Below are 71,315 nucleotides of genomic sequence, written 5' to 3' on the forward strand. Positions count from 1 at the left end.
TTCCCATGTTTCCCTTAATAACTCATTAACTCGCTCTGTTTATTAACTGCTGGATTTATTGAGCAGTTGGAGGCTTCAAGCACTGTGCTTAGAGCTATATCTACACTTTCTGCTCTTTACCAAAGCCGCATTGTTCGGGTTCTGTTTGCTAGTCTCTTTTACATAGGAAATTGAGACTCAGCTTCAATACATTAGTAAAACCACAACGATTATTGACATAGTTAGCCAGATTTAAAATTACATCTCCTCTTCACAGCATAGTACAAACATCAGCTAAAATGGACCGGATATTTAAATGTGAGAGGCAGAGCCATAAAACTCTAGGAATTAAATATGGGAGCCGGATCTTCAAGAACTCAAAGAAGATAATAGAAACATAAATTAGATTTATAAAAATTAGAAATATTTGTGTTTCAACGGACCATACTAAGGAAGTAAAAAGACAACCCATACTATAGAAAGTTTGGCTGGTCCTCAGAAAAGTTAAATATAGAATTATAATAATAATATTTTTCCTCATAGGTGTAATACTCAGGAGAACTTTTTAAAACTATATTTGCATAAATATTTTATCATAAATGTTCATAGTAGCAAAGCGTACAAGAACTAAAAAGTGAAAATCCAACACTTCATCAATAAATGAATAGAATGTGGCATATCTAACAATAGAATATTACTCAGCAAGTAAAACAATCTATAAATGCATGCTCCAACACGGATGAACCTGGAAAACATTATGCCAAATGGAGTAAGTCAGATACGAAAGGTCACATTTTATATTTTCCCACTTATATGAAACGTCTGTAGTAGGTAAAGTGGTAGCAGGTAGGTCAGTGGTTAGCAGGAAGGTATGGGATGTAACCATTAGTATTTCTGAGGAATAGAATAATGTAGAATTAGCACATGATTGTATATTTTTAAAAAGTTAATATTTGAGTAACAGGTGAATTGTATCTTGATTAAACAAGAGGGGACTTACATAGCATTAGTCCTGACATTTAAACTGAACACAGAAATGTTTTACTCCTGGGGGCCATCAAGCTTGTGTGCTGCTAATGATCTAATAAACTCCGTGTTCTCATTCTGTATCCTTCTCCCCAGAACCCATCCCCAACCCCCAAAAAGTAGATTGCAGATCTAAGACTCCAGGCCAAGCATACAAGAATCTTCAGGTCTTAGCCAAGTGAGATACCCTGGAATAGATACCAAATGAAATACCTACCCTTTAAAGATGCAAAGGAAGAAAAGATAACCTCCAATGAAACCAAGTACCTCGAGATCTCTCAGATGTAAAGAGCAAAGAGGTTCAAGAAGCACCTCAAGAGAGTCTCAAGGTTGGAGCTGGGGGTAGATTGTGACATCATGCCATGACCTCACACCAGAGGTCACAGCTCAGCACTGAGAGGAAGGGAGTGTTTTAAAGCAGAGGTAATAATTTGATGGAAATTAAAAGCAAATTAAAGATTTGGACTACAGTTTTGAGAAAAAGATTGGCTAGACCTTTTAATAAATTTTTCATTAGACTCCATGAAAACAGCAGGTTTTTTTCTCTCTTGGTTTCATGTGCCTGGTTTTCAGATTGAACTTTTCCCTTGTGTCTAACTCTCTATTAAGCATTTTATATGCATTATCTCATTTAAAAGCCCAGGACCCCATAACTTAGGTTATTTTGTCTCCCTGTTTTGTAAAGGAAGAAATGGTGTTACCAGGAAGAAGTGATCTTTCCAATACTGTTACAATGATGCAGCCAAGATGAGGACAGATTCCTCATGGTCTGAGTCTTCTGTAGCTTGTGAGAGAATTAGAATTTGCTGCAATAAATAATGCAGAGGAAGACATAGTTCTGTTCCAAAGGTGTAAAATAGAAGACCCTAAGGAAGTTAGCTTCAAACTTCATGACACATGCCTATAATCCCAGCATTGAGAAGGCTCAGGCAAGAGGCTTTCTATGAGTCTGAGGCTAGCCTGTGCCTCATAGTGAAATGAATCCCAGTTTGTATGGGTTACAGAATAAAACCCTATCTCTAGGGGTTGGGGGAGAGGGTTGCTGTCAGGATGTAAGTGAATAAATAAATACATTAATGAATTGAAACAAAACAAAGAAGACCCTATCTCCAAAATAAATAAATAAATAAATAAATAAATAAATATTTAAATAAATAGGTTTACAGGATAATGATAGGTAAGGGTAAGAACTCAGTGGGAGAGACCTAACTCCCTCCTCTGTCCACGGCTGAGAGGCCCGGGTGTGAAAGAGTGGAGTGTGAGCTAAGGCAGATGAGTAGACCTAGACCATGAGTAGAAAGTGGGCCTGAGTCATTCAGTGGGAGGGTTACTACTTTCCATATTCATTGCCCTCCACTGGGCATCAGAAACTCACTCCCCGGGCACACAGCCTCCTTTACAGAGACCACCATCCACAAGCACCCCTGAACCAGGCCCTTCACACTGAGACAACAGCAGTGTGGAGAGATAAGTCCTGCCCAGTCCCTGGAGAATACTGGATGTTAGTGAGTCCTGCCTAGCACAGAAATACCATTAACTTTTTAATTTTTAATTTTTTTCTCAGTTCTGAGAATCGAACCCAGGGACTCACATACATTAGGGCAGCATTTTATTGCTGTGCTATCCCACAGTGGTGGTTTAAATATCCCTCTTAGTATAGTATTTGAACAGTTGGTTCCTAGCTGTTGGCACTGTTTGGGGGGAAGTTTAGGCTGTGTGGCCTGGCTGAAGGAAGTGTGTCACTTGAGACTGGCTTTAAAACTAAAGAGGCTTGCCTGTTTCCAGGTTCTCTCCATTCATAGTTGTAGCTCAAGATGTATGCTCCCAGCTTCCTGTTTCTACCACCATACCTGCCACTTGCTGCCATGTTCTCAGACATGATGGACTCATTCCTCTGAAACTGTAAGCCCAAACAAACTTTCTTCTAGAAGTTGCCTTGGTTGTGGTGTTTCATCACAGCAATAGAAAGTAACTAAGGTAGACATTAGTACCAGATAGTGGGGTGTTATACTGTGAAGAACCTGACTTTTGTTTGTTTCTTTGTTTTTTGAGGAGTGTGGAAGACTAGAAAAGTGGCTGCCTGCTGTAAGCAGAGTGTAATGAGCTGTCTTGGGATCTGGTAAAAGAGTGCTGAAAGCAATGAGTTCTGTGGAGACCCAAATCAAGAGATTTTAGAAGGGAATAATATTTATAGACATACACCGGCTATGGACTAACTGGGTTCACCTGAAAGTGAAAGGGTTAAAATTTTTCAAAATCTCCTAGCAGGCTGGGCAGAACCAAGAGTGCAGGTCAGCTTGGTCATGAGCTCTGTGTTTCAGGAACTTGGCTGACCACAAGATAGATGGTTGGTTATGAATAGGCTCTTTGAGAATAACCTATACAAAATGTTCCCCATGGCTGTTCCTTGGACCCTGTCACAAACTGAATAATGGGCTGAGACTTTCCACAGGTGCTCTCCAATAGCCCTCCTTTACTCCCCCTGGGTTGTGGTTTCTTCCCTGAGTTGTGGTTTTTGGCTTTAAATTCTCTCTGTCTCCAAAGCCCCGGGGTCAGACCCCATTGCCCCTGTGTGGGCTACAGGTCTTGACCTCAACATGTTGATTGAAATATACCTCTTGCTGATTGCATCAAGTTTAGTGTCTGTGAGTTAATGGGTGGCCATGAATTCCCGAGGCTTGGTTGAGGTCCTCCCTTCGTGGGGGCCTTACAAAAGGAGGGCTGGAAATGAAAAAGAAACGGAGGGGCAAGAAAAACATGAAGCCAAGACAAAGTTTTCTGATCAAGGCTCAAAGTTTAATATTCAGCTCTTTTATATATAGTGAAAGCCCCACCTAACCCATCCTTTGTTTCAGCCACATTACAAGACAAGTTCCGAGGGCAGTCTTCTGGTAAGAAGTTGCACTTGCAGCCAAGGTAGATGACTCCACCCAGGTCCCATTACAATAGGTCTATTGTGGTGAACAAGGTCTTTCCCACCTGTTTAAGGCTGGGGAAGGGCACAAATATTAGTAGTTGTGTTAGAGGCTATTCCTGTGATAGTTTAACAAAGAATGTGGCTGCCTTCTGCCCTTGTCCTAAGAACTTGCCTGAGGCTAAATAAGCAGCTACAGACTCATTTCTTCAGTGGAGGCAAGTTCAAGACGATATTCTATCTAATCTGTGGTGTGGTTATTCTTAGTGACTACTAACTACTATACAGGTCTAAAAAAAAAAAAGAGCAAGTGAGGGAGAGAGAAATACAAAGCCCACAGTTTGAAGAGGAAGAAGAAGAGACTCAGCTACAGCCAAGGCTTGTGCTAAAAGAGGCAAAGGGATTAGGAGAGGCCTCAGACTCCGCAGTGGAAATAAGGGGATGGGCACCTCAGGGCAAAGCCACACCCAGCTAAGCTTCCAACTTGCACAAGAGCCTGAGTCCCTTTTCTGCTCCTAAAACACAGCTGAATAAAATCTCTGCCCATGTGATTCAAGAAGACAAGGTCCATCCAAGCTGGCAGCTGACCTTAGCAGTGTCTATGTGGTTCTGACTTTAGAGGCACAAAGGATGCAAGAGTGGATGGATTGTGTTTTCACATACATTAGAAAGTCAACTAATACACCCAGCTCTTACCATTGACACAGCTTGTCACTGTATTTGTTCACCATGTATGTAGATCTTAAGGGAATCTGAAAATTTGATTGTTATTTTTTTAATGGCGGTTTCATTCTAAAAACAAAATGAAACAAACCAATGATAAATTGATAAACAGAAACGTTCAAATAACTCTGTTATGAATAATTAACAGAATCCTAACCATGCACTAGGTCCTGTTGTGTATTGACTGAGCTAAACATCCAGCAGCTCGACATGCAGTCATTGCCATGTTCATCATCATCAACCTAGCTGTCACCATTCCTATTTTATTAGTTTTTTAAATTTCGATTATGTGAGAGAGAGTGTGTGTGTGTAAGTAGGTACACATAAGTACATACGTATGAGACCAGACGCGTCAGATCCTAAACTGCATCAGAACTGCAGTTATAGGTGATTGTAAGACCGCTAACACAGATGTGGTGAGCCAAACTCCAGTCCTCTATGAGAGCAGAATGTGCTCCTAATCACTAAGACATGTCTTCAGCCCCTTCACCCTTTTTTAAAGCTGAGAGTTGTTGTTGTTGTTGAGCCTAGAACTGAACCCAGAGCCTTGTGCTTGCTGGCAAGCACTCTACCATGGAACTAAATTCTAAGTCCCAAAGCTGAGGAATTGATTATGGAAAAGATCATTAGTTTACTATTGTCTCTGACAGGGTAAATAACAGAGGGAAGCCATGATCCTGGACAGTAAGAGTCCTGAGTACCCATCATCATCTCCAGGGCCACGCTTGGACCAACTCAACACTTTTCACAAATAAAGTGATCAATTGGCTCTGTAAGAAAAAAAAAAAAAAAGATCACTGGTGTGACTGGCCCACTGGATCAGTGCTGTCCAAACAATCCCATGGGCCATCCCAGGATGACATAAAGACAGATCTCTACAGAGGCTTCAGGTGGCTGGCAGCATGGAGTATTTCCTGTACTTTGGATGCAAGATAAAATTTGATTATAATAATAGGCACAGAACGGTTGTGTTTATACTTGCAACCTGGCATTTTATTATTATTCCCTTGAATAAGAGTGAGAAGAGTTTTGTAACCTCAAGGTAGCATGGTTCTGTGAAGAGGAAGGAGGGTGAGGTTTAGCAGCAGCTGCCATCATAGATCAGTGTGTGGCAGTTTCTCTCAGAGCTCCAGGCTCAACTCCTAGTTGTCAAAAACTTGTAAAGGGAAGCCCCATGAGAATTTATGTAAGATGGGAAGGCTTGCTTTTCCTACTTGCAAGATCCTTTCTGGAGAGGATTAAGCTGACTATATTCTATACAAAGAAAAAAAAAAAACAACCCAAACCCCAGGTTCAGAGAGAGGGAAAATGTGGGTCAACTTGAGCCATTTCCCTTGCCCCCTAAAAAATTGACCTTGTAAACAGAGAAGAACATGCTGAATTCTATCAAATAAATGAATGATTGGGTGCCTGAATGATTTAATGACTGAATGTGATCCAGGCTTCCTCTGGGCTGGTTCTTTCAGTGTGAGAACAGTTCGATCCCAGACTGACCCAGAAATGCTGAGTGTATAACAAGGCCAACCAACAGAGTCAGCTTATGAATATTCATGTGCAGATGATGCTCCCAGTCAATGCATTTGATTTTTGTGTTTACTGATACACTTTCAAATTCACTGTGTAGTCCAGAATTCTGGGGGGTTAGGGAGACAGGAAGAAAGTTGTGCTAAAGGCAAACATTATTTTTTAGCAGGTCTGTTGAGTAAAAGTACTTGGAACAAAAAACATATTCGCTATTTATCTAAAATTCAGACCTAACTGGGCAACCTGTATTTTCCTATGCCAAGTCCAGCCATCTGTATCTGAGCCAATAATGCTCAGAGGGTTGAGGACAGTAGCTGGGGGACATGCTACACCTGGGGGCCATAAGGAAGGAGAGCCAAAAGTGGGGTCTGAGAAGCAGAGAATTGTGCAGAATGTGGAGACAGAGCCAGGTGACCACAGAGGTCAGGGAAGCCAAGAGACAGGTATTGGGAAAGAAGGTGACCTGGAGGATACTGAATAGGGAAACATCCTCACTTCCTGGAGTTGGTTGTAGAATTTGGTTCTATAAGGCTGCTGCCGCTTCTGAGAAACTAACCAGAGTTCCCAGTATGGCTGGGGTGGAGATTGGGTGCATGCAGAGTCACCTGTAGAATATCAGAATTGAAGTCTATAAATCTGGAGCAGAGACACAAGTAACCCCAGGACCTGAGAGATGAGGCAAGAAGACCAGGAGTTCAAGGCCAGCCTGAGTTATTGAGAGCCTGCCTCAAACAGTAACACCAACAATGACAACACAAACAAACAAAAACAAAAACAAACAAACAAACAAACAAACAAAAAACAGAACTGAAACAAGTTAATGAAGCCTGGCAGTGGTGGCCCACACCTGGAGCTGGAGGCAGGCACGGTTAATCAGGTCAGTCTGGTCTACAGAGTGCGTTCCAGAACAGGTAGGCTGCACAGAGGAACTCTGGAGAATCCAAAAGAAGAAGAAAGAGAGACAGAGAGAGAGAGAGAGAGAGAGAGAGAGAGAGAGAGAGAGAGAGAGAGAGAGAGAGAGAAGTAAATTAGTGCCTTCCCCCCCTGAAAGTTGGGATGAGAGAGAGCACACTTAAAAATACCATCAATCTATTTTTTGCATTCTTCCTAAAGATCATGAAGAAGGTCCATAGTTTGGTACAACTTCTCCAAAGTCCTAACATCATGTCCTTTTCCTGCCTGTCATCCCTAGTGCCCTCTCACTGTAACTTCTTCAATTTTCATTGCTACTCTTTTCATCTTATTCCATAGACGACATCACAGTCTCTCCAGAAAAGGGATCCAACCAAACTCCCAAGCCCTGCCCCCAAGATCTGAAAGTAGAGGCCTTCTAGAAAGAGTGATAATTGAGCTAGAAATTAAAGAGTCATTCTTGGCAGACTAGGAAAGGAGAAATACACTTTTCTTCTCCTGCCTCTGGCATTTCACAAAGCTTTCCAAGCCAGCCCCGGGTGGGGCCCCTTTGAGGACTCTGGCTCTTTTCTGAGACAGAACACCTTTTCGTTTCTTGAGAAGTCCTATATCTTGGCAAGTTTCTCCTTGAAAAGTCCATTTTTCTTCCTGTACTTGTCTAGAAAGAGATGCCACGATGTGAGATTTGACATTTGTCACCTGTCCTAGGAAAGTCCCAAAGTACCACGCCAGGAGCAAGTACCCAGAATAACGAAGACGAGTCTCCTAATCAAGACTCCTGGCTCTCACTTCAACAAGGTCTGCCCAACCACCATTGTGAGTGAAATGATCCTGAGGGCAACGTTTCCAGGCCTCTTTGGAGCTGACTTAGAGGGCAGTCTCAGGAAGAGACAAAGCAGAGAGCCAGACCAGAATGTCTATATTGAGTGGATGGGCTTAGTCTTTCTCTGGCTGTCCTGTCAATGCTGTGTCTCACCAGTGTGAGCCCTGGGGGTTCCAAGTGCTCTGAAAAGATCCTCTGGTCCTCACCCTCCTCATTTCGCTTCTTAGAGCCTCACTTTGGCCAAGGCTCAAGGCTCGGGGTGAGCAAAGACATCAAGCACCAGCCTTAATCTACCCTCGTCTTAAAATCTCTAGGACCTGAAGGAGGCTGTGCTCAGCTGTTTTAAACCTATTTCAAACACTACCACGTCTCCTTCCAAACTTTTTTTCCAAATTCAAAGAAATGAAGTCTTTCTGGACAAACTCCAGTGACAGCTCCACTCATCCTCTGACAGCCTGCTGCTGACGGTCAGCTTCACCCGCAAGAAGGAAGGAGAGAAAAGGACAAAATGGAGGCTGTGTTCCCAGAAACAATCACTGTGAACAGTCTGATGTCTTGTTTCATAAACCTTTGGGACTTTCAAGGGGCGGCTTCGCTTCATGTCACCAATGCCGATAAAACAAACACATAACAACAGTTAAACACACACATACACCATGTCTTTAATCCCAGCACTTGGGAGGCAGAGGCAGGTAGATCTCTGAGTTTGAGGCTAGCCTGGTCTACTGTGTGTTTCAGGATAGTTGGGCCTATACAGAGAAAACTTGTTTAGAAAAACAAACAACAAAATCACATATAACAAGCTGTGAATGGTAGCATGCTTCTGTAACCTCAATGCTCAGGAGGTAGAGGTAGGAGCAGGAATTCAAGGTCATCCTTTGCTGGATGGATGAGTGGAGAGTTCAAGGTCAACCTAAGCTATTTGAAGCCCTGTCTTAAAAAATAACCCCAAAACCAAAACAAAGCAATAACAGCAAAACACATATGCAATACACATTCAAAGTCTCATGATGTGAGTCCATTTTTTTTTGTATTTGTGGTCATAGTACACATGTGCATGCTTGAACACACATTTATTATATATAATTTTATATAGCATTGCTATGTATTTACAGCAATCTCTTTTCAAAAGTATAAATAACACATAAAATCATGAACTCCATTCTTCTGGGCACTAGTTAACTTATGCCATTGTTGCTATATTGAGACAGAGTCACATGTAGCCCAGGCTGGCCTCCAACTTGCTATGTAGCCAAGAATAACATGGAACTCCTGATCATTTTGCCTCTACCTCCCAACTGCTGGCATAACACGCATGTGCCACCACACCCAGGCTGGCTCATCTATTAAGAGATGTGTTATTGTTTGTGTTATCTTTTCTGGTTATGTTCTTCTGTTCGGCATAGCTCTATGAACCCTCCTGGGTTGGGGACTGTCCCCTCTGTGCTTCTGTTTTGTTCTCTGCCTTTGGCCACCAGATGGCATTCTGGAAACACTGCCAGTTTGGAAACATTTTCTGCATGCAAGCTTTCCCTCCTGCAGACTTTCAATGGCCTCCCTTTTCTCTGCTGCCTTCCCGGGTGCAGCTGAAGGAGGCTTTCTGGAAGGCAAAACAGTGGGATCTTGGACAAATTTCCTGTGTTCAGCTTCTTTATTAGCCTGATGACTTAGCTGTTGGGTGGAAATGAGAGGACATAAGTAAACCACTCAAGACATCAGCTGGCAAGTCATGGCTGATTTCTTCCCAAAGCTCTTCTCCAGAGCAAGTTGTAGGTCCTTTCTGTGGGAATCCAGGCCTTTCATCATCTCGTGACCTTGGTCCCATCTTCATACAGCCTCCAGATGCAGTGCTAGGAAGCAGCTTGTCCACTTCGGGGTCTCTGCCCAGTCTGCCTCCTTGGTCTGCTTTGCCTTTCTTTGCTCTTTCCCTTGCCTTAGTGAACTACTCCTGTCCACCAAGGAGCCCCTGCCCCGAGGCATTGCTGCTGACTCTCAGGCCACAGGCCACAGCCACCACACTGAGATCACGTTTTCATTTCCCCTATTTCCACATTGACTGGAAGCCCTTTGGGGTCATAGTCTCTTCTCTGCCTGGCGTAGTAGTAGGATGAATAAGGGTCAGACAGTGAAGTCATCATGTATGCTGTCATCAGAGGGCTGTGTTCCTGTGCTCTGAGGGGACCACATGGATTTTCTTGTATAGGCTGCATCTTGTTCATCCAGGTTTAATGGCTCATATACAAATGTGAAGCCATTTATGCCTTTACCTTTCTGGTTTTGTTCCTTGTTTTTCCCCTCCCCTTGTCTGGTCTATCTTAGCTCTGGATGAACAAGATGCTGGGTCATAGGAAATGGTCCATAGACTCAGGACTCTCTCCATGGCTTGGTAGACTCAATAAGTCCAGTAAGCAAACTACAGAAGGGAAATGCAGGATAGATGGAAAGAAAGGGCAAAGGGAAGGGGAAGGAGCGCAAGTGGCTAGCTCTCAGCCACCCCCACCTGACTGTTGTGGTCTCCATGCCAACAAGCCTTGAGTGGTGTCACTGTGTCCAAATGGGGCATCGTTGGCCCCAAGGACTCAGCAACAGACACCCATCTTTGGGAAGCTGACCTTAATTTCCACCCTTTCAAATGCTTTACAGACCTTCAGAATAAAGTTTACATAAGGCTAGGCCATAAGGCTGGATGAATACTGGAGACAACATACTGAGGGGGAAAGCAGAAGTCAAGAGGCCATGTAAGCTACCTGCCCCTTCTCTGCCTGAGAGAGAAGGTGAATGGGAGGGAGAGGTCACCTAAGTCTTGGGGTGGGAGTGGAGGCAGCAAGGCAGCTGCTGTTCCTAGGACTCTCATAAACAAAAGTGTGGTGAGAAGAATTGGAGGAAAGTCAGATGAAAGAGAGAGGAAGGTGTGGGAGAAGGAACTGTGAAAAGGTTGAGACAGAGGAAGAAAGGCTCGGGGTTCCCCAGACAGGGACTCAAGTTGGACCAGATGCAGAGAACAATGGAGCTCTCAAGGATCTCAGGAAAGGAGGGGGAGGGAGCCTTGTAGTCAGATCAGACTGGTCCTTACAGCTTCTAGCAGTGCCACTGGCACCTTCAGGGTCTGTGTGAACAAAAACTACCCCATGGCTAAGGTGAGCTCCAGCCACAGGTGGGATGGGCTGTGGGGACTGCAGTAACCTTGCCCCACCAACATTGTCCTTTCTGATTTGGGACCGGGACCAGGACCGGGGCAAGGGATTGTAAACATCATTTCATCCAAGCCTCGCAGCTTCCTGCAGAGAGGACAATGCTTCTGCTCCCCACCCCTCACTGAAGATGGAGGAGTAGAAGCTCCGAGAGGTTAAGTCATTTGTGCCCCTCCCCCCCCCCCCCCAGACCCTGTGACAAATTGCAAAGTCAGCATTTGAGCCCACGGCATTTCACTTCTGTGGTTGTTGTACTAATCACAGCTGCTTTTCAGAGGGACAAGCATGGGGGCAAAGTTGAGGGTCCAGCAAGTGTTGGAAAAAGACAGGGGCAGAAGGCAGAAGAATGGGAGAGGCAGGCAAGTACAAAAAGATGAAGTAGAGAGACGGGGAGCCTGCCGTGCCCTAGAGGGATATCAGCATAGGTCAAGTTCTTTGCTCTACGCAGTGAGTGCTTGTCCCTCATTGGCTGCCTTGCTGCATGGACAGCACCTTCTCATCCAGCTGTCCCAGGAGCCCTGGCCTCATCCTCTTCAGCACAGGAAATGCTCTTTCTCTAATTGCCATTGAAACTCCCAGCCCTCCCTTTTCCTGTAGGTGGGGTTTCCATAGGAAAAAGCTGCTTCTCTGCTTCCCCCGTCTAGTAACTGTTTGGAAGTCAAATCCCTACATCCTGCTTTACTAGGTCAAGTCTCTCTCAGACCGGTACTTGCCCATCACTGCTAAGTGGACCAGCTGGTGCTGCTGTGGTGCAGGAATCTCTTCTAGCGATTTATCTGTTCTGGGACCTCTCAGATCATTTGTCACGAAGATGGCCTTGCTTGGGAATGCTGCTTCTTACAGCATCTTCTAATTATGGGACAGAGTTGTACCAGCAGGTCTGAAGTGGGAGATCCAGGCTGACCGAGCCATTCAGGAACTACTGGAGGACGAGGCCTGCCTTTGGAAAACTCCAGTCCAGTCCTCCCTCCGGTAAGCATGATGCTACTTCTGCCATTCCTGCTCGGGCTCTTAGGGCCAGGAAGCTACTTGTTCATTTCGGGGGATTGTCAGGAGATGGCCACTGTCACAGTGAAGTTCCAAGTGACAGAGGAAGTGCCGTCTGGCACAGTGATAGGGAAACTGTCCCAAGAACCAGGAGTGGAGAAGAGGCGTGGGAAGGTAGGGGATGCCTTCCAGATTCTGCAGCTGCCTCAGGCACTGCCGATTCGGATGAACTCTGAGGACGGCCTGCTTAGCACTTCCGGCCGGCTGGATCGGGAGAAGCTATGTCGGCAGCAAGATCCCTGCCTGGTGTCCTTTGATGTGCTTGCCACAGGGGCTTCTGCTCTAATTCATGTGGAAATTCAGGTGCTGGACATCAATGATCACCAGCCACAGTTTCCCAAAGATGAGCAGGAGTTGGAAATCTCTGAGAGTGCCTCCCTGTACACACGAATCCCCTTGGACAGGGCTCTTGATCAAGACACCGGTCCTAACAGTTTATATTCCTACTCCCTGTCTGCCAGTGAACACTTTGCCCTGGATGTTATTGTGGGCCCTGATGAGACCAAACATGCAGAGCTTGTGGTGGTGAAGGAGTTGGACAGGGAAGTCCACTCATATTTTGATCTGGTGCTGACTGCCTATGACAATGGGAATCCCCCTAAGTCAGGTACCAGTGTGGTCAAGGTCAGTGTCCTGGATTCCAATGACAATAGTCCAGTGTTTGCTGAGAGTTCACTAGCACTAGAAATCCCAGAAGACACTGCTCCTGGTACTCTTCTCATAAACCTGACTGCTACGGATCCAGACCAAGGACCCAATGGGGAGGTAGAGTTCTTCTTTGGCAAGCATGTGTCCCCAGAGGTGATGAATACCTTTGGTGTAGATGCCAAGACAGGCCAGATCATTCTGCGCCAACCCCTAGATTACGAGAAGAACCCTGCCTATGAGGTGGATGTCCAAGCAAGGGACTTGGGTCCCAATTCCATCCCAGGTCATTGCAAAGTTGTCATCAAAGTTCTGGATGTCAATGACAATGCCCCAAGCATCCATATCACATGGGCCTCCCAGACGTCCCTGGTGTCAGAAGATCTTCCCAGGGACAGTTTCATTGCTCTTGTCAGTGCAAATGACTTGGACTCGGGACACAATGGTCTAGTCTACTGTTGGCTGAACCAAGAGCTGGGCCATTTCAGACTGAAAAGGACTAACGGCAACATGTACATGCTGCTCACCAATGCCACACTGGACAGAGAACAGTGGCCCATATACACTCTCACCGTGTTTGCTCAAGACCAAGGACCCCAGCCCTTATCAGCTAAGAAGGAGCTCCAAATCCAGGTCAGTGATGTCAATGACAATGCCCCTGTGTTTGAGAAGAGCCAGTATGAGGTCTCCACTTGGGAAAACAACCCACCCTCTCTTCACCTTATCACGCTCAAAGCTCATGATGCTGACTTGGGCAGTAATGGAAAAGTGTCATACCGTATCAAGGACTCCCCCGTTTCTCACTTAGTCGTTATTGACTTTGAAACAGGAGAAGTCACTGCTCAGAGGTCACTGGACTATGAACAGATGGCAGGCTTCGAGTTCCAGGTGATAGCAGAGGACAGAGGGCAACCCCAGCTCACATCCAGCATCTCGGTGTGGGTTAGCCTTTTGGATGCCAATGATAATGCCCCAGAAGTGATTCAGCCTGCGCTCAGCGAAGGCAGAGCCACCCTTTCGGTGCTTGTGAATGCCTCCACGGGCCACCTTCTGTTGCCCATTGAGAATCCCAGTGGCATGGATCCAGTAGGTACTAGTACATCACCAAAGGCTACCCACAGCCCCTGGTCTTTTCTTTTGGTGACAATCGTGGCAAGGGATGCAGACTCGGGGGCCAATGGGGAACTCCTCTACAGCATTCAAAGTGGGAATGATGCTCATCTTTTTGTCCTTAGCCCGTCCTTGGGGCAGCTATTCATTAATGTCACCAATGCCAGCAGCCTCATCGGGAGTCAGTGGGACCTGGGGATAGTGGTAGAGGACCAGGGCAGCCCCTCCTTGCAGACCCAAATGTCATTGAAGGTCGTGTTTGTCACCAGTGTGGACCACCTAAGGGACTCTGTTCATGAGCCCGGAGTTCTGAACACACCAACGCTGGCTTTGATCTGCCTGGCTGCATTGCTAGCCATCTTTGGATTGATCTTGGCTTTGTTCGTGTCCATCTGCTGGACAGAGAAAAAGGATAATGGGGCCTACAACTGTCGAGAAGCTGAGTCAACATACCGCCATCAGCCCAGGAGGCCCCAGAAACACATTCAGAAGGCAGATATCCACCTGGTGCCTATGCTTAGGGCCCAGGAGGATGAGACTGACAAAGTTAGGTCATCTCACAAGGATACCAATAAGGAGACATTGATGGAGGCTGGCTGGGATTCCTGCCTGCAGGCCCCCTTCCACCTCACACCAACGCTATACAGGACCCTGCGTAACCAAGGCAACCAGGGAGCACTGGCTGAGAGCCAGGAGGTACTGCAGGACACCTTCAACTTTCTCTTCAACCATCCCAGGCAGAGGAATGCCTCTCGGGAGAACCTAAACCTTCCTGAGTCCCCACCTGCCTTACGCCAGCCACTCTTAAGGCCTCTGAAGGTGCCTGGCAGCCCCATATCGAGGGTGACTGGTGACCAAGGCAGTGAGGAGGCCCCACAGAGCCCACCAGCATCCTCTGCAACCCTAAGACGACAGCGGAATCTCAATGGCAAAGTGTCTCCTAGAGGAGAGTCCGGTCCTCATCAGATTCTGAGGAGCCTGGTTCGGCTCTCTGTGGCTGCTTTTGCGGAACGGAACTCTGTGGAGGAGCCTGCTGGGGATTCTCCTCCTGTCCAGGTACCTCTGGCATGGGCAGCACTTTTCTGGTCACCCCTCTCCCAGAAGAATTAGACCACTAAAAGCATTAGACACCCTTGTTTCCCATATTCATCCTTAGACTCACCTAGCACATGGTGATGCAGAAGTTAAGGACACAGTGACCAGGATCACTATGTGATCCTAGACTAATTAGTTGTCTGTGAGCCTCAGTTTCCTTAGTGGTGAGATAGATATGTCAGTGAGAAGTATGTGCCTTGTAGAACTGTCCTGAGGATCAGGCCACTTAATTCATGCAATGTGCTAATGCATGCTTGGCAAAGGTAGTGATTAAGAATACAAACCTTAGACTCAGGTTTAAGTCTAAAATCCTGCCTCTACCTCTTCTCACCTGTGGCTCATAGAGAAGTTACTCAGCCTATCCACTGAAGGTATCTACTTTATTAGCATGCTTCTCCCAAGTCTGCATAAAAACAAAATGAATCAATCAATGCCAGCGATGCCTGGACAACTGTGTCTGTCTGTCCTGTGGTACACGCTTAGGAAATAAGTACTATCACCTCCAGGAAGCACCTCTCCATCCTGCTACAAAGCTGCTCCATCTTGGCTAGGCAACCTCCCTGTAAAGGAGTCAGGCCTACTTACCACTGCCACAGGCTCCAGGGGAAGCATGTGACTTGCCTAAGACTCCAAAGGTCTATGTGCTGGGCTCACAGAACAACACAGTGGAAACAACCCTTCTAGCTAGGCAGATCCAAGTTCAAACACAGCAGCTGAGGACTGCAGAACATAGGGAATGACCTTTAACAGTGGAGTCTCATTGTCTTCATCTACAAAATGGGATTATAAAGCCAAGCTTACTTAGTCTCTACTGCCCTGGAGGGGAGGATTAATGGGATGATGAGAGACCATCTGTTTCCCCGATTCCGGGTTTACTAAACACAAACGATTCCGGGTTTACTAAACACAAACGGGAGGTCTTCTCAGGGATAGTGCTTAACATAGCCCTTAATGCTTCTCTGACACCCTGGGAGTTTTCTCAGTGCCAGCCTGTGCTTTGGAGACACACTTCTGCTGGACCAGACAATCAGTTCAGGTTTTTTCTCATGGAGCAAGGACACAGCTTCCTTCCCAGCCCCCTTTCCAGGAAACCACCTAGGGGTGGTTAGCTAGTCTCCTAGGAATCTTTACCCTGAGGCTCCCTGCAAACCCAGAGGAAGCTACAGCCATTCATTCTCATTCATCCATCAGTTGCTTTTTGAACGAACTGTTATGCCATACCACTGGACACTGAGAGTAGAGAGCAGACACTCTGCACGACACACTAAAGTGATGGAAAGGAAGGTACTCACGTGGAATCAGTTGGAGGGTGAGAGTAAGATGCCCAACGCCCATGTCTTTATGACAGTTCAGTCCCTCAATAAAGTCAGATCTAAGTTCAAGTTCCAGGCCTTGTTGCTGTGAGGACTATGAACCTAATCTTCCATCTCTTTAAATGTTTGGGATGGTGTCTCTTTCCTGCAGCTATTGTGTGGCGCAAATGAGATTAGTTGTCACCAGGTAATTACTAAGTGCTACTACAGGTTCCATCAACAAGTGAGTCAGGTGCCTTGGCTCATTGAAATATAAGCACCACGGGACCTCAGTCTTGTTCCTGTACTGCAGAGGAACCTTGTTTAGATGCCATGTGTACATTTCTAGGGCTATGGAGATGGGAGGTAAGGCAGGAACAGAGTTAGAATGTGAACCCAAGTCCAACTCTAGAATATGGGTTCCAACTGTGAAGTGACTCCGAATACCCGGATGCAGCACGGGGTGTGGCCCTTCAGGTTAGATTTACCTGGGTAAAAGGTAGCAGGTGTCTTCCTTTTAAGGGCTTCTGGGCCTGGTAGGGGGCAGGTTCTACCCGAGGCAGGCTATGGGACCCTGACTTTCCCAAGTCGAGTGAAACTCCAGTCCTGGCAGCAGAGAAGCAGCATTTTTAGGGGTTAGTTCCCTGAGTCTGCAGGAGATTTTTTAGTATGCTGTGGAGATGCGAACCCACTTCAGAGACGAGAGACGACTAAGTCGGGTCTCAGTAGATCTCAAAATCTGCCTAAAAGTTCCCAAGCTAGTGACCACAAGGAGAATGCAGTCTGCCAAGACAAGGTCTGATTCTGCTCTCTCCAGGACCTCGGGGTATAGGGCTGACATCTAGACAATCCCCTCTTCTTTCACCTTCTGAAACTTCCTTTTTTTTTTTTTTTTTTTTTTTTTTCTGGCTCTTAACAGAAGCCATCTTCTGTTAATGTCTAGACCCCCTAGTCTCTGGCAGACTTCCTGAGGGGAGCCTTGGGTCTCAGCAGGAGTTCCTGGCGCACAGCCAGAATAAAAAATAATAATAATAATAAAAAAAACCATTTGTCAAGTTGCCTGAGAGCCAGGTTTGGTGGCACATGCCTGTAGTTCCAGCCTTTCAGGAGGCTAAGGTGAGAGTTCAAGGCTAGCCTGCACAGCATACATAGTAAGATCCGGTCTCAAAGGACAGAAAGCAAATGGATAATTTCTTCAGCAGTGCCTCCCTATTTGCTGCCGGCTCCAAAATAAGTTAGAGACCTCTGTTCCTACAGACCTCACCTCTTCCCAACACTCAAATACAGTCTCTGTCATCCTTCCCCCACCAACCCTTCCCCAGCCTTCCTTGTAAACCATGAACTTCCAGAGACAAAGCGGCGGGAGGTGGGGGTCCCCTTTCTTGTTCTCACAAGTCCCACAGAAACACTATGCCTGGCACAAATGCTTTTAAATACGTGGCCATTGATTGACAGGTGAATAAGTGAATTGGTGAAATGACACCATTTCTTCTCTATATAATGCAGTCGTCCATATTGCCCACACAAATTGGCCAGAATGCTTGAATACAGTTCGGAGATAATCCTTATCAAAGTAACAGCCATCAGATCAGAAAATACCTTTTTCACTCCGACCCTCAAAGTCCACCAGCCACTCCAGGGAATGAGCTTGTGTGGATGGTTTCAAGGGTCTCCAGGCTATCTCCTTCAGCTGCCCAAGGCTTGCAGTGACAGACAAAGCCAGGAAGCACCCTCCCCCAGGTCCCTTACTCAGTCATACAGGTCCATTCCCTCCAACCCCCTATTTGATCACAGAAGCATCTGAAGCCAGAGGAAAAACTATAAAAAGAAAGCACCAGCATTGAGGGAAACATCCGGCGAGGAAGCGTGCAGGGTCGGAATTGTGTGGAGTCAACAGATTTTTCCTGTCTTGTAGCAAATCTCCCAGCTGCTGTCCTTGCTGCATCAGGGCCAATTCCAGCCCAAACCAAACCACCGAGGAAATAAATATTCGGCCAAGCCCGGCAGCAGCAGGTAAGCAGCACGTAGCACCCACAACACAGTCCCCTCTTGGCCCCTAAGACACCCTCCCTACAGCCTTGGTGAGGTGTGAAAGGGTAAGCACACCCTAGGAACCCAGCCCAGGGGGTACTTGTGGCAGAGAGCACCCATCCCCCACTCTGGAAGCTCCGTCCTGGAGCCACTGTATTTATGATATTTATAAGTCCCAGTGTCACTAAGGAAATTACTTCATCTCTTACCTCTGACTATCTGTCCCCTGATTACTTGATTGGTTTGAAATCTGTAACTTTCTCCTTTTTTTCTCTTGGCCTACCACATCAGGATGTAGATGTGAGGGTGTGGCCCTTAGGGCAGTCCTGGAATTGAAGAGACCTCAAGAAGGATATCAAATCCGACTCCTCACTATACAATGGAGAAATGGATTTTCTTTCTGCAGGCTCAACTTTTGAGCCTGTGGAAATAGATTCGTAATAGGCCAGTGAGCAAGAGAAAAGCCATAAAAATGTTTTAAAATTCTTTTACATTTATTTTGCATATGAGTGTGTGGAAGTGTGTATGAGGAGGGTAGAGGACCACATGGAGGTGTTTGCTTTCTCTTTCCATCACATTGGTACTAAGGATTGAACTCAAGTCATCGGATTTGGTGACAAGTACCCTTAGCCACTAAGGCATCTACCTCATGGACCCTGTTACAATTTTTTTTTTTTAAATCATAATTTTATGTGATACAGAAGCCTTGAGACTGAAGATCCAAAGATCCATTTTTAAGATTGGGTTCAGCATTGCAGGGATACATATGAAAATATAATTAGATAAGAGTATGAGCAAATGGAAATTTAGACCAAGTAGGGAGCCCCAGCAAGGCCTATCTGCATAGCTTCTTGACTGATCCACCAAGCATTTCTTGCTTCCAGGTATGGGCTAGGAGCTTTTTCTGGAACGAGGGACTTATAACCTGCAGTCAAGCTAGGCAGCTCAGAGAATTTTTTTTTATTGACAACTCTTACACAGAAAGTAAGGTGGGATTCAAGTCCTGTTTTTAGGTTTTAGGGGTTGGCTTTGGATAGAGTTCTAGTTTCTATGACCTACTTTGGGAAAGGAATTCTAGATTGCTATCTACTTGCCTGGGGGTGGGGGGGTTGGGGCAGGAGCTGGGATAGGAGGTCAGAGGGGCAGCTTTAAAGGCCTTTGCTTTCTGGTGTGCTTTCCAGAGCCTTAATAGTACATACATTCCAGAGTCATGAGTCTAGATTTGAATTCTTGCTTAATTACTTAGTCAACAAGGGCGGGGAAGGGGGATAGGCAAGCTGCAAAAATCTCCTCGCTGGTAAAATGGGAATGACTCTTCCCAGCGCCTGCACCTGGTGTAAGGTATCTGCATTATCACCTCCAGACTGCTACCTCCTAGCTGATCTCTTAACAGTAGCAGCAAGGGTCACAGTGGGGAATGAGGACAACAAACAGCAGATAGGACTCATGGGTCTTAGGGGATGTGGGGAGGCTTTTCACCTGTAGAAATGAACTTCCTCCTGAGTGCCTGTCAGAGGCCCTGGGGATCAGTGAGACATAGGGGCCCCATGTTAAGCCAGGAAGCTGGGGAGCAGATGTAGATATGAGGCCACACACCTGCTTCTTTGCTCTGAGATGTGGCTTTGGTATGAAGGAAGCTACTTCTTCCTGGAATATGTTTGTCAAGCATCCGTGTGTGTGCCAGGCCATGTTCTGAACACTTGACAAGAGAATAAAAAACAAGAAAAGCAAAAAAGCCTTGCCTGGCTGGTGCAGAGTAGAGGAGCAAGTTGACTGAAGTTTACTTAATGCGGTCCTGTGCTATACTCATCGGAGGTGTGAGGGGGCAGTAGTGAGCAACACTACCAAGGGCTTCATTTCTCTTCTGTGTGCCTGCCAGTTACACTGTTGCAGGGCACTGTGCTAAACCCTTTACCTACGAAGTCTCATTTTACAACCCCCCATGAAAGTTACTATGTATTATTCCCATTTCATTCTAGAGGAAACAGTCTTCAGGAGTGTAAGATCCAGCTCACCCTGACTCTGTAAGCCAGGCTATTTACTAGTTCCTTGTATAGATGATAAACACTGCCAGACAGACAGTTATGTGGAAATTCCTCACTTGAAACCCCTTTGGATTTCTTCACAGGGGTACCATTTCAGACACAGATGGCCTAGGTGTCAGGCCTGGTGGCCAAGCAGAACCTGACCTGGAAGAAGGGCCCCCGAGCCCAGGGGAGGACCTTTCTGTAAAGCGACTTCTAGAAGAAGAGCTGTCAAACCTGCTGGACCCTAATACAGGTAGGGATGCCCTGGGGTCACCCTGGTGTCTCTGTGCCCAGCATCCTCTCATGCACCCAGGCTGCAGAATTCTGCTCCAGTCCACTGTAGAGAGGGGTGTGGCAAGCATTTTATTTGCCTTGCAGTCTCAGAAAGTGGTTATTTATCTGTTTTCTCACTTAGTTGTATGGTAATAGGCATAGTTATTTAAGACAGGGTTTCACTCTGTCAATATGTAGCCCAGGCTGACCTTGAATTCTTAGAAATTCTCCTGCCTCAATTTCCCAGTGTGAAGTACTGAGATCACAGGCATGAGCCACATAGCCAGCTTTTCTTTGTTTAATGATCAGAGTTTTTTACCTTTCATAGCTATTTATTTTTATTTTATGTGCATTGGTGTTTATGCCTGCACATTTGTGTGTGTGAGGGTATTGAATCCCCTGGAACTGGAGTTACAGACAGTTGTGGGCAGCCATGTGGGTGCTGGGAGTTGAACCCAGATCCTCTGGAAAAGCAGCCAGTATTCTTAACCACTGAGCCATCTCTCCAGCCCCCAGGTTATTTTATTTTTTTTTAAATCATTGTTAAGAATAATGAACAGATTGGAGAGATGGCTCAGTGGTTAAGAACTGACTGCTCTTCCAGAGGTCATGAGTTCAATTCCCAGCAACCACATGGTAGCTCACAACCATCTGTAATAGGGTCTGATGCCCTCTTCTGGTGTGTCTGAAGACAGCAATGGTGGTATACTCATATACATTAAACAAACAAACAAACAAACCATTAAAAAAAAGTGCACGGATGCCTTTCCAGAGGACCTGGATTCACCCATATGACCGCTCACAACCATTTGTAACTCTAATTCCAGGGGGATCCAATATCCTCCTCTGAACTTCACAGGCAATAGGTACACATATGATGCCCAGACAAAACACTCAGGTAAAACACTCATAGATGTAAAACAGAATAAAGAAATCTTTTGAAAATTAAAAAAAGAAAGAGAATAACATAGAAGGAGGCTCGACTTTGGGTCATTGCTGAGTGAACAGTCACTTAGTTCTTGGTCTGTGTGCCCAGCACCAGGAAAGCCTACAAACTATCCTCTGGGGGAACACACTATCAAGTGCAGGGTACAGGTACACACAGGCTCAGGAAGTTGGCCTGCCCAAAATCCTCAGTCCTAGCTGGGGTGCTCAAACCTGGGCACTAGCAACTCAACTGCACTGTGGTGTTCGGCATATTTAAATAACCTTTCCCTCCAGAAAGGAGGCAACTCCTTAAGGTGCTAATTGAAACTTAAAAAACAAAACAAAACAAAAAAAAAAAAAACAAAAAAAACCTTTTTGGTAGAAAAACCAATTAGTTTTGTTTTGGTAGAGTGTCCCTAGGTTCATTCACAACACTGTATTAAATGGGCCTGTTGCTACACACTTGTAATAGCAGAATTTGGGAGTGGAGGGTCAGAGGCTTAATGTCCTCCTCCATTACACAATGAGTTTTGGCCTACTCTGGGCTATTTAAGACCCTGTTGTTTTTTTTAAAAAAAAAAAAAAAAAAAGAAGGAAAGAAAGAAATGATCAATAGGAGGAAAGCAAAGCAATTAGTTTTAACAATAAACATAATATGGACCAGGCTGTGGTGCCACACACCTTTAATCCCTGTACATGGAAGGCAGGGGCTGGTGGATCTCTGTGAGTTTGAGGCCAGCCTGGTCTACAGAATAAGTTCCAGGATAGCCAGGGCTACACAGAGGAACCTTGTCCCCCAAAACAAAAGATGAACAAAAAAAAACCAACCAAACAAAAAATAATATGGATTAATGTGAGACTCCTCCAGCCAAGCATCTTCAGTGGGATCTCCCTCCTTTAGGTGACACGCGCTACCCTGACCACCTGTCCTGTTTGTGCAGTGGATTTACTTTCTGAGGGTTTCATCTGGCTTCGAGGCATGGCAGGTTTTGCCCTTTCTGGGGCTAAACACCATAACTAGCATTGACAGAGTGCTTCTTAAGTGCAAGCCACCTATTGTAAGTTTCTCTGGAGAAAATATGAAGAGAAAGGGGCTATTCATTATCCTCATTTCATAAAGAAAAAATATCTGATGGTCAAGAGTGTTTAATAATTTGCCCAGGGTCATGCAGCTAATGGCTATTAACATAGACGACATGGCTCTAAATTTTAAAGCTGTGCTGCTCAATATGATAGCCACTGGCCACATAAGGCTCTTTAAGTTTAAATGAAGTGAAATTCAATAAAATGAAATATTGAGTCTTTAGTTATACCATCTACACTTCAAGGGCTCAGTACCTACATATGGTTGGTGACTACTGTTCTGAATTCTATCATTGACCGGCTGTAGCTAGAACCTACGAGCTCAAAGGCTGACCTGCCCTGCCTCCCCACAGCAAAGAGGGCATCAGGCAAAGTGGCCTCGGAAGAAGAAAAAAGAGGGTGGGAAAGACTTTGCTGTTCCAGAACTGGATGCCCCAGGGCTACTGAGGGGTGTGCTTAGGACTGGGGACTTGTTCATCAGATAAAAAAACCTAATGAGGGTGTGATGATGATGGGTCTATGGTGACTCAGGGGGTGACACGATTGCCACACAAGTTTGAGGACCTAAGTTTGGATTCCTTAAAACCTATGTAAAAGCCTGGCGTGAGGGTGCATCTATAATCTCAGTGCCAGGGAGGCAGAGGCCGAGGATCCCTGATGCTTGTTAGGTAGCCAGCCTAGCTGAATGATGGGCTTCGGGTTTAGTGAGAGAATCGGTACTCAGAAGGTGGAGACAGGTGGATATCTGTGAGCCTGAGACTAGCTTGGTCTACTTCAGGAGTTCCAGGCCAAGCAGGGCTACAAAGTAAGATCTCATCTCAAAAATTAATTAATTAATTAATTAAATTAAAAAATAAAAAACAAAGAAGGGAATGGAATGAGACATCTGATGTTGACTTCTGGTAGTCTACACACACATATACACACGTGCACACGTACATATATATACATGCACATACACATATACACACACATACACACAAACATACACACACGTGCACACAAACACACACACACAAACACACGTGCACACGTACACACACATACACACATGCACACACACACACACACACACACACATACACACACACACACACGGTGGCTGGGGAGGTAATGATGACTATTTTACTAGCTGCTATAAACTCACTGAAGCCATAGTGAAGACTACACAGGGAACTCATACCATTTTCCAGCTGTTCTCATATAACAAACATTCACTAAAAGTCCCAGGCTGGGGAAGGGCGGGGGAGTCTCCTATCCTGTACAGTCCAAAACTGAAGACAAGAACCAGGGGATCATTCACTAATCCAAACAAATGACGAGCTGCACCCTGGATAACCTTTTCACATTGCAAAAGTAGCATTCTGCTAATGTAGGAAATACAGGCAAACAAACAAACAAGAAAGACAGATCATTTGTGCCCAGAGAATTTCAGTTAACATTTTGCCTTATTTCCTTCCAGCGTCTCTTCTTGCACAGATTTAAAACCACTAGCCTGAAACAAACACTGGTCACCATAAACATTTGTTCTCTCTCTCTTGGCCTTTGCTGCCAGGGCTGGAATTCATGTTTGTTTGTTGTTGTTTGAGGAAGAATCTTATGTAGTCCTAGCTGGCCTAGTACTTTATGTGTAGCTTATTCTATCCTGGAACTCCCAGTAATCCTCCTGCCTCAGTTTCCAGAGTGCTGGGATTACAGGCATGTGCCAACACATCTAGCTTCTAGAATTATTATTTTTGAAACAGGATTTTTTTTTCTTTTTTTCTCTGATAAGACTTAAAAATATTTATTGACCATTTGTATTTTCTTTTTTTATTAGATATTTTCCTTATTTACATTTCAAATGTTATCCCTTTTTCCAGTCCCCATCCCAGAAACCCCCAGCCCATTCTCCATCCCCCTGCTCCTATGAGGGTGTTCCCCCACCCACTCACCCACTCCTGCCTCACCACCCTAGCATCCCGATACACTGGAACATTCAGCCTTTATAGGACCAAGGACCTCCCCTCCCACTGATGCCAGATTAGGCCATCCTCTGCTACGTATGCAGCTGGAGCCCTGGGTCCCTTCATGTGGTTGGTGGTTTAGTTCCTGGGAGCTCTGGAGAGTCTGGTTGGTTGATATTGTTGTTCTTCCTGTGGGGTTGCAAACCCCTTCAGCTCCTTCAGTTCTTTCTCTAACTCCTCCATTGGGGACCCTGTGCTCAGTCCAATGGTTGACTGCGAGCATTTGCCTCTGTATTTGTTAGGCTCTGTCAGAGCCTCTCAGGAGATAGCCATATCAGGTTCCTGTCAGCAAGCACTTCTTGACATCCACAATAGTGTCTGGGTTTGGTGACTGTATATGGGATGGATCCCCAGGTGGGGCAGTCTCTGGATGGCCTTTCCTTCAGTCTCTGCTCCACACTTTGTCTCCGTATTTCCTCCCATGAGTATTTTGTTTCCCCTTCTAAGAAGCACTGAAGCATCCACACTTTGGTCTTCCTTCTTCATGAGCTTCATGTGGTCTGTGAATTGTATCACGGGTATTGCGAGCTTTTGGGCTAATATCCAATTATCAGTGAGTGCATATCATGTGTGTTCTTTTGTGATTGGGTTACCTCACTCAGGATGATATTTTCTAGTTCCATTCATTTGCCTAAGAATTTCATGAAGTCATTGTTTTTAATAGCTGAGTAGTATTCCATTGTGTAAATGTACCACATTTTCTGTATCTATTCCTCTGTTGAAGGACATCTGGGTTGTTTCCAGCTTCTGGCTATTATAAATAAGGCTGCTATGTGTCCTCGTTATATGTTGGAGCATCTTTTGGGTATATGTCCAGGAGACAGGATTTTCTGTTGGGAAAATGAGAAATGTGTGTGGCATGAGAATCTAGGGGACAGGTTTTTTCTTAAGCATCAAACACCAGGCTGTCACTGTTGCTACTGCTGCCCTGTCCCTTTCTCAGGATCATTCCCAGGCGGGCAGCCCCTTTTTGGCTGGACACTAGACCAGGATTTCCTGTCTTTGGAAAAGTAACAGTATGAGGGTGAGGTACTCTGGGCCAGGTGGTGACAAAGCAGGCCCTGGCAGCCCTAGGAATTCCAGAGGCAGACCCCAGGAGCACCCAAAACAAGCATGCTTTCCAGAGAGTGGGTAGAGTTAGGGACTACCAGGTGCTTCAAAGTCACCAAACCTAAGTCCAACCTAGTTTTGGTTACCTACTAGATAAGACTCTTGACCTCTCCGGGCAGTGGTGGCACACGCCTTTAATCCCAGCACTTGGGAGGCAGAGGCAGGTGGATTTCTGAGTTCGAGGCCAGCCTGGTCTACAGAGTGAGTTCCAGGACAGCCAAGGCTATACAAAGAAACCCTGTCTCAAAAATACAAAAATAAAACAAAACAAAACCCAACAAAAAAACAAAAAAAGACTCTTGACCTCAAGGGTTTGAGTAGGTGAAATGAGATAATTATGCAATTTCTTGGCATATGAGCAGTTCATAGGTGGTCATTATTTCTTTCGGGTTTGTTTGGTTTTTGAGGTGGGGTCTCATTATGCAGCTGTGGCTGGCCTGGAACCTGAAGCACAGATGAGCTTGACCTCAAATTTAATGTGACTCTCTTGGCTCAGTTTCTCTGGTGCTGGGATACCATAGGTGTCCTTCCATGCAAGCCTGAAACAGGCTAATTCTATCAGTCCTCATGTCTCCTTCCTACTAAGCCCTTCCGGCTGCTTTGGTCAGCAGCTTTCCTGCCCAGGGAGCTTGCCTGTCAGGGCCTCTTCCTTCCGGTCCCTTCTCACTGTGGTGTGTTCCCCACCATTTCCCTTTCCTTCTTTGTCCACTGCTCTTGTTCTGCTTCTAGCCCCACCCTGCCTGGCTTCCCTGCCCTTCTGTGCATTTGGCCCTCACCGTGTCCCTCCTTCCTCTACAGGTCTAGCCCTGGACAAGCTGAGTCCCCCTGACCCAGCCTGGGTGGCGAGACTGTCATTGCCCCTCACTACCAATTACCGAGACAATTTGTCTTCCCCTGATGTTGCAGCGTCAGAGGAACCGAGAACCTTCCAGACATTCGGCAAGACAGTCGGACCAGGGCCTGAGCTAAGCCCAACAGGCACGCGCCTGGCCAGCACTTTCGTCTCAGAGATGAGCTCACTGCTGGAGATGTTGTTGGAGCAGCACACTGTGCCTGTGGAAGCTGCGACCGCAGCTTTGCGGAGGCTCTCGGTGTGCGGGAGGACCCTCAGTCTGGACCTAGCCACCAGTGGGGGTTCGGGCTCAGAAGCACAGCTGGGTAGGAAGAAAGCAGCTGAGAGCAGACTTGGCTGTGGCAGGAATCTATGAACATGTTTGGTTTCGACGTCTTTGGATCCAGGACCTGGGTCCCCTGGGAAATGTTAGGGCACTCGGGTCTTGAGGATCTCAGGGAATAAGCTGGTTTCTAAAATTGTGGAATTCACTGGCCAGAAATATCCCTAACTTTAGGGTAACTGATGCTATGCTGTTCCTCACAGAGGAAGCAGGAGCCCGGGACTAACAAGCAACTGACTAGAGCAGACCTTGTAATGGTCTGGGTGGCTGAGCTTTCTGGACAACAGGGGCAGCTTGTTTCTCTCCTAGGAGTTTGTGGTAAAACACATACAGAGTGTAAAGAGGTGGCCCTCAGGAACAACAGGTACCACAGAGTGTAGTATCCTAAGCAGAAGGATGGCCTCACTGGACACTGAAGGCTGAGGGCAGGCTCTTGGGGGAGCCAGGCAATGCATTCTGACCTACTAGCAAAGGGAAACCTGTAGCACATTCTCCTGTTTACACGCCACACAAGGGAGGACAGAGTACCAGAGAGAGGGCTGTTTGTCATCGAATTCCTGGCATGAAACTCTTGTTGGGTCATGACAGGAGTGGGTCACACTGGTTCACAGTGACAGGTACGCAGATGATGGACATGTGTGTCCTTGACCCCACTCTACTATGTTATCCAACAATATGCTTCCCAGCTAGAAAATCAGGACGTTAGTAAAGCAAGACTGTAAATAGAGTATTTATATGAGCCAGGCACTAGGCTTTAATTTGATCCCCTGATCCCCTGCCCAATGCTAGGTCGGTAGTATTTTCATACCCATTTCATAGGAATGAAGCTTGGAAACATTGAGAGCCTTCCCCAAGATTGAGAAGGGAGTAGAGGCAGACCCAGGATTTGTGCTCAGACTGGCCCAACACCAAAGCCCATGCTGTCAACCATGGCACTAGGTTGCAAACCAAGGAATGGAAAAGGAAAAGTCTTTGAGATGACTTTTTTTTTTTAAGAAGACTTGCAAATAGAAGGCACCCAGGTCCGAATGAGTCCACACTTACAAGCATAGGGTAAAAGGGACTTGCATCTGCCCAGTCCCAGCCCCTTCCTTTCCAGGGAGCAGCCCTTCCTGTGCATACAGTAGTCTTACCTGACACCCCATCTGGGGAAGTCTTTCTCTACCTGCAGGCTTGGGTTTGTGAACTGAGGCCCCCAGAGGATGGTGTGTGAACTGGAACCAGAAAATCCATACTGACAGCAGCCTGCATTTCAGGGCCAGGACGAGCGAAGAAATAGCTAATATTTTCCCAAGGCTTTTTTTTTTTTTTTTTTTTTTTTTTTTTTTTTTTTTTTGATCCTGGAAATTTCCAAGCAGCCACAGCTAGCTCAGGATAGCATGGGGTGGGGGAGAAGATATTGTCTGCTTCTTTTGTCATCTTCAGGAGCTCAGTGCTCTTGACTCATCCATAGACAGGTCAGCTGTGGTCCCACCTAGGGCTGGTGACAGTCACACACATTGGAATGTAGTGATGTTATTCCATTTTACAGATGAGGAGTATGAGACCTGAAGAAGTTAAGCATTTCAGAGGCAAGGTCTGGGTCTCTGATCACCTTACTCCAGGTCAGGGTCATCTTATAAGACCTGTGATTGTCAAGCAAGTTCACAGAGCCATCAGGTCCCAGGCCACTGAGGGGCTACGAGAACCAAGCAAGCAGGAACTCCAGCTTGTCTAGCCAGGTGCCTGGTACAGATGACACTGGAAATACTTGTTGAGTAGATACCTGACTGAATAAATGGCTAAACAGATGCTTCAGAGTTTCCTTTTATTTATGTTGATGCTCCAGCAGAACTTTAGTGGGGCGGGGGAATAGTTCTACTGTCTAAAAGCAGAATCTGAAGATGATAATACAAAAATAGAGCATGCTGGCCCCACAAGTAATGAGTGGATCTGCAGGCTGAGGAGAGATGGAGTAGGGAGATGACCTAGGAATGCCGGAACCATAGCTGAGACTTGATCTATAGAAACACTAAACCAAGCCAGGCAGTGGTGACAAATGCTTTGATCCCAGCACTCAGGAGGCAGAGGTGGGTAGATCTCTGAGTTTGGGGCCAACCTGCTCTACAGTGCAAGTTCCAGGATGGCCAGGGTTACACAGAGAAACTGCCTCAAACAAACAAAAACAAAACAGAAGAACCAAACAGTAAACCATTGCATCAATCTAGTTCTAAAACTCCAGTCCTTGGACTCCTGCACACCAGACAGAACTTGGTGTATAAGCATTTTCATCTGAGCAGAAGATACAAAGCTCTCATCAGATTCCCAAGGAAACATGGGACATGTAAAGGTTTTTGCAGCATGGTCCTGAGACAATGAACATTCATTGTACACATGCAGTCAGAACGCTGCACTACTTCAACTTTTCATGAGAGTGGAGGATGACCTTGAACTCTTGATCCTGCTGACTCTACCTTCCAAGTGTATGACAGTCACAGTCAGGTCTCAACTCTTCATTTTAAAGCCAAGGCTATGGAAAGATGAAACAACAGGTGACTTGCACAGGGCCACACAGCAAGTTGGTGGCAAAGCTAGGGTCTGTGGTCAGGGATTTGGAATCTAATATAATATTCTACATCACAATGGGTTTTTATTTTGTTTTTTTTTTTTTGTTAACAAGGTATTAACAAGCAGTGGTGGTGCTTTTCTCTCTCTCTCTCTCTCTCTCTCTCTCTCTCTCTCTCTCTCTCTCTCACACACACACACACACAACACACACAAAGGCAGGGGTAGGAGGGCCTCTGTGAGTTGAAGCCATCCTAGTCTACAGACAGTCACAGCTACACAGAGAACACTGTTTCCAAAAACCAAAAGGAAAAAAACAAAAACAAAACAAACAAACAAACAAACAAACCAAAAAACAAACCAAAACCAGGGTCTCACTGCATAACCCCGGTTGGCTTGGTAGGCCAACCTGGGCTTGATCTCACCAAGATCTGCTTGCCTCTGCTTGCTGAATGAATGTAGGGAGTAAGAAGGGCATGTACCATCATCTCTGGCCACTTACATTTTAACTTTTATTATTTTTAGCAGGGTGGGTATGGGTGGGTGTAACCTAGGCTAACTTGGAATTTAACTGTATAGCCATGGACTTGGCAATTTTCCTTCAGCATCCTGAGTGTTGTTATCGGATGTGTGAGCTTCCTGGCTTCCATCACAGGTTCTTAACCAAGAATGTTTGGGCTTCAGGATCTATGAACAGCTAAAATGCACGCCGAGCCAGGATGGGATGTGGTTTCCTTTGGGCTGGAATAGTGCTGTCAACAGATTTCCAACATGGACTCTGGCTTCTCTAAGACTAAGGACCACTGCAGCCCTCTGAGTCCACCCTCAGCCTTCCCTGCAGAACCCAGAGAACTCCTGGGCAATGCTGTTTTGTTAGAGTAGGGGTGTGAGGTGGGGACTGGTGCTGTACCCCGCATCATGCATCCCTTCCCAGCACGCTGACACCAGCACTTTTCCCCGTGATAGGCTCTGAGTGAGGCGGTACAGATGGTGACAGAACTGGGTGTGCTGAACAAGAAGGTTACAGAAATTTCTTGACATCAGCCAAGATGTCAAAGCTGAGGCTTTGGACATTCTTGAAACAAGTTTCCACCAAGATGGGCTCTGTCTTCTGGGAGACAGACAGAGCAGGCGAGCCAGCAAGCACTCAGTTAAATGTCGTCTTAATTTGGAAAGCACAGAGGGACATTTTTTTTTTTTAATCAATAGTCAGCCGTTCTCCAGCACCAAGAGTGCAATGTGGTGCTCACTCTGCCTGGGGGCAGCTCAAATTGACAGGCAGACTGCCTGTCTGTCACCCAACTTCAGCTTGGCAGCTCACTGACCCTACCTCTCCTCCCGCTGGAACAAGAATGAGATGGCAGTGCTACCCTTGGGACTCTGGAGGGAACCAAATTCCCAAAAAAGACAGGATGGGGGAGGAGGGAGACAGCACAGGATCAACTTGGCACACCATACTTACCTGCCAAGTAGGTCAGCGTTATCTGGCTCCTCCTAAAAATGCTGTTTATACTATGAGGGCATGTATAAACATCACTCGATAAACTTGTTTGAGTCAGAGTTTCTCACTGTAGGCCTTGAACTCAAGGTAATCCTCCTGCCTCAGCTTCTTGCGTGCTAAGATTACGGACATAAGATACTACACTTGGCTATATTTTGTATTTCTTGGAAATTTTTAAGTCAAAAGTAGCATAGCGATCATAGAGAGAAGGGCATAGAGGAGAAAGGCATAACCATCCATCCATCCACAAAACAATTATTTAAAGCACCTACTATGTGTGGGCTTGTTGCCGGGCACAGAGTAGATGGGGTGCGTAAAATCACCATTTGTTGACTAAGCATTTGCTGAGCACCTACTAAATGCCCTGCACTATATTAGCAATGACGGTCTATCTAATGATCTGAATGGTTGTGTTCCCACCAGAGCATCATGGCTTCCTGGACAGAGAGAGCATCAGTACAGCTTTGCTCAGAGATCTCATGGCTAAGAAACTAGTTCCAAAGCTAGGCCTTGAACCTTGCATGCCCCAGGACCCAAGCCAAGCTGGCCCTGCTGTGGGGCCACCTCCCTATCATTCTCTCACAATTTTCTCTCAGGGCACAGATGAGTCAGTATTAGAATTTCAATGGCGGAAGCACAGCAGTTTTGGGTCTGTCGTGAAGCCTGTCCCCTGGGGCTGTACTGAGACTGCAGGGACTGTACAGCCTCGGTTTGTGTGCCACCCCCACCCTGCCCCCAATATCATTTCTAATGACTTCCACCCTGTCCTTTCCCCAGGCAGAGCTTCTTTCTGAGGCTGGAGAGGTTAGCACTACCCATACCAATTCGGGTACCCTCAGTCTGTGTTTAGTCCTGCAGGGACTGCGTGGGAGGGAGAACCTTGTTGCACCGTCACTGCAGGATACCTGGATCCACTGTCTGATGTGTGCGCGCAGTTGGGGAAGTAAGCGCAGTTGGGGAAGTAAACAGGGCTCAGGGGACCCAAATGGCCTCATTTGGCTGAGACTCCTGGGAATGCTGGTGTTGACACTTCTCAGGGCATCAGGAAGGCTCTGTGGCCTCAGTGAGGATCCTGTCTTATTGCAGGGCTTCTTGGAACTGCCTATGCTGTGTACCCTGAGTCTATAAAAAGAGGCCGTCTAGGGCCATGCTTCCCAACCTCAGCTGACCACAAAAACCTTTCTATTTATTATTTATTTTTGCCATAGAGGTTAGTGTACTGCAGGGCTTCAAACTCTGAACACAGAAACCTCACCTTGCATGGGACGCTACTCTGAGTGTCGGGACATGACCAGGTGCCCATGTCTAAGGAGCATGGTCTGAGGAAGGCAGTATGTAAGGTGTCCAGTGGGGGTGAGGACAGTGTATACAGCAACTCTGAGAAGGAAGCAGGAAGGGAGGCAGGCACTGGGGCCTTGGGGGAAAGAAGGTGCTGGAACACTGTATGTAGTTAAGGTCTCAGAAACTGAGAGAGAAAGGGATAGGAGGCAGCAGAAGAAAATACTTTCCCTCCCAAAGCCATCTTTGAACTGACCATGCTGGCCAGACAGGCAAACAGCTGCTGGGGGAGGTAGGGGTGCTGCTGGGGGAGGTAGGGGTGCTGCTGGTTCTCAGTTCCTCCCACGCACTACCCACAACCCCATTTCTGCTATTGAACTTGGGCTAATTTCCAGAAGCTGGGGAACAGCTATTCACAAATTCAGTAATTGGAGTCATTAGCGTTGACTCTGAAGTCATTTTTGTCTAAGTCTCTCTCTTGGAGAGCTTTTAAGACCCTTTAAATTGGTTAATGGAGAGTTTAGAGATGAGGACGGAGCCTCAGCTCAGCTTCCCCCTGCCCATCTCCCTGGCTTTCTCCAACACACTCAAGGGCAAGACCGAGAGATAATCCACCATCTGTTTTATTAAACACTTGTATATCCCTACCTGACCTTTCCAAAAAAGGACTCATGGTCTCCACTCTCTGGCTCCAAGACTCCAGGTGCCTAATCTCCACTGATCTGCAGGGTGATGATGTTTTCAAATAACACTGCAGTATGGATTGGTAGACCAGAAGTCTGGGCTGGAGTCATGTCAGCTTTGATCCTCATCTTGACCTGGTGATTCGTCTTCCTCCTCCTCCTCTTCTTCTTTTGCTTTTGTGTGTGTGTGTGTGTGTGTGTGTGTGTGTGTGTGTGTGTGTGTGTGTTGGTGGTGGTGGTGGTGGTGGTGATTTGAGACAAGGTTTCTCTGTGTAACAGCCTTGGCTGGCCTGGAACTCACTTTGGAGACCAGGCTGGCCTCTCTGCCCCGAGTGCTGAGACTGGGTATGTGTCACCATGCCCAGCAGCCTGGCGATTCTTAAGGCCATGGAACTGTGGGCACCAGTCTGTCTCTGGGAACCTAAGCAAGGAGAGTAAGGTTCTTTCGGCAGTGACACGGCTGCACCTCAATCCTTTAAGGCAGGAGCCTTGAGTCTACAACTGAGGAAACATGGCAGAAATCCAGTCACTGCTTCCAGGTGGCACAGCCAGAGCCTGGGTCTTTACACACGTTCCTCTTCTTTATGGTGCTGAGGAGGTACTGATGGTTTCTGGGAAGGTAAGTAGCTAACTGGCCTCTTCTTTGGGACTCAAATTGTGATATCTCTGAGAACTCTCAGGCTTCATCTTTAAGGAGGAGGTCTGAAAAAAAGTCAAGCAGACATATGCAAGCTTTCAGGCGGCCTCTCTTCCACATCAAAGATGAAAATGACTGTGAACCCATTGGGGATGAACGAGGCGAGAAGACTGGCACTATCAGGATTTCCCAAGCCTCAGCTACTCGTGGAAACGTCTTCATTCTTTTGCCATTATATATTAAACATGTTACTAAAGCAAAGCATCTTGATTAGACGCCATCATATAAACTATTAGGGGCATGCACACACCCGGGGTTGTTGGCAAACTATGGTATGGTCTAAGGTGAGGAAACGAAGGCACAAGAACAGAGGTTAGTTATTTGCTCAAAAACAAAGGTGAAGGTGACAAACAGGGGGTCTCTAGGGTCACTGAATAAATATTTTTGCTGCATTTGAGGCTTACATGGGAGGAGGCCCAAGACTCAAATGGAGAAAAAACCAAAGTCACCGATTAGCCATGCACTTGAAATAGGTGGGTGCCTGAGCACCAACAGGAATTGCTACCCTAGGCCATACTAACAGCCAATCTCTGCCAGGCAGCCTCCAGTCACCCTCTTCTTAGCCCCCCAGGCACAGCCAGGGCTGCATTTAATCTCACCTTAGCCGAAACCTAGTCTTACGAGACTCCTTTCCAAGGACGGTATAGCCGTACTGGGGCCTCCATGGCTGGCTCCAAGATGGCCACTTCTGCAGAGGAGGCCGAGGTTCCCTGTGCTTGAGGCATGAGGGAGGCCTGAGGTACCAGCCAACAGGGTGTTCAGGCTACAGAGGGAAGGGCTGGAGAAAGACTTCAGTCCTGTCGTAGCTAGGTGGCTGGGCCCTGAGGCAACAAAAAGAGATGACCGCAATGCTTAATCATCAGTTCTCAGATGAGGGGTTGGGGGGAGTGGTAGTGGAGGGGGGCTTTGCCTGTTTGTTTGATTGCAGCAGGATCTCTACATAATACTGCCTGTCCTGGAACTCACTATGTAGATTATACTCAGAGATGCGCCTGACTCTGCCTCTGGTCCTCGGATTAAAGATGTAATCCACCTTGCCTGTAGGGCAGGGTCTTCTTAATGGACCTGAGTCCCCTCAAATTTCTTTCCTTTTCCGTTTTTTAAAGATTTATTTATTACATATAAAGCATTCTGCCTGCATGTATGCCTGCAGGCCAGAAGAGGGCACCAGATCACATTATAGACGGTTATGAGCTACCAATTAGTTGCTGGGAATTGAACCCAGGATCTCTGGAAAAGCAGACAATGCTCTTAACCTCTGAGTCATCTCTCCAGCACCCCTTTCCTGGAATTTGTAATGGGCCCCAGCCCCAGTAATTCAAAAGTGAGCAAGGCTTTCACTGCCCCGGAAAGGTAGCTCAGCTGGCCTCAAGACATTGGCTCTCCTAAAAAGTTGACAGCAACCATCATTTACTGGTTTATTGACCACTTACTGTGTGCTATACTCTGCTGCGATTTTTTTTTCTAAGGCAGTTTCTTGCTGTTACCCAAGCTGACTGGGAATGTATGCCTCAGTATCTCTAATGTGGCTCCTGGCATGCACCACCATGACTAGTGTGCTAAGCCCTTTATTTCCCTTGAAATTTAGTGCTTACAACAAGCTAAGGAGTTAATCTCCACTGTTCCTCTGATTGTTAGAGAAGAAACTAAGGACGAAAGGCATGGAATTCTAGTTCAGTGTCAGCAGACACGTTTACTTGACTCTGAAAGCTGGACTTCTAACTACTGCTAGGACCAGGACTGACAAGGAGACCTGGGGCTACTGCCCTCTTTTGTCACAGGCATTAAGTTTGAAAGGAACCAGGCCTTGCCTTGTATTACCTGCTGCTTCTGCATTAAAGAGGGTTCGAAGCCTCTCCTGGGCAGGCTCATTCCCCATGGCTGCAGACCGCTGGTAGCACTTCACAGCCTCTCCCAGACTCCTCTGTACACCAATGCCCTTCTCATAGCAAATGCCCAAGTGGAATCTGCTCTGAGAGTCCTAAAGAAGAAGTCAGACAAACTGAAGAACTGGAATGACCAGCCAGGACTGCGGTGGAGTCAGGCAGGCACACTGGGCCTTCATCCATGCCGTCTGCTACATTCCAAGCTCCTCAACCATGAAATGCTAGAGGCCCAGTGCTTGCCTAAGGAGTTAGGTTCCTCTGCCCAGAGAGATTCCACACTGGCAGCGTGAAAGCTCTTGTAGGGACTGGATGAAAAAGACTGCAGAAGGGTTCAGCCCTAGATGGGCAGGAAAGCGAACAGCAGGCCAGCCTGCAGGGAGGTTTCCCAAAGTCAGGTCTGACTCCCTGAATAAGCCTGAGAGGACTGCAAAACAGAAACAACAACACAGGCATGTCTTTGTCAGAGGCTTTGCCCCTTGCCTGTGGCTCTGGCTCTCTCTCCTCACTGACATGATGCTCCTCTTTGAGACAGAACAAGTATCTAGCCTTCTGGACTTCCAACCTAGGTGCCTAGTTTCCTCACCTATGGAAAGAGGTAACAGAAGCACTGCCTGCTTAGGTTGTCACTATGTGAAAAACGCTTAGGTCAGTGCCACTAGCAACAGATTCCCTTCTGGCTACGCACCACACTGAGCTCTCCTCCCTTACTAGAGAGCTCTTACCATGGTTAACAAAGAGAAGCAGTGGTGCCCTATGCAGGGAAAAGACACTGTGCCCGCTGCCTGCTCCAATCCACAGCTCCTGTCCCCTGTAGGGGCCACTTTGAACATGCATACTGATCCAATACAATGGAGGACTCCAACTTGGCATTTCACAGTGATGAAAAAGCTCTGAGACTGTCTATACCAAAACAACTGTTTTCACTTAGTGCTCCTGAAATCCAAGAAATCCCTTCCCTGGCAGTCTTCATCAACATCCCATGGAACCAACGCCCCATGGAACAAACTGGGTAATGCCACTTGAATGACAACGCCCAGGTCAGACAACTAGGTAGCCCTCTCTCCCTTTGTGTCTGACGTCCCCACCATGATGGCTAGTTAGTCATGGGCACAGCTCCCAGGCAGCTCTCTCATACCTGTCACCTTGGTCTGATACTCCCACCAGCCCTGTGAAGTAGCAGACAGCAGACAGTTAAGGTGGGCATTTTATGCTTGTTTTAAAGGTGATGAAGCAGGTTTGAATCAAGAAGTGATAGATGGCCAGATGTGTGGTGCATGTGTAGTTAGCAGCCCCGGTGTCTGGTAGAGAGGAGCCCTGCTGTGCCACACTCCAAATGAGAGCAAGTATTCCCACCTCAGCTGAACAGTCTCCCCACCTTTAACCTCAGCACCCTAGCAGCCCTGTCCAAGGTCACAGAGTGGAGCAATGGAAGCCATGACATTATTGATCAGCATTATTGATAGGATTATTGAATCAGCCCAAAGGCTCCCAGAAAATATATCATAAGCTCAGAGCTCAGATTCAGTTTCCAAATCCCTGTTCTTACATGTATGGACCAAAGGCTTCATATACGTACCCCATTGCTGGCTGCCAGCCAAAGGTATTTTACAGCTCTCTGTTCATCCAGGTATGGCTCCTTGGTAAAAAGCACCCCAAGGAAAGCTTGGGCCTGTTGGGGAGGAATGACAAGGCATCTTGGTCACTTTCAGGCTCTGACGTGTCACTTACAGCCCCACCAGTGGCACTCACCTCTGTCAAGCCAGAGTCTGCAGCCTGCTTCAGCAGAGAGACTGCCCTGTCTCGATCAGGGTCTGACAAAGAGCCTGTACTTTGCAACAGGCACCTGGCATAGCGGTACTGAGCCAGGCTGTGGCCCTGGATGGCAGCCAGGTGGTAAAAGAGGATAGCCTGGGTCAACAGGAGAGATAACCAGATTGCAGATAACTTGCCTCTTTCTTTGAAATTTTAAAAATCATTCAAATAAATATATAATAATTATGTATTAGTCAGGTAAATGCTGTTAAGTCAAAATTTAAAAGCAGAAACCCAAAAGGCAAATATAAAACCCCCAATATATCCAGCCTCCTACAGAGCATTAGGCTTTTTGCTGGTGTTTCTGATCTGCTGTCTTTTTGAGAGGGGGGGTCTTGATATAGCGTTCTATATCAACAGGCCTGTTACTATCTCAGATTGTAGATTACTAGAGCTCAGATTGGCCTCAAATGTATGGAAATCTTCCTGCCCCAGCCTCCAGAGGGATGGAATTATAGGTATGTATTACTATGGTCAATTAAGACATTCTTTATTAAAATGTTAGTGTATAGGCTTCCGAGTTTTTTCCCATGGATAAGTTACACCCATTGCACACTATGTGTAAAATTACACTACACATGTAGGATTGTATACGTCTATATATATTACATATATATGTGCATGTAATTTTATATATATAAAATTTTTATTTTGTGTGCATGGGTGTTCTGCCTGCATGTATGTGAACGCACCATGTTTGTACAGTGCCTGTGGAGGCCAAAGAGGATGTCAGATCTCCTGAAATTGGAGTTATAGATGGTTGTGAGCCACCATGTGGGTGCTGGGAATTGAACCTGGGTCTTCTGAAAGAGCAGCTAGTGGGCTTAACTGCTGAGCCATCTCTGCAGCCTTTACATGTTTATGTATGAGAATACACTCATACAGTGAAAGAGACGTTAACAGTACACTTTGAATGTCTTTGCCTGTCGATTTAGATCTGACATATCATTACTATGGTCCCAAGACATAAAAGAACATTAAGCTGATTCTCCCCATTTCTTTCTCATACAGCTCAACAAAATATTTTACATATGACACCCTTGCATATCTATCTTTCTGTCTTAAAATTAATTTCTTTATCAGGGCATGAATCTAGGCTCTGGGACTACAGTTGCAAAGAAAGGCAAAATGTCTGTGCCCCCTGAATTCTGAGTACAGTTCTGTAAGTAAGGAATATCTTACTTTGGAATCACAGCTTGGTTCCAACAGAGCCAGGGAGGGAAGTGGAACTATGAATCTCTTCTGCTTATTGCTCATTTTTTTGAGCTTACTGGGCCTGGGGATGAAACAGTACCTTGCTGAGGTCCCTGGGGGTGCCTCTGCCATGCTCGAGACACAAGCCCACATTGTACTGTGCTTTGCTGTAGCCACGGTCTGCGGCTTTCTGGAAGTAGGAGAAGGCTGCCGTGTAGTCCCCCTTCTTTATGTTCTCTGTCCCTGTAGGAAAGCAAGGCACAAACAGTTCCCACAGAGACCTTCTACACCCTCAACCACACCCTCGTGACTGCTCATCTCCTCCCAGAATCCCCCTTTTTTTTTCTCCAAGTGTGCAATATTTACTTTTCCAGTTGGCTCACTTGGGGTAAAGGTCAGGGGTTGGGTGGCAGAGATGCTCTGTTGGCTTATCTGGCCAATAGTTCTGGTTGCCTTTTGGGAACAATCCGCCCCCCCACCCCCACCCCTGGCTGTCCATCAATATGCCTGTGCTTGTTCCCACCAATGAGACTTTGTCAGGGGTATGAATCTTAATCAGGGTGACAAGATTCTCACAGAGAGGAAAGAACCCGTAAAGTAATTCTGACAGCAGCGACCTTGAAACACTATCGGTGCTGGCCCCTGGGTCTCAGGAATGTCCTTGATTCCTGTCCCCCTGAGGCTCAGTAGGTCAAGAGATCCCAGCGATTCTTGGGCTTACGTTAGTCAGAGAGGGTTTCCATGGTGCACTGGAACCCCACAGGTGATCCTGCTCAGATAGTCTTATGAATCATGAGGAGCCTTAGCAGAATATGGCCCACTGCCTGACTGACATGCAAACCCCAAAGCCAGGCCCTTTGCTTTGTCCAGGCATTAAGGAACAAGGTAGGACTCTGTCAGTTTTCATCTTTCAAACTGACTCCTGCCTGAGACTCTGTTCTGCCAGGCCTCCCGTGGTTTCTGTTCTAGAACCTTCAGACCACACTTGGGGTTTAAACTCTTTTTAGCACTTTCCTAATATACCAAACCTTTGTCTACAGACACAGCTGCTACAAAAGAATAAGCCCTGGCTCCTCAGTTATACTGTAAAATCCTCCAGGCAGGCAGAACAAGACCGGAGAAGTAATTTCGCATGGGATGAAAATTCTACATAAATGCAAAATATGATTATAGCTTGTGCTGCCTTTGTGCTCTGCCACAGGGCTCAGCACTTGCTGAATAAATGAATAAATGAATGGAGGAATGGGCACGAGGCTTCTGAGAAGAACCTGCTCCTTCAAATCACAAAAAGCCGCACTCCGTCAGCAAGCAGAGTTACAGTCACCTCTGTCCAGAGTTCACCGATCCCCATGTCCTTGGGAAGGAGACACAAGGGGCAGAAGAGGCCACCTGTTCACCAGTAACCTGGATTCCTCTACAACTCTGGTCTCTGCTTCCTCTAGCCATGGCTAAGCCCTCAGCACATCTTGCTTCGTTCTCAGCACGTCTTCCTGCCTGGTCTCCCATTTCCCTTCTGGCCCACGTCAATCCATGCTGCTCTGTAAACAGCCACACAGATCACATGACCACCCTTCTTCATGCTTCAGTGGCTTTATGTCTTACTTATAATCCCTACTCTCTTCCTTACGTGATCTGGCTCCTGCCTGCTTCTCTGACGTCGTCATCTGTCTATCCTTTCTAAGGATAAGTTCCAGCCACACTTTTATACCCTAACAAGTAAAACTCAAGGCTGCTTCAGGACCTTGGCTCTCACTTTTCCCTCTGCTGGAAAGCGTTCTCCAGACGGGAACAAAAGTAGCTTGCTTTTGTCAGCCAGGTTGAGCTCAAGGGTCTCCCTTCCGGCATACTTGTACATGAAGAGTTGTCATCACTTGCCCAAGTTACTAAAACAATTTCTTCAAAACATTTGTCATCTGAAATTCTTTTCATTTGCCAGATTACTGTTTTTCTTTTTTGACCCAGGGCCTCACTATGTAGCCTTGTCTGTCCTGGAACATACTACATAGGCTGGCCTCACCAGGCTGGCCTCAAATTCAAAAGATCTGCTTGTCTCTGCCTCCAGTGTGTGGGGATTGAAGTTGTACAGCACTATACCTGTCCAGTTTACTATTTGTTATCCTTCAGCTCACAAGTGAACACCATGAGAGTAAAGACCATATCTCTAGGACATATCTCTAGCAAATGGTGTACATACAGTAAGTATTCTCTGAACGAGCCCCGGCCTCTCGCCCACTCAACTACTAGACCCTATCAGGTGCTGCTGGGAATTCAGAGATTCACCTTAGATGTCTGGGGACAGGAGCCAAGTTACCAGAGAACCAGGACAAATTGCTGAGTCATGTGCCGTTCCTAGATTTAATAAAGGTTTGTTTCCATGATGCACTTGGGGCCTGCTGCAAACTGCAGGAGCCTGCTCTTTTCTAAACATGGCAGAGAATGCTGGTTGTCCTCTAAAATTGTTTTCTACTGCCTACACAGGACAGAATTCTCAAGGAAGCACACGGCCATCTGACTGAAGACATTTCTCAGCCTCCTCTGTAACAGATGGCCTATAAGTCTACCTTGTGGCTTATGTATCTCCATAAAGGACTACTTCAAGGTCATGCCCTTAAAGGAAAGGAATGGTCTTCTAGCTTACTGTGTCCTTCCTCTCAGATGCCAAGAATATATACAGGAGGGCAGACACCAGAGTGACTAAGACAGAACTCAAGACAACGGCTAGTTTTAGAATGGCTGAACCTTTATGAGCAAGGATGGGTTCGTGACCTCACTGAACAACCTTGGTTCAGTGCCACATCTAGTCTACCTACCCAAGAAGATACACCTCTTGTTTTAATCACTCTGTGCTCTGCTTCCCACCCACCCTTTCCATTTCCTCATCCCCCTTCCTTGAGGTAGGGAACCAGGTACCCAGGACGTTGAAAGCGATGGCTACACTGAGCTGAAAAAGTTGCTGGATGGAAGTCACAGCCTCCTCCAGAGGAAGAGCTTTGGGCTTGTCTTGTTCCTGGAGAGGAAAGAGAAAGCAGCATCAAGCTATGGTTCGCTTGGATCTCTACCCGCCCCAAGAGTGGAGTAGGCATCCAGGGTACCAAACTTGGACCATACATTTTTTCCTCCAGGGGGATGGGCCTCGGCTGCCTTTGCCTGGGATGTGAAGTCCCTGCTAGCATGCAGGAAGCCAAAGTCACTGGGCTCTGCAAGGGAAAGGCCGATACCCAGGTGGTCAGAGAGAGAAGGGTGTGATATCTCCTTTCTCCCTGTCTGTCCTGTCTATGTCCAGTAACTCTCAGTCACCCCAGAAAGCAAGAGGCCTCAAAGGAATGACAACTGGTTACCTGGACATAGAGAGCAACAAAGGTCCATCTACCTACCCCTCCCACTTCTGTGGGTATTCAGTCCATCTGCAAGCCTCTCCCCGCTCTGTAGATATTAGGTGAGGTCGTACCTTCTTCAGGTAGGTTCAGAAGGCCAGGTCTCAGGGAGCTATCTGAAGGAAGGCACTGGGACGGAGCTGAGGGTTCTTCCTGGCCCAGTCTTGGTTCCCTGAGGCCAGTATTCCTGGAAACTGGGCAGTCAGGCCTGGGAAGAACATGCCTCCGAAGTGCTGGAGGGAGCCAGCAAGAGGTCACGTGAGAAAGGGATCAGTTTTGGGGGATTGGGGGGACACTTTCTAGTCAGTCTCTCTGAGATTCAGGAGGCCAGAAGAATAATTGTGAAACTTCTTAAGACACTTCTTCTTTCCTACTCTTCCTTTTCCACTTTGGCTGGCCTTCCTCTACAGGGATCTGTATTTATGCTGGCATCCTGCCCTGAGCACAAATCACTTGAATTCTCACAGTGGCAGGGAGTACCTACTTCAGTCACTATCGCAGCCTAGCATCCAACTCTCTGCTTAATGCTAACACTGACAATCTGCTATATAGGACAAGAACTTATACTCCAACCAATAATAACCAAGTTATACTATGTGCAAGGCACAGTGCTAAGTCCTTGATACATATCTCATTTGGTCTTGCCAAAGAATCCCTAAGTATCACTTGTTATTATTCTGATTTACAGATGAAGAAACTGAGGCACAGGGAGACTAAAACTGATTTCTTCAGGGACACAAGAGTAGTTAGTAAATAGTAGCTGTGGGATTTGAACTCTTAAAAATCCAACTCCAGAGCCTCAACCATGAGACTATAGGCTCTTTGAATACAACCCAAAATACATACTCAGTAGATGCAGTTACTGACAAGAGTGACCTAAGAGTGACCTGACTATAGAACTGAACCTAACTAGTTGAGGATTGGGCAGGAAGCCACACCCAGGGTCTAAAGCAGCCTAGGCCTTGGGGCTTCCTCTCTAGAAGGTGACAGAAGGACACTGAGGAACACTTAGGGGCAGTATGACCCACACCCAGTGTGAAAAGCACTTCCCCACTCCTCTTCCTGACTTTAGATAGGAAATGCAAGGAGCCGCTGATGGCCCTCTTCCTGAGGTGTAGCCAGAGATACTTCCTGGCCCAGAGAAAACTTCCAGCCTGCCCCAGTTGTACCTTGAGGACTGAGAACTCACAGGAGTGCGGATGCCACCAAGAAGAGGAGAGGAAGCGGGACAGGGGACTGTGCCAAGAGCAGTGTTCAGCTGGCTGAGGTCTTGCTACCAGAGGTGCGTGGAAGTGGATCTGCCTCGCCAGGTGCAAGGCCAGCACAGCCAGAGTGCCCTGGAAAGAAAGCAGTCCATCAGGAACACGGCCCTCGATGGTCATTCATCATCTGCCCTGTAGCCTTTCCTGACTAACAGGGGCAGTGCTACACCATGTACTTTCACAGCACTTGAGCCTGGCCTTTGGTGTTCTGTAGTCTGTCTCAATTATTCACTTAGGGTCTGTCACTTCTGTTTAGTTTGTAAGCAAGACAGAGGCAGGGCCCAATGACCATGCACATTCTGGGGTCCCTGGAGCCCAGGGCAGTGTTAAGTGAAAGTAGGTGCCTAAAAGAAATGCATATTGAATGCATGTGCCAGCAAGTGACAGAATAAAAGGGTCTAGGCAAGCACAGAGACGCTGTGGTAAGCTGGAGCTTAGCCTAAAATCCAGGGACAAGTCAAAACACCCAACAAAGCCACAAGAGCACACATGTACAACAGGAAGTTTGAAAAGGTGACACAGAACAGTTGAGCTAGCGCCTATCTCAAGGGCTGCTTGCTCACCCCTGTGCTGTGCTAGAGAAACCTCAATACTTCTTCATTGCTACAGGAACTATGCATCAGAGCAAACAAGACAGACACTGTCTGTATCTAGGACATAGATGTATATGGCATAAAATGCATGTCATTTGTAGCTTTTGTTGAAAAAGACAAAACCCAAAGGCACAGAGAAACAATAACCTAGCAATTATGCTAAACACCTAGAAGAAAACAAACCAGAGGGCTACACAGAGCTGGAGAAGAACGAGCGATGTAAAGCTTTCCCATGAGGCGATGGGTGAGCTGCAACCAGAAAGAAGAAAAGCAAGGCACCACCATTAGGAAGATGAGGTGACATATACATGGTGTTGGAGACAGTTGGTGCGCAGGCCCTTCCACATGGGTAGTGGTGATAGAACCTAGAGATGAAAACCTAGAGAGCTGTATGGTAGGCTACAACAGGCCTAGTTCCCTAACAGAATCAGTATGGCACTGACCTAGGGCTCAGATCTTTAACAGAATGGAAAAATACTCCCTCCTCTATGGTATACTCTGCCTCCAGTCAATAGAAACCTTGATAGCCATGTGTGTATCACAGAGACGTTCCATGTCAGCTTTGCTGATGACACCACATGGCAGGTTTAAAAAAAAAAAAAAAAAGTGAGGCTCTGAGTGGTCAAGTTGTTTACCCAAAGAAAAGAGCATGAAGTACCAGGTTGGGATGCAGAAGCCCTGAGAGTGATATGTGTACCCAATTCATTCAGAATACCTTATAGCTAGAACCTCTATATGGAACACTGCCTGCAGGGTCAAGAGACTGCCCTATGAGACCTAATGCTTGCTTTTTTGTTGTTTTTCAAGACAGGGTTTCTCTGTGTAATCTGGCTGTCCTGGCACCTACTCTGTAGATCAGGCTGGCTTCAAACTCAGAGATCTGTCTGTCTCTGCCTCTTGAGTGCTAGGATTAAAACCATTCACCAGTACCGCCCAGCATGAGATTTAATGTTTGTGATGCATCCCTGACCTTAAAGATCAAGTTCAGCAAATATTTATCGAGCAGCTATTATGCATTAGACTCTGAATTAGGTAATTCTACAAGATATACTTGCTGAAGTGACCATGTGGTACAGCTTGAATGTCAGGCCGGTAAAATCTGGTTCTACCACTTAAGAGCCATATGACCTCAGATATATTGCTAACATTCCAAAGCCTGGGTGTCCTTGTGTATGGAATGAAGGTTAAATCTCCCTTGTAAGATTTTTGTAAATATTAAATAAGATAATGTGCGTATAACAGTTCATGTTGGTAAGTCATGCTATCAGATATTTATTATCATTTGTGCTAACCTCCATGAAGGCAAGAATTATATTTTCCTTGTTCTCTACTCTGTCCCTAGTGCTTAGCTCAGAAGTGTTAAGTAAATGTCTGTCAAATGGAGAAGAATGGCAGAGGCTGGAGGATGACAATGTCTCTACAAACATGCTCAGGGTCACAGGCCTCACCATGTGAATACAGGTTAGCCTTGTTTCTAGACTAGGATGCTCTCCTAGTCTAGAATGGGAGATGCAAGCTTATTCTTATCTATGCTGAAGGTACAGGACAGGGCTGGGGAAGTCTTACCCATGAGATGGCATCCCGCAGAGTGTTTGGGGAGACATGAGCAGACATCCAATGGAAGGCATCTTTCCATCCACAGCACTTTGGGTCCCCGTTCCTCTTTGAACCGTGGGAACCTGATCTAGATGATGCAATTAGGGACTATTAAGTTCTGTACACATCGGGAACAGGAGATCACATGTGATGGAATGTCAGTCTCTTACCTGTCAAAGCTGAGCCTAGGGAGTGGTAGGGTAGTGGAGGTTGTCTGGGGCCCATCTGAACTGGTGGGTTTGGGTGTTACCCCTCGGAAACCAGGTCCCAGCAGGCGGGGAAGGGCTGTGGGGACAAGGGACAGTCACACCATCAGGGAGGGACTTAAGTAAAGAGGGCTTTCACAATCTTCCCTCTAGTCTTTGAGGAAGCCTTACCCTGAGAGCCCTGGAATCACTAATATCGTCTGTGCAGTATTAGTTGGAGATGGAACCCAAGACTTTCAACATTCTAGATAAGCCCTCTACCACTGAGCCTGCCCCTCTAGCCCTTGCAGTAGTTCTTAAACAAGAGTATAGACAGAAATCTTTAGCGTAGTGGGGATCCCAGGGTAGCACCACCCTCAGAACGAATAAAACAAGACCCTTGAGGACGTAGCATGTTTATTTTGAAAAAGTTCTCATGGAGTTCTGAAGGGTGTGGCTCCTTCTGTTCTAGAACCACACAGTCTCACTCGACTGAGCACGTGTCTTTAAATTCCTCCTCTTTCCATTGGCTTCCTTTATTTGACTCCTCCCTCTTAGAGCTCCACCCATTCCTTGGATCTAAGCTCCACCTTCTTCCCACTTTGTCCTACCACGTTTCAAATTCCGACGACTCCGGGCGCCAGAATGGAGCTTCGCTCCCTGTATCCGCCCTCCCCAGATCTAAGCCCACCCACTGCCGCTATGGCGGTCTTCCCGCGGATCGCGGCGCACTGTAGTTACGAGTCCATCGCCTGTTGGATCTCGTCTTGCAGATGCCTCCTACCTCGCCCCAGGATGCCTGTCAGGCGCCACATGTCGTAGCCAGCACCATAGGGCTTGCAGCTGAGGGATCGCGGCCCGAAGGACAGGACAGGGACCAGAGTGGCCGCTGCGCAGTCCCCAGCGGCCGAGTCCCCAGCCAGCCAATCAGCAAGGAGCCTTGCCGGAAGGATGACGCTCTAGGAAGGAAGTGGAGGATGGGGCGGGCTTGGCGCTGGCGAGGTGAGAGCTACAAGGACTTGAAGCGGGGCCAGGGCCAAGGTGTCGTCCTCCGTCGCCATTGTAGGAGCCGCGAGGGTGCGCGGATCCGAATGATGGCTGATTGGTGGACCGAATTACCCAGGGCAAGTTTTGCCCCCAGGTTCAAGCTCTGACCCGCTTTTTTCTCTTTACATTTAGGCTGTAGGCAGAGGAAATCCTTGCCAGCGGCCGGGCAAGAATTCCAGTGCAGTTAACAGTTAAAGGCCTTTTCGTCGCTTCGCAGCCACAAACGATTGTTTCCTTAGGAATCTCACCAGAAATACGTTTACAGGTGAAGGACATGTACTAAACCCCCTGCGGCGCCTGGTTTTAATTTTATTATATTGTAATTCCATACTACGAACCATCCTATAAGTTCACTTAACAGAGAGAGAGAGAAACCGAGTGGTTCTTAGCAACCTTTTACTATGTAACTTAACCACCAAAGAGGTATCTGGCTAACGCGGCAGCTTTCAAGGAGTCCGTATTTACACGTTGTATTGCTTTTGTTTCCCTGTGTGCCTTCCACGCCTCGAGTATGCCTATGTTAAAGTTATCTTCAATAAAGCCTCAAGCTCTTCACAGTGGCTAGTCCTGAAATTCTTTTTAATCCTCTAAACCAGGAATCCTGGTTTGGCCTGAATCAAAGTCCCTAAAAAAATTATGGAGAACTCAGGCTGCTGAAGGTAACAGGGTAGCAGGTAACAGGGTAGCGCTATTTCCCTGGCCGTGCTGATGTTCTGTTGCCTGGGCCTCTGTGCAAGGATAGGATCAGCTGGAGTAATCTTGACTCCCCGTTTCTGTTCCCACAGGCTGAGGCTTTTGAGTGGCTGCTCTTTTCAAAATACCTAAGGATTCACAGGCCCTGGTCAGTCTGAGCTGCGAGTTCAGTTTCAGCCGATGGTAGTTTTTGTAAACCAGCCCCACTTTGAGCACTCTGGAGTCCTATGAAAAAAAAAAACTGTAAGGTGTTCAGACTTCCTCTCTCCTTGCCCAAGTATGTGACTTTTAGGTGGGTGGAAGTGTCTGGGATAAAGGAGGACTGGGTGTACCTAGTCTTAGCCCCAGGCATGTGGTGTGAAAGTTGTGTTTATCTGTAAAACACTCTCAAGCCATATGTCAGCCACCGTTCTAGGCCAGGAGAAGACAGATTGATAAAGAGCATTTGTGGTCTCCAAAAATACATGGCTCCGGTACATTAAGAGTAGGGTGTGGTGACATAAGGCTTTAGAAGTGGAGACAGGAGGATCGTTAGTTCAAGGTTGTCCTCAGCTATATAGTTCTAGGCCAGCCTGGAATACATGAGATCCTATCTCAAGAAAAAAAGTTAAAAAAAAATTAAATAAATAAAATAAAATCTGACACAGGCTTATAGCTCTAGGAGTGGGGAGGCTGAGATAGGAGGATCTCAGATTCAAGCCATCATGAGTCCAGGCAATTCTGAGCTTTATAGTGAGATCCTGTCTCAGAAAGAGAGAAGAGTTTGCAGGGCTGAAGCTGTAGTTCAGTGTCAGAGGCCAGGTCAGTCTCTAGCACTGACGAAGAGCAGATGGGCTCTAGTCTCACAAATGCCTGCTGTCTGATTTCCTAGCTTTGTTAGTGTTGCAGGATTCTTAAGCACACTAAGCCTGTTATCTGAAAAGTAGGGAAAAACAATATCTTGTGCCGCTGCGAGAGTCAAAACAACATAAATGCCTACATAGGTCCTGCAACATAGGAAGTGCCCAAGAAATATAAACTCGTATTAATTATAGTAGTGGAAGGGGTGGGCAGGGAACCGGAAATGGCATTTTAATAGAAGCATGAGCAGTGGGGGGAGATGTATCATGGAAGGATTCAGACGTATAGTTTGCATTTGAGTTGGGCCTTGAAACACAAGTTTATCGGGAGAAGGGGAAAGGCATTGTAAGCAGAGGAGACCTAATGAGAGTCCAGAAACGTGAATGTGGGGAACTATGCAGAAACGTTCTTGGGGAATTGGGACATCTTTCGTAGTCCATGTGCTGCCTGAAATAAACCCACAAGTGTGCTGGCTTGGCTCTGTTCTCCTGGGACTCCTGTGTTCTCCTTCCTCTCAGCCTGTCTCTAGTTGGCTTCCTTCCGCAAGGCTCAGCCGGATCTCAGGTCTGCAATGAAGACTCCCCAACTGCGGGAGCCTCACTTCTCTGCTTTTCCCAATCCCTGGAGCACTTAATTTTTACTACATAGTTTAGCACTAATTATATGTTGTCCTGTTATTTAATTATCTCATCTGTGTAAGTGTAGTCTCCCCAGTTCACTCCCTCAGGGCAGGGGTGGCATCTTCCCATTTTATGTCCCACACGGGACTTAACCCAAGCCGTCAGCCCACAAAATATGTTTACACAGCGTCTTTTAACCACACACAGCCAGAAGAACCAGACCCTACTCATGGAATTACTGATTTGAGCAAAATACGTGTTCATTCTACATATTTTCATTTAGTTTCCAGCCTGTGTGAATTTAGTTGAAGAGGTCTGAGAGGGAGAATAATGTACTTGCTCCCATTTACAAAATGGTGTTATGTCCAGGGGTGGTGGCACACACCAGTAATCCTAACACTTGGTTGACTGAAGCAGGTGGATTGAGAGTTGAAGGTCAGACAGATAATTAGTAAGACACTGTCTAGAAGGCTTCATCACATGACATGGCTTCACAACTCATCATGGCTGTCACATCTATGAACTCAGAAGCTGTGGTGACCTGCATGAGAGCAAGCCAGCTCAAATTCTGATAGAGTTGAGAGGTATTCTCCAGGCTCCACCCCTTCTTTGAGGAAGTGCTGGCATTTGATCCCTGCTGGGAGAGGGATAATTGTTGTATTTTTGAGGATGTGGTTCCTGATGGGTTTCCCATGCACCAGGGGGAAGGAAGGAACATTATTTCCCCCCATCCCAACACCCCCCCCCAGAATCCTGTGAACATCAAGAGACTACTTCATGTGAATTGTGTGGAGGTCTCTGGAATCCTCACATCCATTCACTTGCTCAGTGCAACCCACAGGAACACTGTTGGAGCGACTCGGATTTTTGCCCGAAGTCATCAGCCACTTTCTTCTGTCCTCACACTCTGTTTTTGGATCGTGGCCCACAGTCAAGTTAATTCAATCCTTCTACAAAGACCAACTGTTGTCATTAAGAACCTATTGTCTAGGTACCAAGTAAATCACTTCTCGTGATGTGTATACCAGCCATTCTGTTCCCACAACAGGGAGTATTGTAGACATTTGTTGTTGCCTTTATTTTTGTAGACATTTTAAATTTGTACTAATCAAGTTTATGAGAGTTTATTCAGTGCTAGAGAATGCCCAGAGTATTTAACAACTTTTTAAAAAAATGCATGTGGCCCACTATGGTGGCACAGGCCTATAACCCAGCACTCAGGAGGCTGAGGTAGGATTGTCATGAGTTTGAGGGCAACCTAGTCTACATGGTGAGTTATAGGCGGCCTAGGAGACCCAGTCTCAACGGCAAAGCAGACTAAAAGAGCTTGTTTATACAGTGGGCAGCAGTCAGTGAAGAGATGTATATGGTCAAAGTGCTACACACACACACACAGAAGGCAGAGGAGAAAGAGTAGGAAGAGAAGGAAGAGGAGTTGCTGTCACTGTCACCCTATATGGGGCTCCTGCACAGCCTCTACTGTAGAATCTGCTGGTCACCAAAGGAGTTTCCTAACCTCATGGCCTGGTGTCATGTTTAGGACTGAGTGCTCAGCCGTAAATGATCACCTTCCAACCCCTAAAGCTTAGGGAGACGTCAGAAGAGGAGGCAGAGAGAATGTAAGAGCCAGAGGACGGAAGGGATGCTGTGAAATGCTGACATGTGACAATGTCTTCAGACATGACATGGTTGTCACATTCATGAACTCTACGGTTACAGGCACAAGAGCAAGCCAGCTAAAATTCTGATAGAGCTGAGAGAGGTGCTCTCCAGGCCCCACCCCTTATTTGAGGAACTGTTGGCAGCTGATACCTGCTGGGAGAGGGGAAATGCTCTCTTGAGGATGTGGTCACCTGTGGGCCGTCCCATGCATGCTGTGTACACAAGGGCAGTGCTAATTTAACTCTGGGCTATCAAAGGAAAAAGAGTTGAGGTTGAAAAGGAGATGTTCTGGGAAGATACAGCGGAAGTTGGAGAGGGAAGTAGGCAGTGTGTACAAGTGTACATGGTCATATTGCATTGTACACATGTATGAAATTCTCAAGCATAAAGATAATTTATAAAAACAGAAGGATATGGGCCCTACCCTCACTGAGGAAACAACATAGTAGTGCAAACAAAGCCAACAGGCAATTAAAGTACAGATTGGCATTTTAGTTATTTATTGCAGCACAACAAATACTCCAGGTTTTTATGGCTTCACACAGTCATTATTTTCCTCGAGTTCTGTAAATTGATGGGGCTCGCCTGGGTGATTGCTGGTCTCACTTGGAGTCTCTCACGAGGCTGGAGTTAGATGGTGTCTGGAACCAGAATCATATGAAGACCACTGAGGCTACAGAAAGGCTGGGCATCTTCTGCATGGAGTCTCAGGGCCTCTTGACTCCAGATGGCCTCTCCATCTGGGCAGCTGAACTTCTTACATCATTGCTCAGAGGGTACGAAAGTAGAACTGCTGGGTGTCTCAAGAACTAGACCTACACTGTTTCCCTTCTGCACTCTGTTGGGCAAAAAGAGTTAGAGAGCCAGCTCTAAATTAGCATAGAAGAGAAGACACTAGCCCATGAGTGTAGGAAACTGTCTTTTGGTGACCAGCAGATTCTACAGTAGAGGCTGTGCAGGAGCCCCATACAGGGTGACAGTGACAGCAACTCCTCTTCCTTCTCTTCCTACTCTTTCTCCTCTGCCTTCTGTGTGTGTGTGTGTGTGTGTGTGTGTGTGTGTGTGTGTGTGTGTGTGTGTAGTATCTGTGTGGTATAGAGGGATAAATTGGATCCAGGAAAGAGGTCAAGTCCTCATTGTCACCCTGTCCCTTCTCAGCCAGCAACCTCATATTACCTCGACATTAATACCAATTCTTTTTGCTTTTTTACTCTCAGGATTTTTTTTTTAACGCAAGCTCCATCTTACAAATGTTTCGTTTGTTTTCATCTAATTTGAAAAGAACATTTTGCAGGAAAACTGCTGTCTGGTAGGAGTCTGGACATGGGGTTGGTCAGGTGGCCAGACAATTTATCCTTGGGTGTGAAGCATGCTGAGGAAGAACCTGCTGGCCAGGAGCAAGGAGCATGCCACTGACCTCAGATAAAAAGATAGATGAAATTGAAATTATTTTCTCATTACCACTGAAAAGGGAAGGTAGAAGAGGGCAAAGAAGGTCATTAAAAGAGTTTCTACTCTAGTAAAAAAGTCAAATAGTACTAAAGGGTTCTATCAAAAAGCATCAGACCTCTACTTCATGCTTTCTACCCTCTGGTCTGGCTCCCTGGAGGCGGCCATTTTCAACTCTTTGAAGTGTCAGGAAGTTGTGCACAGAGCAGTGGTTGCTGTTATCCAGCAGTGCTCCCACTGACTGTCTGGCTATCTCCCTAGGTTAATTCTTATCTTTCCCTTCACTTCTCTTGTTTGTATCATGGGACCAATAAAGATAGTAACCATTTCACAAGGAAACACAATGAGTGGTACACCGATGATGATGGTGGTGGTGGCGGTGGAGGGAACTTGAGAGCTGCTGTGACATACTTGGACTTAGTCACACACCATACAAATAAATATAGGGCATGGTTGTGACTTAGAAATGACAAGAACCCAGGCTCAATTTGAGAAGTTTGAGCATTTTTTTTTTGTTGTTGTTGTTCTAAGACAAACTGTTCTCAGTCCCCTTCCTTTCCTGTCTTTTCTACAACTTTGTCACTATAATTTTCCTGATCCTCACACCAAAGCATGCATCTCTTCACTATGCCTATGAAATATACACAGGCCTTCCCTATCTTGGCCAAGACTTTTAATTGATCCTTCTGCTTCTTCAATTATCAGTCTGTTTCTTTGTCTCCACTGCCAAATCTCTCAAGCCGAATGCTGCCTCTTGTTTCTGTGTGAATCCCTGCTTTCCCTTGTCATTGCCTTCCATCTCTGTATTCTGCTGCCCTGGACACTGGGGCCATCAGAGCCCACCGTGTCAGCCACTAGGGTACATTTGGACTGGAGTATTTTACTTGAGTTGACCCCATTACTCCTTCTATCTTACTTCCACCCCACTTCCTTATTTCTGTCTACATTTCTCCAAGTGACCCAGGAAAGCAGAAACCTTGAACTCTGGGTTGACTCAGCACCTTTCTCTTCCTCCCAGTGTTAGTTTGCATTGTCATTGTCAATAGCAGGGACTCACTGAAGCTAGCATCTGTAAAAACTGCATCAGTGTGGGGGGAGCAGGGGCCATTAACAAATCCTAAGAGCAGGATAGAGTTAGACCCAAGAAAGACCAAAAACGTGGGTTCAGGATCCAACAGATTGAGCAAGCCCCTCCCCAGCCTGGCTTGTGGATTTCTTCTGATCTGTACAGACACCCAAAGGTGCCAGACACTCCCACACTCAGCTGATCATCAGGTCCTGCAAAAATCACCCTCACCCTCTTGCTTCAGGCACTTGAATGTGTCTCTTGTGCCACTTCCCCTGAGACACTGGACATCTGAGGTCACAGCTCTTCTGCTATAGAGAAGGCTCAGCAATTAAGAGCACTCTTTGTTCCCACAGAGGACCCAGGTTCAATCCCCAGCAGCCACATGGTGGCTCACAACTATCTGTAATAGGATCTAATGTCCTCTTTTGGTGTGCATGAAGACAGAGTACTCGTGCATAAAATAAATACACATATACATAAATAAATAAATCTTTAAAAAAACACGGTGGTGCATAGGGGCAAGATAACTCATATACATAAAATAAAATCAATCTAAAAAAACATTTCTTTTAAGTAAGAAAGAAAGGCTGGTGAGATGACTCAGCAGATGAAAGTGCTAGCCACCAAACTTGACAACCAGAGTTCTATACCACAGACCCTCTGGTAGAAAGGAGGACTCCTGCAGGCTGTCCTCTGACCTTGATGCATGTGTTATGGAATGCACACTGATGCACACACACTCAACAAATGTAATTAAAAAAAAAAAAAAAGACATTTCAGATGTTGAGGAGGATGTGGGTTTCTGAGTGCTGAGGGATGGGAAAACTTGAAAAAGACAGGTGGTCTCAGCAGCTCCCTGAAGAAATCCCTGTCTGACTGCAGCCAGGCCTCAGCACAGAAGAGCCTGAGGCAGGATTGCCCCTCTCAGCTCCCTAAGCCTGCACTACTATGAGGATCTAGGTGTGGCTGCCATTGGGGAGCAGCACAGAGCACCGGAATCCAGCCTTTAAAGATGTTGGGGGTGATGAGATGTAGCGAGATCTGCAGCGCTCGCAGGAGGTGAGAGCCGCACGTACGCTCAGGGCATTGTGCCAGGCTCAGACTGAAGCCTTCCTCAGATGCTGGCAGCCAGAAACCAGAGGTGCTCCTGAGTCTGCTGGGCTTTTGCAGGTCCCCTCTGCACCTCGGGAGCATTTCTCATTAGTCTCTATGTGTGGAGTTCAGTGTTGGGCTTCCTCAGGTCCAACAGCCTGGCTCTCCCTGCCTGCTCCTGGGTGGTGGCACTCCTGCAGCTGGAACTGTACTTCCCACTCTCACCAGCACAGAGCTGGGGGCGGGGCAGGCAGCCTCACAGCTGTTTGCTCCCTGGCAGCATGGCTAAGTAGTGCACAGCTCTGGCTCTGAGTCAGAACCCGCCCATTTCAACACTCCCCCCCCCACCCCCCAATACTGTCTTTGTGGCCCTGGGTGACTTAACTTTTTTATGCTTCATGGATGCAGCAGGGAAGAATGATAGGCCTTCATACTGGCCCTGAATTTTACTATAATGATGCAGAGAAAACACCCAGCTTGGTCCACCTTTACCTCTTGGAGCTAAGGAGCCCCACCCCCACTCTGCTGTCTGTCTCCCACCTGCATTGCCCTCTGTTTGGCCGTCCATTTCTACCTTTGGCCTGGGTTCCACTAAGTCAAAGACAGAATTGTATGAGTCTGTGTTCTTGGTGCCCAGCACAGGACCTGGCATGCATGTTTGATAATAAGAATATGAATTTACTGTTGGAAGGAATTGGTGAAACAGTATAGAAGATCCAGGATACAGGGGCTGGAGAAATGGACCAGCAATGAAAAGCATTGGCTGCTTTTGCAGAGGATCTAGGTTTGATTCCAAGCTCCCACATAGTGATTCATTAACTCCAGGGTACCTGACACACTCTTCTGTCCAGCATGGGTACTAGGCTCCCACAGGGTACACATACATGCAGGCAAAGTGTTTGTATACGTAAAACAATAAAAGAAGAAAAGACAGTGTGATGGTGTGTGCCTTTTAATCCCAGCACTTTGAAGGCAGAGGCAGGCAGATCTCTGTAAGTTCAAGGCCAACCTGGTTTACAAAGTGAGACCCTGTCCTCAAGAAGAGAAAGGTGGGGGGTAGGAGGAGTGGGGGTGATGGAGGAGTCGGGGGAGGGAGTTGTCCTCAAAATTTCATCTGGCTTTAGTGGCTCACCTTCCACTCTGGTCATTTACTGCACTTGAAGAAGCTACTGCCACTGGCTTGGCCTGGGGGCCAAGAAAACAGCAAGGACCACAGTAGATCATACTACTGACCTTCTGGAGCAAACTGTCAGATTGAAGGACATTAAGCATATAGCCAAGCTAAGGCTAGATTTCATCCAGGGACCTTGGAAGGAAGGAGAAGCCCAGGCTCTAATAGAGAAAGCACATTTTGGGGAGTGAGGAAGCACTAAGAGTCTCCTGGATGACATGAAGGCAGTGTGGAAGCAGAAGATGAAAGGCAGAATCCTCGGGCAGAAGGAAACAGAAAGAAAGACAGAATCCTCGGGCAGAAGGAACAGGGCTGTTGGACAAAAGACGAGGTTGGTGCAATTGGAGCCTAGTGGCAGAGTGTGTGAAGGCTTCTTTCTGCAAGGCTGCAGAGCTAAGAGAACGAATCCTGCAGAGCCACAGTGAGAGATGTGAGCCTCTGTCCTAAGGATAATAGCTCACATTTATTCAATTTTGTGTATATGTACACTGTGCTAAGCACCTTGTGTGCTTTTGTCATTTACCACCCACAATCCTCTAGGAACCCGGTACTCTTATTCCCACGCTGCCTCAGGAAGGTAAATCTGCTCAAAGTCGATCAGCCGGCTGTAGCGGCTAAGATTCGAGTCCAGACATCAGGACCCAGCACCTTCCCTACAAATCCCTGTGTGGTCTGGCCAAAGAGCTAAATGCAAACGTGCGACCATCTCCACCGCAGGCTCCTCCTTGGTAACCCTTGCTCCCGCAGGTCAGGAATGAGCTCTCCAGAGGTGGGGTTGACCTCCTGGAAAAGCTGTTACAGAATCGCTGGCCTGGGCTTCCACCCGCGTGGGATGCGACCGCAGTGCGGAGGGCGTTAGTGCGTGTGCACGCGCGCGGTCGCTGCAGCTGTTCAGGCTGCAATCGCGAGCTGCCCGGGTCGGGTAGCAGGGGCACCCCGCGGCATCCGGCAGGGGGCTCTCAGTCCCAGGCTCCCACAGCTCTACCGCTTGCACTACTTCCCCTCCAGCCTTGAGGGGGTGTGTGGGGTGGGGAAGCGGGCTTTCGTTTCTGATTTAAAACGACTTTTTAAAAATGGCTTTCATTCCCTTTTTTTCTTCTTTTCCCCCCTGCCTTCTCTCACAGCCAGAAAGAGGGGGAAAGCGACACCAAGAATCCATTCCAAACGAAAAACCAAGAGGAGACGCGGCAGCTCCCAGATGTTGATGTTTTGTTTTTTTGACATAAATCTTCGCACTCATATGGGAGTTTTCATTGATTCATGTTCCCATCTGCTGAATTTCCTTTTATTTATTTAATATTGCTTTTTGGGGAAATCTTGCTTCGAAGCTCTGGAGAAGCATAAACCGTGGCAACCACTGCAGCCCTCCTCCCTCTTGCAAGCCTTGGCTGCTGGGGGCAGGGAGATGCGGTGGCGTCCTGCAGAGTGGGTGCTGGGCATCCTCAGTAGGGGCTGGCGCTGCAGGCCTGCGCTAATGTGGTGATTCTGTCTCTTTCGAGCTTTACAGAGGCAGGGGGAGAGGTAGAGGGAGGAAGGGAGGAAGAGAGGGGTAGACTGGCTCCTCATGCTTCCTGCTCATTCCCAACACTTCATACAGTCCCTTTCGTACTAAAGTACACTTTCCTTTTGACACCTTGGGAAACATCTAACAGTGGATATCTATATTAATATGACTGTGCGTCTCCCCGTCCGATCAGTACCCTTCCGCCCCAATAGTGATCCATCAGTAATTACAAACTCTGGAGTCAGACTGAATCTCGACGACTTTCCAGAGGGAATTCTTGAACACATTAACTTTTTAGAGCTTTGGCTTTCCTACATATAAGATAGGAACGATCACCACATCCTTCTCAATGTCAGTATGTTTTACAGAAAAGGGAACGGATGCAGAAACAAATTAGGACATTGTTCAACTCATCCCCATCCAAACCCACATCTCTACCAGCCAGTTTCCCATCCCGGCCTCTCTGCTGGGATTCCACATTAAACTATTGTCTAGCAAAGAGACCAGAGCCTCCCCACGCCCCATGAGGCAAAAGAAAGGACTAGGAGTTAGTGGTTCAAAATGATGGGTAACTGAGAACAGTATCCTATGAATTTGGAAAATAGGCTCAAACTTGGGAGAAATGGAGAAGTCATTCCGTTGGGTTCCTTACCTAATCCATGCATACTGGCCTCCCTGACAGGCAGGGGCACTTCACCTGCACAGGTACTTATTCTATTGAAAGATACTTTGAGACTTTAAGAACCTTATAAAGCCAGGTGTAGTGTCACATGCTTTTAACCTCAGCACTTAAGAAGCAGAGGCAGGCAGATCTCTGAGTTTGAAGCCAGCCTGGTCTACATAGAGAGTTATTAGGACAGCCAAGACTACACAGTGTAATCCTGTCTTACCCCACCCCTCAAAGAGCCCTGCAGATTATGGGATAGGAGTATCTGAATGTTAAGAGTCACAATTTCCATGGAACACACCCCTTAAGACCTGTCACTGTCCTGATCTATAGCTGTTAAGGTCAATCCTAAGCAGAATGGAGTTTCCCACATTGTGTGGCCTTTTTGTGAGAAGAATGAACAAATGTCTATTCATCCCAGATAGGAAACAAACCACAGACTGAAGAAACAAATTTAGCCAAGTCTTACGAACCAATGAGTTTAGTTTGGATCACAAGTAATGGTTTATCTATAGGAACACTATCAACTTATAGGCAGCTACACCCCTAATGAAAAGTCTCTCTCTTCCAGAAACCAGTCTGTGTATTTATTATCCTTGGGGAAGGACAGAGCCTTGTGAAGCCCTCTTTCCTCTGTTGTTGATGTTAATGGGTGCAATCTAGATTAACCTCATGTTCTCATAGCTGCTGAAAGTACAATTGGACAACAACCGTGTCATGGCCTGGAAGACAGCATTCTGTAACACCTGAGGTCACTTGAAGTATAGCACTAGAATATAGCACCCTCCTCTGGGGTCAACATTCCTTCCCTATGTATACCTCACCCAACCCAACCTTCTCTACATGTTCTGAGGGGAACTTCTTCTGGCCAGGCACATGCAGCTGGATAGCTGAGAATGATTTGACTTGGCTTGGCTTTGAGTCTTTGCACACATCCATAACCTTCATGCATGCATGCTGTTTTCTGGAGCCCCTTTGAGTGGTAAACCACACAGTATTTTGGCATGTGCTTACACAGGAGGTAGGCACTCAAGAGGTGTACAGTGCAAAAATTAGATCACATAAGAGAACATTCCTCTTCACTTTGCCCAAAAGCTACCTAGGCTGAAAACATGACTTCATTGGGAAACTAAAGCCTACTCATCCAATCTATAATTTGTCCTTGAGATTGTTGAAATAGAGCATACACATCACATACAAATCCAAAAATAGAAAAACAAGGGATACTGGATCTATAGATCCATGGTAGAGTGCTAACCAAGCATGAGTAGGACCCTGGTTTGAGCACACACACACACACACACACACACACACACACACACACACACAGAGAGAGAGAGAGAGAGAGAGAGAGAGAGAGAGAGAGAGAGAGAGAGAGAGAGAGAATGACCATAACAACAGACTTGTGTAATAGATACTATAGGGTAAGATGGGGGATAACTGCTCATATGCACATTTTAGGCACCTTCTGGGTTTGTTACCCTTCACAATAGAGTTATTTAGACATAACTTACCTGGTACGTTGTGTGTTTTTACTGAGAGAGATAATGCAGTTTAAGCTCTGACCAACCCTGCCTGATGTGTAGTAGGCACTCAATGGAAGTGACTTTTCATGTTGAGGGAATGATGTAAAGCCACATAAGTAGTCACTAACAAAAATTAGGAAAAGGTCCTTTGAAGCACTGGTTGCCTCTTTTTGTGTGCATGTATATATATGGGGGTATGTATATGTGGACGTGTTTACTGATTTAGAGAAACTGACAGCTATAATTTGGTGCAAAGTTGGAAAACATTACTCTGAACTCCCCTACACCCAGAGAAGACACGGAAGGGAGGAACAGGAAAATTGGTTGACTCCAGAAGATCTAGATGAGAGGGATAAGATCAGAAAGGAGAAAAATCCATTTCCCTCAAAGGAGGGGACCAGGTCTGAGGTTCCAGTAGGCCCTGGATGTTGTTCACCTGAACCCACTTGACTGTATCATGCTTCCTGCAGTATGGATGTGACTTCAGAAGCCAGTGCAGGCGGCAGTCCATTGGTCCAGGCCCAGCTCATTGACGGTGAGGGAAGCCATTCTGCTGACTTTGTGCTATAAAGGTACTGTGGAAATGGCCAAGAGTAAGAATACTCACTGGCCAAAAGGCACTGGAATCAACTAGGGAGGTCAGGACAGTCTTGCCAGAGTCCTCTAGCCAGGAGATGCCAGCAGAACTGTGCACCTCTGGATGGAAGCCTTTTCGGGGGTCTTAGAGCCAAGACTGTTCTGGCCATAAGCTTAAGGCTTACCATAAGCTCCAAGATATGCCTCCCCAGATAGAGCCTAGTTTGAGGTACTGGGAAAAGCTCATTTTCCCAAGCATCTTTATCTGCTTTGTGCTGTTATAACATGATGCCACAGAGTGGACCACAAACAACAGGAGTGTGTTCTGCTCTTGGTATTGGAGGCTAGAGAATTGGAGATCAAGCCTACATCTGATCAGGGCCTTCCTGATGCACAATAACATGGCGGAATGGTATGGTAAGCACACCAAACAGAAAAACAGAACCAGAAAGAGGGAAAGGGATAGATAAACCCACTGTCAGAGCTCTCCTGGCTTGATCAGTTCTTGAAGGCCTTTCCACTTACGAGCCCTACAATGATAAGTTTCCAATTGACTTTTGAGACCAACATTGAAACTACAGCACCACTTGTTTTCCCACTGTATGTTGACACACACCCCAGTCAGTGAAAGCACCAGAGACAAGATGAGAGCTTAGACCACCAGCACTGTGCATGCCTGTCCTCTTGACCGTTTAGGATTAATTTTGCTTTACTCTGATTCATTCTTGTTCATTTAATTCAGTCATTCTGTAGTGGGCCCCCAGACCTTATCACAACTGACCCCATGGTGGAAGTACCAGAAAGGCCATAAAACTGAGCACATGGACTTCATCACCTGCAAAATGAAAACAAAGGCCTAATCCATCAAAGTTCATAGTTCTGGGAAAGTCTCTAAATGTCTCAAAACCTTCCTTTTAGCCTTGTGTAGTTCTTTTTCTGGCTAACTATTCTTGCTAACTAAAGCATGTCATCCTAGGGTGTATGTGTGTGTGTGTACATGTGTGTGTTTATGTGTGTGCTTAAAAGCTCACCATGAGAAAGGCTTGGACCTCACTGGGATCCCAAACACCTATTATAGTCACCAGCTAGTGACTTTCTATTGGTTTAAACCCATGAATGAGCAATCTTCTCTGCTGGATACTCTGCATTTTACCCTGTGTCTACTGACCCCATATAATATCCAGGTGTCTTTTTTGTAGAGACTGTAGATACTGGGGTTATTATGATACACAAGAAAAGCATAAATATCTTCATGAAGTTTACAGTTTAGGGACAAGTTTTAGTTAAGGTTTCTGTTGCTGTAATAAAACATGGTGATAAAACACCATGATCAAAAGCAGCTTGGGAAGGAAAGGGTTTATTTAATCTTACATCTTATAGTTCATCATCCAGAGAAGTCCGGACAAGAACAGAAGGCAGGAACTCAGACAGGAGCTGATGCAGAGGCCATGGAGGAATGCTGCTTACCGGCTTGTTTCGAATGGCTTGCTCAGCCTACTTTCCTTTTTATTTATTTATTTATTTATTTTGTTTTGTTTAGACTTATTTTTTGTTTTCTTGTTTTATTCAGTTTTGTTTTTTGAAACAGGCCCTCACTATGTAGCTCAAGCTGTCCTGGAACTCACTATGTGGATCAGACTAACCTCAAACTCATAGAGACTGTCTTCCTCTGCTTCCCAAATGGTGGGATTAAAGGCATGCGCCACTATGCCTGGCTTCAGCCTGCTTTCTTATGCTATTCAGGACCATGGGCCCAGGATGGCATGTCCTACAATGGGCTGGGCCCTTCTACCTCAATCACTAATGAAGAATATGCCCCATAGGTTTGCCTACAGACCCATCTGATGAGGGCATTTTCTCATTTGAGGTTCTCTCTTCCCAAATGACTTTAGTCTCTGTCAAGCTAACATAAAAACTAGCTGCTACTGGGGAAAGAGGTACAGAAAATTTCTGACTCACGTTAGCAAGAGAGAAGCGTAAATATGTATTGACTGGAGGTAGGAAGTTGGCTATTGGCTTGTTTGCTTATGACAAGGTTTTGTTATATAGCCTGGACTAGGCTCAGTCTTATGGTCCTCCCTTCTGAATGCTGGGGTTACAGTGGGTGCCCTCAGGCCCAGCAGATATAGGATGTTTAATGTAGTTTAATAATGCTTCTCCCAGGACTACCTATCAAAAGTGTTTGAGCCCCTTGTCAAAAAATTCAGATCCTGGACCTCATGTCACATGTATCAAGTGAAAAATAGGTATCTTTGAAACTAGAGCAAAATCAGAGAGATGGCTGAGCAGGTAAGAGCACTTCCTGAGCAAGGCTGGCAACCTTGCTCAGGACCCTGGAACCCAGAGAGGAAGGCAGACATCCATCCACAGTGCTGTGACACACAGGAGCCTGCCCTCTCTTGTACACAATATTAATGACTAAAATAAGAACTGAAAACAGAACCCAAGCGATCTGCTTTTCAAAAATAGATAAAATGTAGCTAAGGGAAAAAAAAAAAAAAAAAAAAAAAAAACAACCAGTGTGTACACACTCTAGCGCCCTTTAGTGTTTTTCCAATGGTGTGCAATCACACCTCTGTCTACTTCTAAAACACTTTCACCAGCCATCAAAGATGTTCTACCACAGGAGCCAGGCACTCCAGTTCTCTCTCCTGGCAGCCACTAATGTGTTCTGTTTCTACAGGTTTTCAGATCCTGGACATTTCATGCAACAGTATGTGACCTTTTGTGCCTGGGTTTCTTCGCTTTGTATGTTTTCTTAGGCATAGCTGCATGGTTAGCCAATATCTCATTTCTTTTGATCATTGAATTATTTTAGCCATCCATCTACTGATGGACTTTTGGGTAGGGTCCCACCCTTTGGCTACTGTGAACACATCACTGCTCTAAACATTCTTACATATGAGTCTCATTGGATACATGATTTGCAGATAACTTCTATAACACAAATTGTTTGATTAGATATTTTCAGTTCTCTTGGGTCCACATCCAGTAATGTAATTGCTGGGTTATTTATTAATTCTCTATTTAACTATTGGGATTTTTTTTGTTTGTTTTTTAGACAGGGTCTCCTGTAAGCCACACTGACCTTTTGAACTCCTGTCCTTCTGCCTCCACTTCCCAAAAGTCAGGATTACAAGTGTACATTACCACACCCAGCTGTATATCAACTTTTTGAAGAAACACCAAACCACAGAGGCAGTTCCACTTTGATTTCCATAGGAACACACAAACAACCATCATGTATACGTTCTTGCCAGCACTGTTCTCATCATCATGGATGTGAGGCAGCACCTCATGTTTCTGCATCTCAATAATGACCAGTGATGATGAGCATCTTTTCATGTAGCTGCTGGCTGATGAGATATCTTCTTTGGAGAGATACTGTACTGGTTTGGAAAAAAAAAAAAAAACAGTCCCCATAGGTTGATATATTTGAATATTTGGTTCCCAATTGATGGGCTGTTTAGGAAGTGTTAGAAGGTGTGGCCTCATTGGAGATGGTGTGTCTCTGGAAATGGGCGTCGAAGTTTCAAAAGGCCACACCAGTCTTGTTTGCTTTCTGCCTCTCCTGTGTGGAAAAATGTGAACTCTCAGCTAGTGATCCAGTGCCCACTTGTCGGCCTGTTGCTATGCTCCCTGCCGTGATGATCATGGCCTAACCATCCGAAACCATAAGCAAGCCCCCAATAAAATGCTTCCTTTTATAAGTTGCCTTGGTTATGGTGTCTCTTCACAGCAGTAACTAAGATGTCAAATCCTTTACTCTAAGAAATGAGAAATAAACAAATAGATTAATTTATTTATTTTATGTATATGAATACATTGTAGCTGTCTTCAAACACACCAGAAGAGGGCATCAGATCCTGTTACAGATGGTTGTGAGCCACCATGCGGTTGCTGGGAATTGAACTCAGGACCTCTGGAAGAGCAGTCAGTGCTCTTAACCCCTGAGCCATCTCTCCAGCCAAAAATAAATCTTAGAGAGAGAGAGAGAGAGAGAGAGAGAGAGAGAGAGAGAGAGAGAGAGAGAGAGAAGAAATGAGCTGTCTTATATTGTTGAGTTGGAATGATTCTTAATATATTCTGAATACTAGAAGTTTATTGGATAATATATAATTTGCAGTTAAGGAAAAAGGTTTTTTTTTAATTAATTAATTAATTTACTTAATGTATATGTATAGCTGTCTTCAGACACACCAGAAGAGGGCATCCGATTGCATTGCAGATGTTTGTGAGCCACCATGTGGTTGCTGGGAATTGAACTCAGGACCTCTGGAAGAGCAGTCAGTGCCCTTAACCGCTGAGCCATCTCTCCAGCCCCAAAGGTTTTTGTTTTTTTGTTTTGTTTTGTTTTGTTTTGTTTGATGGTGTTTTATTTAAACAAAAGTTCTGAATTTTGATGTAGAGTATATATATTTTTTCCTGTGTTACTTACATATGTGCACAGATTTGTATGTATGTGTGTGTGTATATATATATATATATGTATATGTATATGTATATGTATATGTATATGTATATGTATATATATATATATAGTTTCACTACAAGCCCTTGAATCTTTCTGCCTTAGTATACACTGTCACTCTTAGCTTGTTGATTGTAGCTATTTTTTTTTTTAATTAGATTGAGGGGCTGGGCGGTGGTGGTGCACGCCTTTAATCCCAGCACTTGGGAGGCAGAGGTAGGAGGATTTCTGAGTTCGAAGCCAGCCTGGTCTACAGAGTGAGTTCCAGGACAGCCAGAGCTATGCAGAGAAACCCTGTCTCGAAAAACCAAAATAAATAAATAAATAAATAAATAAATAAATAAATAAATAAATTAGATTGGGGGCATGTATAACGTCACAGCTTAAATGCAGAGCTCAGAGGACAGCCTGTGGTCATCACTTCTCTCCTTCCACCATGCAGGTCATGGAGATCTAACTCAGCTCATCAGACTTGACAGAGCACTTTACCAGCTGAGCCATCTCATTGCTTGTGGGTTGACATCGTTTTAGGAGACCATTGGCAGTTAGGCATGCACGGGTCTATGGAAATGGGAGATGGGAGGCTAACCTGGGTTGATGAGAATCTTTTTCAAAAGAAAGGAAGGAAAGAAGAAAGAAAGGAAAACAAACCATTATTAAACTCAAGGTCGTGAAAGTTTTACCCTCATGTTTTAGTTGAAGAGGTTTTATAGTTCTTCAGATCCCACTGTAGATGGTTGTGAGCCACCATGTGGTTGCTGGGAATTAAACTCAGCACCTCTGGAAGAGGAAACCAAGTGTTTGACCAGGACTACCCTATAGACGGGTAACGTTTACCTCTTTATAGCAGTATTTTAAAGGATACATAGAAACATCTGTGAGGAAGAGATAGATGGGTCAGGCCTGTGGACAGGGATCCCATCAGTACCCTCTCCACGTGTGTCCAGCTACTAGGAAGGTCTTCAGTGAATTAAGTTTTATACATGGTGTTCAATGGTGTTTATTAGTTACTTCCTAAGGCAACAATGTGGCAAAGTACCCAAGAAAAGCTCCTTAAGGAGGGGCTCATCCGGGCTCATGGTCTGTTATAGCAGGCAGGGCACTACAGCAGGACTGAGGTGGCTGGTCATACGTTGCCTGTAGTTGGGAATCAGAAGGATGAATACTGATGCTCGGCTCGCTCTCCTTTCATTCAGCCTGAGACTCTAGCCTGTGGGCTGCTGCTGCCCACATCCTGGGTGGGTCTTTCCTTTTCCACCTTTTAAAACCTCTCTGAAAACACCCTCACGCACAACCAGAAGTATGTCTCTTATGGGACTCTACTTTCAATTGAGTTGATAATCAAAACTAACCATCATAAGAGGGACAAAAATTTCTGGGATTTTTGTTATGTATTTATTATTTGTTTTGAGATAAGCTCTTGGTATATAGCCTAGGCTAGCCTTAAACTGAGACCTTTCTACTTCAGCCTCTCATTTGCTAAGATTATGGCTTTGCTATTAGGTCCAACCTCCAACTTGTGTGTGTGTGTGTGTGTGTGTGTGTGTGTGTGTGTGTGTGTGTGTGTGTGTCTATAGGTATCCAGTTGTCCCAGCACCATAAGAGAGTCATCTTGGTCTTGGAACTTTTGCTAAAAACCTGTTGACCACAGTTGTTACAGTTTTTTCCTGAGCCCTTAATCTCAGAACTTCATTATCTTTTGGGTTTTTGTTGTTTCTTTAAAACTTGCTATGTAGACTGGGCTGGCCTCAAACTCACAGAGCTCTGCCTGTCTCTATCTCTCCAGTGCTGGGACTCAAGGCATGCGCCAAAGGCAAGTTTCAATGCTGTTATCTTGATAGATATATTTATCCTTCATCCAGTGTCAGACTATTTTGGTAACTGTAGCTTTGAAATCAGGAAGTGGGAGTCCTCCAAGTTTGTTCTTTTCAAAATTGTTTTGGCTTTCCAGAGCCCCTACAATTCCACTTGGATTTTGGAATCAATTTTTTTCATTTCTGCACTGAATCAAAAGATCTGAAGATAGAGCCCAAGAGTGACTGAAAAAATAAACACACAAGTTATGGGTAAAATACACACAACCTAAAATTGACTTTTTTTGTTTGTTTGTTTTGGTTTTTCGAGACAGGGTTTCTCTGAGTAGCCCTGGCTGTCCTGGAACTCACTCTGTAGACCAGGCTGGCCTCGAACTCAGAAATCCACTTGCCTCTGCCTCCCAAGTGCTGGGATTAAAGGCATGAGCCACCACTGCCTGGCTAAAATTGACTTTTTTAATTTTAAAAAATGTATTCACTTATTATGTGTATGTGCGTGTCACATGGTCGTATATGCCACAGTGCATGTGTATATACTTAAAATTTTCTCAACCCTAACTTTAATAATGATTCTTAAATGCTTTAACCTCCCTTCTAACCCAACACCCACCAGAGGTAGTAGAAAAGAAAGGTTATTAGGATACAGGGGAAATGGGTCCTGTTTAGAAATTGTTCTTTGGTGCAAATCCAATCTGCATTGTCAGGAAATCAGGAGTTCAGTTCACAGGTCTGTAGCAGCAGCTCAATTCACTCACAAATACTCCACGAATCTACCAGCAGTCCAGTAGTGTTGGGATAGCAAACACGAATCAGCAGCAATGGCATGACCTAGTAGGAACATCCAGGCCTCAGCCAAATCGACACAAATCTGCAGGAGCGATTAGGACCAGCTTAGACACCAGTAGAAGTTCTTTGCCATGGCTCTCTCAATGAAGTGAAGGTCAGCAAAGACAGGAGACTAAGAAGCATTGCAAAGCTAGCTATGCAAGCCTGCCCATCACTGTCCACTGAGTCCTATTTATATTCCTTCCAAACATCATGTGTCCTCCACAGGTCTTGCCTGTGAATCTGTCTTACAAACCTCCATGTGAGTCTGTATCAACTGACATCACTCTGCCAACTGGCCCAGAGTCCAAGGAAGCTACAAGAAGCTGCCAGAACACCACCAGAAGGTTTTTGGTGTGTTTCTCTCTATGGAGTCCCAACAAATGGGCTCAGCTACGTAATGTAAGGCAGACCAATGCATGCGTGTTGTTAGTGAAGAATTCTTCATCATGCATCCTTTCATGTGCCTGCTTTAGCCAGTCATCCTTTCACCTGTGTCTGCTTCAGTGACACATTCCTTGATATAACTGACTTTCCAAAGAAACTGTAAGTTTGTGTGAAGGTCAGAGGACAGTTCTGTGGAGTTGGTTCTCTCTTTTCACCTTAAGAATGGTCCCAGGGATCAAATTCAGATTCCCCAGGTACCTTTATCATCTGAGCCAAATTGGCAACCCTATTTTTATTTTTTTTGAGGGACTAACATACTATGTTTTCATAGAAACCACTTAACATTCCTGACAACCATGCACGAAGTTCCCAACTTCTTCACATCTTCACTGATACTTGTTATTTTCTGAGATTGATTTTTCCCCCTCTCTCCTTCCTTCCTTTTTCTTTTTACTACTCTGAAATGACATGTCACTGTGGTTTGGCACGGAGTCCTCATTTTAAAATAACTCTTTGTATTTTGGAGTAATGTTACACTTACTAAGAAGTTGTAGATAGTAAGGAAGACTGTAGGTCTCAGCAGACAGATTTGCGTGTCTCCAAATGTTGTCATCTGACCATGGTACTCTACTAACCTACTAAGTCTGAGCAGCTGCTTTATTATCACATGAGTGTATGCTCATGCACATGTGAGCATACGGGCACACACACATAGATAGATAGATAGATAGATAGATAGATAGATAGATAGATAGAGACTGTACACATCCATGCTTGCACACATGCATGTGTGTGATGAACCCGGGGGCCTCACACATGCTAGGCAAGAGCTCTACTAATGAGCTATATCTTCTGTCTCACACAATGACTTTAATTGTTTTTATTTACTATTTGTGTATGTATATGTATGTATGCATGTGTGTGTTAGCTACCTTTCTATTGCCAAGAAAAACATCATAACCAAGGCAACTAACTTATAAGAGAGAGCATTTAATTTGGGGCTCCCAGTTCCAGAGGGTCAGACTCCATGATTACCATGGTGGAAAGCATGGTAGCCAGGCATGGCCTTGGAGCGGTAACTGAGAGTTTACATCTGATTCACAAGCAATAAGGCAGGAGAGAGAGAGAGAGGGAGGGAGAGAGAGAGAGAGAGAGAGAGAGAGAGCAAACACACAGACACACAGACACAGTCACAGAGACAAAAAGTTAACTGGGAATGCCCTGAGCTTTTGAAATCTCAAAGTCCACAGGCTCTGACACCCCTCCTTCAACAAAGCCACACCCCCTAATCTCTCCCTAACAGTTCCACCAACTGAGACCAAATATTCAAATACATGAGCCTATGAAGGCCATTCTCCTTCCAACCACCAAGCGTGTTTGTGTTAGTTAGACTGCATGTGGCACAGTGAGCGTGTGGAGATCAGAGAGTGCTTCATTGTGGAGGTTAGAGGACAACTTTGTGACCTCAGTTCTTTCTTTCCATATTTATTGGCTTTCCAGGGATTGACTTCAGGTTGCTAGCCTTGCTTGGCCAGAGCTTCATGCCCTGAGCCATCTTTAAAGGGCCTTATGTGGTGCTTTTCACAGATGCTGAGGAGCTAGAGCCCAGAAAAGTTTTTCCAGGGAACTATGTCTCAGGTGTTACTTGAAAGAGGAGCATGAATGGATCCAGGAAACAGGGAGTGATCCAGGCAGATGGAACACGTTGTGTCAAAGCCTGGGGGTAATAAAGAACCAAGGACACTCGAGGATAATCATAATAGCAATAATGGTAATTTATTGACACTTACCATATGCCAAGCATTGGTAAGCACTTTAGAATGTTATTTCACTTAATTTCTCACAACAAGTCTATAAAGTGCAGGATGTTATCATTTCTGTTTTCCAGATGGGGCAACTGAGAGTTGACAGAAATAAGTTGTCCAAGGTCACCAAACCCGATATAAAATGGCAGAGGCAAGATTTGAACTGATCTCCCCAACTAAACACACACACACACACACACACACACACACACACACACACACACACACACTCACACACTCCTAATTCCTTTTCTTCCACCAGCGACAGTAAAGTGTATTCACTTACCTATAGGAAGAAGAAAAGCATTAGATACACATCCTATATCTGGCCTTCCCAAAGAATCTGCCTTTCAGGACACAGAGGCACTATCACTCCAAACTGTCACTAACTGTTCTTGTTTCTTGTTTGGATTGATAGCTGAATGGATGAATGAATAAATAAAGAGAAACAAAAGGCACTGGTAACAATTTACTATTATCCACTCATTCATGTGTTTACGTGTTTAATGCCTGCCTCTCCCACTGAGCTTTCAGCCCTCTGATGGCAAGGATACAGTCCGTTCAGTGAACCTGATAACAATAAATGCTGAGTTTTCTGGGGGAGGGGCTAGGGACTGAACTTAGGACCTTGTGCAAGCACTCTATCACTGAGTCACAGCCATAGCCCCTTACATATTTTTTGAATAAGTTAAAACAAGAATTTCAGTATCTTGGGCTGGCAAGATGGCTCAGTGATTAATAGCACTGACTGCTCTTCCAGAGGTCCTGAGTTCAAATCCCAGCAACCACATGGTGGCTCACATCCATCCATAATGAGATTTGATGCCCTCTCATGGGGTGTCTGAAGACAGCTACAGTGTACTTACATATATTAAATAAACCTTTGGGCTGGAGAAAGAGGAAGAAGGGAAGGGGAAAAAAGAATTTCAGTATCTCAATGATGTCAAATGAGTGGCATTTATTTATTTATTTAGTCTTTCTCTCTCTCTCTCTCAGGGCTGGGAGTAAGATCCTCACCTTTGACCAGCTGGCTCTGGAGTCTCCTAAGGGCCAAGGCACTGTGCTCCTGTCTGGTCCTCCGAAGGGCAGAGAGGTGTACCGACATTTTGGCAAGGCCCCAGGAACCCCACACAGCCACACCAAGCCCTATGTCCGTTGCAAGGGCCAGAAGTTCGAGCGTGCCAGAGGCCGAAGGGCAAGCCGGGGCTACAAAAACTAACCTTGGATCTTACAGTTAATAAAAAAGCTTTGGATGTTGATAAAAATAAATAAATAAATAAAAGTTCAAAGATAAGTTTGGAGAGATAGCTCAGTAAGCTCAGTACTTGCTATGCATGCATGAAGGCAGGAGTTCAGATCCCCAGAGCTCATATAAAGTCTGGACAAGCCTGTTATTCTGCCTGTAAACTCTGCCTGTAATTCCTGCACCTGGGACGTAGAGACAGAGGCTCACAGGACAAGCTAGGTAGATGAACTGGGTGGAATTGGCGAGCTCTGGGTTCAGTGAGAGACTCTGCCTTAACAAATACAGTGGAGAGTGATCAAGAAAGGCACCTGTCATCAACTTTTGGGCTCTACATATATGCACACGTATGTGCACATGTACCTGCACAGACATGTACTTACATACATGTCCACACGCACATTCAGACATAGCATTTGCACGCATATAAAAAATGCACAAGCGCCGGGCAGTGATGGCGCACACCTTTAACCCCAGCACTTGGGAGGCAGAGGCAGGCGGATTTCTGAGTTTGAGGCCAGCCTGGTCTACAGAGTGAGTTCCAGGACAGCCAGGGCTACACAGAGAAGAAACCCTGTCTCGAAAAACAAAAACAAACAAACAAAAACAAAAAAAAACAAAAACAAAAACAAAAAAAACAAAAAAAAAATGCACAAGCTATATGAGATTTTGTCTCACAAAATGGCAGGGAAGATGGGAGATAACTCATCAGTAACATGCTTGTTTTATAAGCGTGGAAACTGAATTTAGTTCCAATGTACATTAAACAATCTGGGCATGGTCGTTATATGTACTTATATGTACTTACAATCCCAGAGCTGGGAAGACAGAGACAGTATGTTTCCCTGGGGTTCACTGGCCAGAAAATTTAGTCTATTCATCAAGCTCCAGGCCAATGGGAGACCCCATGTCAAACCACCCAAGATGGGGAATGACATCTAAAGTTGACCTCTAGCCTCTACATGTACAGATGAAGAGAGTGCAAGCACACACAGGCTATGAGCAAGATAAAACTGAACACATCTCCAGGAAGTCAACCATATTCAAGGAGAGAAGGGGGCCAGTGACCTCCCCAGCAATTCTCCTATTTTGGGAGCTGGCTTTCTGGCGCAGCACGGAGCTAGCTGAGAGACCATGCCGCAGGTGAAGGTGTAATTGCTCCTTACTTTCCCTGGCTCCTCCAGTGTTAAATTAGTTTTATGTCAATACCACATCAGCAGCTGGGATGAATTATTGAAACTCATTCACTGCAATGGGCCCAGGTTCCATTCGCTTTATGGGATGAAGGTGGATCTGAGTATATTATTTTTGTCTGCCTAGTTGCGGTCAGTACATG

At 45.9% G+C, this 71,315-nt stretch overlaps 2 protein-coding genes across 2 annotated transcripts; one reads left to right on the forward strand and one right to left on the reverse strand.

Moving 5' to 3' along the window:
• Nucleotides 1-11,718: 11,718 nt before the first annotated feature.
• On the forward strand, nucleotides 11,719-28,243 carry Pcdh12 (protocadherin 12). Its single transcript, XM_034518688.2, has 4 exons — nucleotides 11,719-14,950; nucleotides 18,197-18,294; nucleotides 20,441-20,592; nucleotides 26,537-28,243. The coding sequence occupies exons 1-4, from the start codon at nucleotides 12,071-12,073 to the stop codon at nucleotides 26,944-26,946; spliced, it is 3,540 nt and encodes a 1,179-aa protein (XP_034374579.1). The 5' UTR covers nucleotides 11,719-12,070; the 3' UTR covers nucleotides 26,947-28,243.
• Nucleotides 28,244-32,841: 4,598 nt separating this feature from the next.
• Dele1 (DAP3 binding cell death enhancer 1) lies at nucleotides 32,842-46,472 on the reverse strand. The gene is made up of 13 exons (XM_034518442.2): nucleotides 46,303-46,472; nucleotides 45,504-45,618; nucleotides 45,304-45,421; nucleotides 43,072-43,219; nucleotides 41,957-42,115; nucleotides 41,617-41,705; nucleotides 41,419-41,515; nucleotides 38,609-38,751; nucleotides 37,252-37,410; nucleotides 37,079-37,171; nucleotides 35,438-35,597; nucleotides 34,216-34,437; nucleotides 32,842-33,621 (listed from the first exon to the last, which is right to left on the reverse strand). Exons 1-12 carry the CDS (start codon nucleotides 46,331-46,333, stop codon nucleotides 34,217-34,219), a joined length of 1,533 nt encoding a protein of 510 aa, XP_034374333.1. The 5' UTR covers nucleotides 46,334-46,472; the 3' UTR covers nucleotides 32,842-33,621; nucleotide 34,216.
• Between the last annotated feature and the right edge of the window lie 24,843 nt (nucleotides 46,473-71,315).

Source organism: Arvicanthis niloticus, chromosome 14, assembly GCF_011762505.2.
Source record: "Arvicanthis niloticus isolate mArvNil1 chromosome 14, mArvNil1.pat.X, whole genome shotgun sequence".
NCBI lineage: Eukaryota > Metazoa > Chordata > Mammalia > Rodentia > Muridae > Arvicanthis > Arvicanthis niloticus.

What these genes read in the sequence shown, in the direction of transcription:
- Dele1 (XM_034518442.2), bottom strand. Translation starts at nt 46,333, where the DNA reads ATGTGGCGCCTGACAGGCATCCTGGGGCGAG. An exon ending in CATCGCTTTCAACGTCCTGG is followed by an intron (nt 38,752 to 41,418) that starts GTACCTGGTTCC and finishes GCTTTCCTACAG; the next exon opens with GGACAGAGAACATAAAGAAG. An exon ending in GGCTGGCAGCCAGCAATGGG is followed by an intron (nt 35,598 to 37,078) that starts GTACGTATATGA and finishes CTTCTTCTTTAG; the next exon opens with GACTCTCAGAGCAGATTCCA.
- Pcdh12 (XM_034518688.2), top strand. Translation starts at nt 12,071, where the DNA reads ATGATGCTACTTCTGCCATTCCTGCTCGGGCTCTTAGGGCCAGGAAGC. An exon ending in GCCAAGCCCGGCAGCAGCAG is followed by an intron (nt 18,295 to 20,440) that starts GTAAGCAGCACG and finishes ATTTCTTCACAG; the next exon opens with GGGTACCATTTCAGACACAG. An exon ending in CCTGCTGGACCCTAATACAG is followed by an intron (nt 20,593 to 26,536) that starts GTAGGGATGCCC and finishes CTTCCTCTACAG; the next exon opens with GTCTAGCCCTGGACAAGCTG.